This window comes from Lactuca sativa, chromosome 3 (assembly GCF_002870075.4).
Source record: "Lactuca sativa cultivar Salinas chromosome 3, Lsat_Salinas_v11, whole genome shotgun sequence".
NCBI classification, from domain to species: domain Eukaryota; kingdom Viridiplantae; phylum Streptophyta; class Magnoliopsida; order Asterales; family Asteraceae; genus Lactuca; species Lactuca sativa.
The window spans coordinates 222,711,135-222,783,223 of record NC_056625.2 but is presented as its reverse complement, the minus strand read 5'-3'; the positions used below and the strand labels follow the sequence as shown (position 1 = coordinate 222,783,223).

The following is a 72,089-nucleotide window of genomic DNA, read 5'->3' as shown; positions in this document are numbered from 1 at the left end:
AACTTGAGGCCAAGTTTTGTAAACTTTCAAAACTTTTCATTTCTTGTAACTTATGAGTTAATTAGAGTATTAAAAATGAAGACTCTTCATTTTTTATAACCCATGTGTTCTTTTAATGGTTTTAAAGCAAAGTGACTTTTGGTTTTCCATAACTTGAGGACAAGTTATGGACTCCATTCAAACACATAATGATCATGAATTAATCTACCACATAGGTTACAAACAATTCTTAGGATCATCTAAACATCATAAGATCAAGAACATGAATATGAACACTTTCATGAATCAAAAATTACACTTAAAAATTTGTAATTTTGATGATTTGTCATTGTAAATGGATTAACATGAACATTACACCAACTAAAACAAATTTTAAAACACCAAAATAGTTTAGGGTAATGTTCCTAGTCCATTTCCAGCAACAAAAATCGAAATTCTAAAAACTGCAGCCTCTACTCATCGAGTGCACGAACTGACTCGACGAGTAGCTTGCATTTGGTCATGGACTCGTCGAGTCCCCCCATGGACTCGGCGAGTTCATATGGGCAGAAAGCAGAAAACTCGATTTTTCAAGCAGTTTGCAAAAAAATCAAACAAGCAAGCCTAGGCTCTGATACGACTGATGGGTTTTGAGCATTCTAACACTTCCTAAGTGTACATGCAACCCTAATAACCTTGGATCTATGTTTGTCTAATAATCATGCAAAGTTGTTTTTCCAAGGTTATGAACCTATCTACCATACATGGGGTACAATTTTCTTTGTATAAAAGATAGAACTACATACCTTGTTGAAAGTGTTCCTTGAAACCTTGTGAGCCCAGCACCTCAAGTGTGATGCCTCAAATGCTTCACACAACACCAAATTCAAAGAATAAAATTGAGAGAATACTCTAACACATGCAAAATCGGCCAAGCCCTCTTGTTTCTTAGTGTAGCAGATTTTAGGGAGAGTTACATTGCTTATATAGTGTGTTGCATTAGGTAAACCCTAATGTTCCATGACTCTTCATTTCTTGATCCATGGGTTAACTCCATGGAGCATCCATGGAGCATCCTATGGGTGGAACCCAACTTGATAATCCATGGAGCCTCTTAGCCCACTATATAAGATATGGAAGATTTACATAATCTACCCATATGTTTAATTAGTTATCTTTTGATCACTTAATTAATTCTAAATTAATTCTTGATCAAAACTAATTAAACAATATTATTAATATATTAGAACTTATAATATATTAATAAATCATATGTGTTATTTCTCTCATTTAGTTTATCCAATTCCATGGTGCCATGCAACCACAATGGACCATGTCGGGTCGGGTCAAGTACTTACCAGAAATAGTTATGGACTTAGACACCTTATCCAACAATAACATATACCCGAACTGATGTTAGATCTGGAAGCTCTAAGGAGAATCGGTGTGGTAGGATCCCTTTTTTGGACATCTAGATCATTATGATTTATGACATTGCAGTTCAGTATGGTGGTGACACGATTTGGAGGAGGGGGATCAGGATCATGATCCGGATCCGGATCTGGGTCGGGCGACACTACCGAGCCTATTGATGAGAGGTTGTGCGAGCTTATTGCCGTCGAGGTTACGAGGGGCATCCTTGATGTTACCCCAGTGATTTTTGGGACAGTCAAGGAAGGTATGATGGAGATTATGGAGGAGAGGCTCAGGTCATTCTGAGCCGAGATTGCTACGGGCCAGGTCAGGGCTCAAACTCCCTCGTTCCAAGAGTTCAAGGTGTGTGGGGAGCCGAAGTTGGGTGACAGACATGGAGAATGCCCATCGCACGAGTTTTTGCCTCGATGTGGCAAAGGTCGAGTTTGCTTCGTGCATGCTGAGTGATCGGGACGGAGACTGGTGGGGAGAGGTGACTAACCAGGTGGGGCAGCCGGTGTAGTTGAGATGTGTAACAACCCGAAATTTCATATCACTTCTTGTAACTCAAATTGTAATCCAATTCGAACAACCAAACGCCGTTTCCAAATCCGTTTCCGATTTCGCCGTTTAATTAAGTCAATAACTTGTATCGACCTAAAATGACTTAATGGGTGTCTTAATTCCATTTGAAATCATTCTAACACCCCATAATAGTTATCGGATTAATTCTAGAATCGACCATATCGGGTTACGGCAATTTGGTCGGGTGCGACCAAAAGCCCTGCCTAACGCCGGTATCTGGTAGAATTCCGTCGTGTCCAATTCCCGAGCACTATATAAAGGACTCAAAGCTTCCATTTGAAGCTTTTGTCCATCTTTCCTTAATCACTCTCCAATCTCTCTCCTCATCCATAATCAAAGGTCCAAAAACAAAGATTTAAGGCTCCAAATCAAAGAGGTAACATCCCTAACTCGTTATCTAACCTCTTTAGCCTTCAAATCGATGTTTAAACAAGGATTTAGGACCTGGAACATGTGTTTACAGCCAAGGATCAAGCTTGGGCCGTAAACACTTAAAAATGGGGTAGAATCTATTATTCGAAAGTCTATTTGATCCTTTTTTGTGTCTGTAACTATATCTTTTGAAACAAATGTAAAACTTTTCTATATGTAATGTAATGGTTGTTCTACTTTACTTACTATGTGCATTGGATTTGATACTTAACGTGGAGTCAACCCCGGAAATGTTTCCGCCTTCGGTTTTCGGGGTGTGACAGATTGGTATCAGAGCCCTTGTTTATAGTGAATAAAGTATACCAAACCTTACATGGTATAAAACTATAAACACTAAAGGGCCTAAGTGCTCTGAAATAAAAGTATCTTCAAACTATAAGTATTTTCAAAAATATATATGTATACCGAGTCGTCGAGATCCGTAACTACAAGTAGAACAAAACATAAGTAAATGGGTGTTGTGTACTACGGTTAAACCTGGGCAGTTATGTAGTCGTGTCTAGGATCAATATAGCCTGGCCAACTATATTCATTCGAGACACGGCCAACATGTGCTTGGGAGTGACTGTGGTATGCGACATGCCTAAAACTTGCCCTAATACCACAAACATCGCGCCAATGTAGTAACGAATCATGAAATACTATGGGAGTATTTCTCGAGCCAATTCTTTGTAGAAATACTCGTTCATGTATAGATCCTTGATCATTCCATTAGCGATAGTTTACCTGCTTTGATAACTCTTTCCTGCTTTATCGCTTATTTGGAATAAATATCTGTCATATCTCTCGATCCAATTCAGAGGACTTATCATCCTCTCTTTCTTGATCTTATTAGATCAAGATGCCTCCTAGAAAGAGACCCAGCTCAAAGACCAACAACCCTCCGCCACCACCTCCTCCTGAAATTGATCCTGTGTTATTCCAAACAGCTGTTACCGCCGCGGTGGCAGCTGCCATGTCCTAATTGAACACCGGTGGTTCCGGTGGTTCGGGAGGTGGTACTCAAGATCAAGAAAGTAACCAGGAACACCGAAAGGAGGGTTCCTACAAGGACTTCATGAATGCGAAGCCTTCATCCTTCGATGGCACTGGTGGTGTCATTTCCTTGTCCTGATGGTTCGAGAAAATCGAATCCATTTTCGAAATCTGTGCCTGTGCTGAGTCCGATAAGGTCAAATTTGCAGCCTGTACCTTCAGTGATAAAGCTTTGACTTGGTGGAACGGCCGAGTCAAATCCTTGACCCTACCCGTAGCCAATGCCATGGGCTGGGACGCCATGAAAGAACTCCTCCTTGCTGAATACTGTCCCCGTGGTGAAATGCAGAAGCTAGAGCACGAGCTCTGGAACCTGAAGATGAAAGGTTCCGACATTGCTGTATACACTTCCCGATTCGATGATCTTGCCTTTCTCTGTCCTGGTCTGGTCACTCCTAAAAGCAAAAAGATCGAGAGGTTTATTTAGGGGTTAACCAATCCAACAAAGGGTCATGTTTTAGCTGCTCGCCTGGATACATATGATAGTGCTAAGACTTTAGCCCAAGCCATAATTGACCACAATGATGATGTCGAGGAAACCACTACTGCTCCTGAATCAACCAAAAGGAGTGGTGAGAAAAGAAAATTCTGGAAGAAAAAGAAGGGTCAATCTTCCCAAGGATCCTCCAAAAGACAGCAAACAGTAGCAGTTCATGCTGCTACTACCCCCGTTGCCGCTGCTTCTGTTGTGGGATCCACAGCTCCAACTCCTACCAGCCAGTATGCTGGAAATCTTCCCCTTTGTGACAAGTGAAAGTATCACCACAACCCCGACCCCTGTCGAGAACTGTCGTGTACCAATTGTGGTAAGAAGGGGCACACCGTCCGATTCTGCAAAGCTCCGGCCCAATCGGCCAATCAATCTTCGGGAGCAGGCGTTGGTCAAGCCTACTACAACTATGGTGAGGTCGGGCACTTTAAAAGAAACTGCCCTAAGAAGTCTACAGCTGACAACACTGGAAGGGTCCTCGCCATGGGACGGGAGGAAGCGGTCGCCGATCCCACTGTTGTCTCGGGTACGTTCCTTCTCAACAACTCATATGCTAATATTCTTTTCGATTCGGGTGCTGAGAGGAGCTTTATTAGTCATGCATTCAAACATAACCTAAAACATAATTCCAAACCTTTAACCGAAACGTTTACCGTCGAGATGGAGAACGGTGAGAAAGAAAACGCAAGCGAAGTGTTCGTAGGTTGTACCCTTACCCTGAACGACCATTCGTTTCCTATCGATCTCATGCCGGTATCCATAAAGAGCTTTGATATCATCATTGGCATGGATTGGTTGAGTCCCAATCATGCTGATATCCTTTGTTTTTGAAAAAGCCATCCGTCTCAACCTTCCCACGGGTCAAACTCTCGTAATCTATGGCGATAAACTCAGTTCCAACCTTCGTATCATTTCCTGCATCAAAGCTCAAAAGCTCCTGCGAAAGGAGTGCATTGCATTCTTAGCCCATGTAATCAACGAGACACAGGAAGTTAAAGACCTCGCGAGCATCCCCGAAGTCTGTAACTTTCCTGATGTGTTTCCCGAAGAGCTTCCAGGAATCCCTCCCGAGCGTCAGGTCGAGTTCCGTATTGACCTAATTCCTGGAGCTACTCCCGTAGCGAAGTCTCGTATCGCTTAGCTCCAGCAGAAATGCAGGAGTTATCCAGTCAACTCAATGAGTTTCTCAGTAAAGGATTCATTAGACCGAGTTCCTCACCCTGGGGAGCTCCGGTACTGTTTGTCAAGAAGAAAGATGGGTCCTTTCAGATGTGTATCGATTATCGCGAGCTGAACAAGTTGACCGTCAAAAACCGATATCCTCTTCCGCGAATAGATGACCTCTTCGATCAACTCCAGGGAGCCAGTTACTTCTCCAAGATAGACCTTCGATCAGGGTACCATCAACTACGAGTTCATGAGAGTGATGTTTCCAAAACAGCTTTCAGGACTCGATATGGACACCGCAAGTTCGTAGTGATGCCCTTTGGTCTAACCAACGCACCGGCGGTGTTCATGCACCTGATGAACCGGGTGTCTCATCCCTATCTGGACAAGTTCATTATTGTATTCATTGATGACATACTTGTCTACTCCAGAAGCGAAGAAGACCACAAACAACACTTGAGACTAGTGTTGGAAACCCTTCGATCCGAGAAGCTGTACGCGAAATTTTCCAAATGCGAGTTCTGGATTCGGAAGGTAACTTTCCTCGGTCATGTAGTAAGCGAGGAGGGTATTCATGTCGATCCTTCCAAGATAAAGGCGATAGAGAATTGGTCAGCACCGAAGACACCCACAGAAATCCAGCAATTCTTGGGTCTCGCTGGCTATTATCGAAGATTCATCCAGAACTTTTCCAGAATCGCCAAACCTCTAACCACTCTAACACAGAAAGGTGTACCCTTTTGTTGGAGTAATAAACAAGAAACCACATTCCAGATGCTGAAGAAAGCCTTATGCAGCGCGCCTGTTCTGTCCCTACCTGAAGGGACAAAGGACTTCGTTGTCTACTGCGATGCGTCTACTCAAGGCTTAGACCGTGTGCTTATGCAAAGAGGAAAGGTGATTGCATATGCTTCTAGACAGTTGAAAGCACACGAGGCCAACTATACCACACACTACTTGGAGCTAGGAGCCGTAGTCTTTGCGTTGAAGATTTGGAGACATTACCTCTACGGAACCAAGTGCACAATCTTCACTGATCACAAGAGCCTGCAACACATCTTTGACCAGAAAGACTTGAACATGAGACAACGACGATGGGTAGAACTACTCAGTGATTATGAGTGTGAAATCCGTTACCATCCCGGCAAGGCCAATGTGGTAGTAGATGCCCTTAGCCGAAAGGAGAGTGCAGGCCACAAAGTGAAGAACCAGACGATGACCATCCATTCCAACTTACCCATACAAATCCGAGAAGCCCAGTTAGAAGCCCTCAAACCCGAGAACATGTCGACCAAAACCTTGAGAGGAATGGAAAAGAAACTTGAGATCAGAGGTGACGGAGTCTATTGTTTCATGGATCGGATCTGGATTCCCAAGTTCGGAGGATTCAGAGAAATAGTTATGGAGGAAGCGCACAGAACCAGATACTCTGTTCACCCGGGGTCTGACAAGATGTACCTGGATCTCAAGAAACAATACTGGTGGCCAAACATGAAAGCTGAGATAGCTACATTTGTGGGCAAGTGTCTGACTTGCGCCAAGGTTAAAGTTGAGCACCAGAAACCCTCGGGTCTGCTCCAACAGCCCGACATACCTGAATGGAAATGGGAGATGATTACCATGGATTTCGTCACCAAACTACCCAAGTGTTCGAGTGGGTATGATGCCATTTGGGTAATTGTCGATCGTTTGACAAAGTCTGCTCACTTTGTTCCGATCAAAGAATCATTCAGGATGGAAAGACTCGCACGGATTTACATCCAAGAGGTAGTCCGACTGCACGGTGTACCTGTGTCCATTATCTATGATCGAGATAGTAGGTTTACCTCCCGATTTTGGCAGTCTCTCCAGAAAGCTCTTGGAACCAAACTAGACATGAGCACGGTGTATCATCCTCAGACCGATGGAAAAAGTGAGAGAATAATCCAAACCCTGGAGGACATGCTTAGGGCATGTGTCATTGACTTTGGAAAGTCGTGGGACACACATCTACCTTTGATTGAATTCTTGTACAACAACAGTTACCACACCAGCATTAGGGCTGCCCCGTTTGAAGCCCTATACGGTCGAAAGTGCAGATCCCCTCTGTGCTGGGCCGAGGTGGGGGATACACAGATAGCCAAGAGTTGAATCCCGGACAGTGCTCTCACTGGTCCTGAAATCATCCGTGAAACCACCGAGAAGATCATCCAAATTCGAGAACGACTGAAAGCTTCACGTGATCGCCAAAAGAGTTATGCTGATAACCGTCGGAAACCACTGGAATTCCAGGTTGGAGACCGTGTCCTGTTGAAAGTCTCGCCCTGGAAAGGCACTGTACGCTTTGGTAAGCGTGGGAAACTTAATCCGAGGTACATTGGACCTTTCGAGATCCTCGCCAGGATCGATCCGGTAGCCTATAAACTTAGTTTACCTCACGAGCTCAGTAACGTCCACCCTGTCTTCCATGTTTCAAATCTCAAGAAGTGCCTATCCGATGAAACTCTAGTGATTCCTTTAGACGAGATCGAGGTCGATGAAAACCTCAACTTTGTGGAGGAACCGATCGAAATCATGGATCGAGAAGTCAAACGTACGAAACAAAGTCACATCCCGTTAGTGAAGGTTCGCTGGAATGCCAAGCGGGGACCGGAGTTCACTTGGGAGCGGGAAGACTCGATGAAGCAGAAGTATCTGCAACTCTTTCTAGATCCATGATTTGTATTTTGTCTTGTATCTTGTCTTGAATTTCGGGACGAAATTCCCTCTAACGGGGGGGATAATGTAACAACCCGAAATTCCATATCACTTCTTGTAACTCAAATTGTAATCCAATTCGAACAACCAAACGCTGTTTCCAAATCCGTTTCCGATTTCGCCGTTTAATTAAGTCAATAACTTGTATCGACCTAAAATGACTTAATGGGTGTCTTAATTCCATTTGAAATCATTCTAACACCCCATAATAGTTATCGTATTAATTCTAGAATCGACCATATCGGGTTACGGCAATTTGGTCGGGTGCGACCAAAAGCCCCGCCTAACGCCGGTATCGGGTAAAATTTCATCGTGTCCAATTCCCGAGCACTAATATAAAGGACTCAAAGCTTCCATTTGAAGCTTTTGGCCATCTTTCCTTAATCACTCTCCAACCTCTCTCCTCATCCATAATCAAAGGTCCAAAAACAAAGATTTAAGGCTCTAAATCAAAGAGGTAACGTCCCTAACTCGTTATCTAACCTCTTTAGCCTTCAAATTGATGTTTAAACAAGGATTTAGGACCTGGAACATGTGTTTACAGCCAAGGATCAAGCTTGGTCCGTAAACACTTAAAAATGGGGTTTTTGAGCCAAATAACCCTTCCAAATCATTGTTGGGACTTAGATACGACTTTGAGGCTTTCAATCTTGGACTTGGAACACCTTAAACATGAATTTTGAGGGACAAAAGAGAGTTTACGGCCAAGGCATGTGCTTGGGCCATAAAATCCTCAAACATGGGGAGTAAACACATTTTTACATGTTAGTTTGCCTTGAAACTTAACCAATAGCCTTGGAATAAATCATAGAACCATCTAAAAATAGTTTGGAGACCTTAAACATAACAAAACACCATATATAAGAGTTTACGGCCATAGAACATACTCCAAGGCCGTAAACTCCTAATTATATGTCATTTCATGCCCAAAATTCATACCAAGGCTTGGAAAATTAACTAGAATCACATGTGATTGTCCTAAGCACCTCAAATTAATCTTGGTTTACGCTTAGGGGAGTTTACGGCCGTAAACTCCATGTTTACAGACATGAACTCCCATAAATGGTGTATAAGTCCAAACAAATTAATCCAAGGCATTTGATAAATCCATTCTAGCAATCCCCATGTCCATTCAAGCCATAAAACACCCAAAACTACCCAAACATGAGTTCACGGCCGTGAACTCATGTATGTGTGTGCTATATGGCCGTAAACTCCATAAAATGTTTACTCTTGGGGAGTAAACTCAAATCCCAAGTCCCTAGTACCATATCACGTCCGTAGATGTCACCCGGGTCACTCCAAACGCTCGTTTTGAGGTGTTTAACCTCGTTGGAGTGTAATGTTCCATATAATTAGTAATTGTAAATCTAATTGGATATATATGGATATTATTACATTTTACATAGGGACATCGCAAGTAATCAAGCACCAAACCAACATCTAGTGTCTGCAACTGTCACATTCCCGAGTCTGGTGAGTTCATACCCCTACCCTTTTTCACTGTTTTTAACTGTTTTCAGGGGGGAACACAAGCAAAGTACAAGGGTTTCTTGTACTCAAAACTTATTTTCGTGTGTGTGTTTCACATTTCATATGCTTTTAACACTGATATACACAACTGATAACCGTATGAACATGCAGATTACGTAACATATTATTTGTGAAATGGGTTTTATAAACTGTTATGTTTTATATATTTCACAAATGGTTTTCCACATTTTATCAGTTAAAAGCATGACATTAGAACATATGAACATGAAACTTGTACACTATTTTGTCCTCGGTAACACTCCACAGAGATACGCGAGTGGAGGACTATCATATTATTACTAGTAAATTTGTTATTCATGTATGATTGGAGACACGTCCTCGGCGAACACTCCACAGAGATATGCGAGTGGAGGACTACACCCGTAACCAGAATCTCTGGAATTTAGAGAGCGTGACTTGAGTGTATAGATCTATACGGGCCTGACTACCCCACACCTGGCTGCTAGCTACATCCGAACCAAAATGGTTCAAGGGTGACGAAAGTCATAAGGATGTGGACTACTTATTGCCACAGGTTCAGTCTATCGTATGGTTATGGAACTCGCAATTAGGATAACAGAGATTTACTTATAGTAATAATGAACAACTTCATACACTTCACAAGATATACAGGTTTTTGGTATACATCTTTTACATTGATAACTCACATTCAGGAAATTATGGGACTTTCCTAGGAAATCTTGTACATAACCAGGTCTAACCAGAATACATCTTTTACATCTTTTACAAACGGTAACCAACATTCAGGAAATCATGGGGCTTTCCTGGGGAAAACATTTACATAACTAGAAAAGTGTAACAAACTGGATAACCCTACATCTTTTACAATTGGTAATATACAATCAGGTTAGTATGGGACTTTCCTGGGGATCCATTGGTACATAATAAGAACAGAATAACAAAACAGATAACCTAAATGTACATTTTCACAAGAGTAAACATGTTTTCAGTGTACAAGTTTACATTACATATTGTGAAACAACAACCAACCTTTTCAAGAAAATGTGGGATTTTCTTGGCGTGTGTTACATTTTCAGAAACAGAAAGGAAACATGAACATTTTCACAAAATAAAAACTGCTTATGAACTCACCAGCGTTATGCTGATTTTCAAACCGCTTGTGTTCTCAGGTCATTGATAGAACAGGTACCCGAAGATCCACTTGATCCAGGATGGAGTGTGTACAAGACCCGTTCGTTTTGTCTATGTTTATACTATGTATCACAACTTAATAACTATATCTTTTGAAACAAACGTAAAACTTTTCTATATGTAATGTAATGGTTGTTCTACTTTACTTACTATGTGCATTGGATTTGATACTCAACGTGGAGTCAACCCCGGAAATGTTTCCGCCTTCGGTTTTCGGGGTGTGACAAGATGACATGGACACAGTATGTCAGACGGTTTGATCTAGAGTTTGCACCACCTATTGAGGTGTAGCGGTTAGAGAGGCAGTTCGAGGAGCTCCGGCAGACCATCGCGACCGTGGCAGAGATCACCGCCAATTTTCAGGAACAAGCACTGTTGATCCCGCAGTATGCTACAGAGATGGAGTTGGAGTTCTGCACCTAGCGGAAACCAGAGCAGGGTCAGACAGCTGTAGGTCAGGCTAAAAAGCCTAAGACCTCGGAGTCTTCTGGTAGGGGACACCAGGGTCGTGGCCGATGTGCCAAATGTGGGAGATCACACAGTAGAGTATGTCGGGTGACAGGCACAGTATGCTATACTTGCGGTCATCCAGGCCACGTGAGCAGGGACTGCCCCAAGAAGGTCTTGATTTGTTTTCACTGCAACCAGACCGGCCATAAGCGGGCCGATTGTCCGAGGTTGGAAGGAGGGGGAGGAGCAGTGGTGGCGCGTGTGCCTGCCACAATGAGGATCACCGATGGATGCCCTGCTAAGGTAGATGCTCCTGTAGTAAAGTGTCGCACATTTCAGTTGACTATAGAGGAGGCTCGGGCAGCGCCAGGCGTCGTGGCTGGTATGTGTTTTATCTTTCTTGCTTGATATTGATTTGTATTGTTTATGTATATATATGTTCCCATGTATAGGGACATTTTTGGTTAATGGTATGTCGGCTCACGTCCTATTTGACTCGGGTGCTACCCGATCATTTGTAACTCTTGCGCTTAGCAAGAAGTTATGGGATGCATCGGGGACTTTGGAGTCCCCGCTTGAGGTTGAGATTGTAGATGACCGCGCTGTGAGTGCTGTGAGAGTGTATTGGGAATGTGTCATGAATGTGCTTGGGGAGTGGTTTCGTGTCACACCCCAAAACCAGAACGGCAGAAACGTTCGGGGACGGAGGACGTCATGTACAGTATCACAACAAAGCATAATAGTAAATAAGCAACAACAACATCCATTGCATTAATAATATAATTTAATACAAGTGTGTTCTGTGAAGTTTATAAGACACCAAAAATGCAAATCAAAATAAGAGATGAGTCTTGAACAAGCTCCATCTTCTCAAAACCTGGCATCGGTACCTGTCTACTGATGACCTAAGAATACAAGTTATTTTGAAAGAGTTGATCAGCTTTAAAGTTGGAGAGTTCATAAGCATTTTAGTGTCGTTGTTTGTATGAAAATGTTTGTAAGTGTTTAATGTATAAGTTTGTAAATGTTTGTAGTAAATTTTTGTATCTCCTAGAAAATCCTAAATTTTCTACTAAACGTAGCCTTCTACCAAGGCATCAAATGTTATGTATGTTTGTTTCTTGTAAAAGTGTGCATTTTCCCAAGTGTGACTATCATTAACCAAAATATAGTTTTTAAATTACCGTTTATGTGAGAAGATCACAATGTGAATGCAATGGGAAAATTATAAAGTACTGTAGTGTTGTATTATGGTAACTACTGATGTACTAACTACCTTAAATCGGTTGTTAATTAAGGTATAATGTGATATAATTGTACCAAACTATCGACTAAAAACACGACGATGAAAGACGTCGGAAGAAATGACATTTGGCACCCGTAGACTTGCAAGTCCCACTGTAGCGAACAACAAGGTGTAGCATAGTCAATCCAGTATAGATCTATACACAAATTCACGCTCTCTCTCCAGGAGACTCTGGATACAAAACGAGCCATGACAGGTGATGCCATGCCCCGAAACCGTGGCTCACATTTATGTTATAGTATTCTTGTTTATATATTGTATGTACTATTGTAATGTATGGTCTCTCTGTCTAGTATGTAGTATGTTCTCTTTGTTTCACATCATAGTATGTTCTCTTGTATAGTGTATAGTATGTAATGTTTCTCGTTATAGTATTCTCTATCTGTTTCTCGTTATAGTATGTACTGACTCATGTATGAACTGACTCTTTGTATGTTTCATTGTACTAGAAATAGTGAGTAGTGACTTCCTAAATTATACCTATTTTAGTTTACTATTAAAGTTGTTTGTATAATTGTGTGTATTGAACTGAGACAAAAGCTTTTATGTCTTAAACATATATACATAATATATAAATAAGGATTAAACGACACTCGGACAAACAACAGGGTACTCTAAGTCCACAACCAACCAAGGAACAGGGAATAAAGTGAGTTATCAGTCCTAACTCCTTCCAACCTTACATATATAAGTATATACGCATTAGACATGGTTTTGACAATATATAAGTTTAAAAGAGTTAAAAGAAAAGGTTTGGTATGTAAGAACAAGTTTGATAAAAAATTTAACATGTAAAAGAGTTTGATAAACATTTTGAAGTAGTTTGTTTGATAAAACAGCTAAAAGTATAGGAAATCCATTTGTTTGATAGTTATTAATCACATGTGATTGATATAATAATTGTAATGTTTCAACTTGTATCCCCCCTAAAAGCATTTAAAATCATTTAAAAGGTATATTAAGGGGTATGAAGTCACCTGTAGTGAGTGGTTTGGATGAACGAGTGGTATAGGACGATAAGTGCCTAGTGAAGACTTGAGCACACACACGGATCCTATTTATCATATAATGATACATATAAGCATCTAGTTAGTGTTTTAAACAACTAATTATAAGGGATAACACCCTAATAGACTAGGAAATTCTTAGATTGAAGGGATACAATCACATATGATTGCACACTTAGGGTGTATGGCCACCCTAAAGAGTTTACGGTCCAAATGGCATGACCAAGTGAGTTTGCGGTCCAATGGTTTATGGTCCAATGGGTTCACGGTTCAATGGGTTTACAGTTCATTGAGTTCATGGTTCAATGGGCTTACGGTCCCATGTGTTTATGGTCCTATGACCTTACGGTCATAAGGTTTATGGTCTAGTGAGTTTACCACCGTAAACTCACTTCCTTTTGTGCATAGGATGATTTTCCAAGCATTTCGAAGGGTTCTAAGTTCCATTCTAGGTTTTAGGAGGGTTTAATGGTCACAATGCACCATTTATAAGGGTTTACGGTCTAAGGAGATGCACTAGACCGTAAACACCTTTTGTTCTTGGATAAATGATGATTTCAAGGCCTTAATCAAGAATCCTAATTAGATAACAAGTATAGAAGATAGATACTTACAATTTGGAAGCAAAGAAGGGTGTTTTCGGCCCAAAACACTTAAGTGTTCTTGATGTTCTTGAGGATCTTGAAGATCTAGACTCAAAAGATGAGATTTGAGGATGAATTCAAGAGTGAATCAAGAAGAAGAGAAGTATTAACTCCAAAAGGGAAGGAATCACTTACATTATTGAAGTTTGGAAGCAAAACCTTAAGATCCTTAGCAGAGAAATCGAGTTCTAGGCTTGGAATTGTAAAAGTGATTGAAAAATAACTAAGTGTCATATATATAGCATGGCGTTTACAGCCACCTTGACCGTAAACTCAAGGTCCCGACCGTAAACTCCTTTTTGAGGAGGTTTACGGTTCCTAGGTAGTTTAGAACTTAAACCGACACTTCCAAATACTGATTCCTTTGATGTACTAAGCTCAGAATGCTCAAACAGACTCTAAATAGTGCTAAAAGTTAGCAGAAACGATTTTTACTTCGATTGAAGTGAATGGTTTCTACAAGATAGAAATTTTGGGTTGTCACATTTTGTGTTGATCTAGTCCTGATACCGTTGCGAGGGTTGAAGGTGATCATCGGGATGGAATCGTTAGGAGCCAATGGGGCCATGTTTGATTGCAAGCGCCAGTTGGTGAGGGTTCGAACCCCAATTAAGGGGAACTTGTTATTCATGGAGAGAGGGCCTCACAGGGGACAACCCTCTGTTCAGCTGCGAGGGCTAGGAGATTGCTTCATCAGGGTTGTTCGGTGTTTTTGGGGCACATCATCAACCAGGAGGGTATTTCAGTGGTTTTAGCCAAGGTTGAGGCAATGATGCGGTGGGAAGTACCGAAGAACGCATCTGAGATTCGTAGCTTCTTGGGTCTAGCCCACTATCGGAGATTCATCTAGGATTTCTCCAAGATTGCGGTGCATTTGACCCAATTGACCATGAAGAATGTGACATTTCGATGGGGCCCGGATCAACATTTGGCTTTCAAGACCTTGAGACAGAGGTTATGTGAGGCTCCGATTCTCGTACTACCTGAGGAGCTGGATGATTTGGTAGTGTATAGTGATGCATCAATCTCAGGGTTAGGCACTGTATTGATGAAGAGAGGGCATGTGATCGCATATGCTTCGAGGCAGTTGAAGCCTCATGAGGAAAATACCCCACTCACGACCTGGAATTGGGGGCAGTGGTGTTTGCCCTCAAGATTTGGAGACACTACTTGTATGGGGTGCGATGCACCATTTATACTAATCATAAGAGTTTGAAGTATTTGATGGATCATAAGAGCCTCAACATGCGAGAGGAGGTGGTTGGATGTGTTGAAAGATTATGAATGTGAGATCTTATACCATCTAGGGAAGGCCAACGTGGTGGCCGATGCTTTGAGCCGTAAGACGGCAGGTACTCTGATCATGTACGCTTTGAGGCAATTGAAGCCTCATGAGGAAAATTAGCCCACTCACGACCTGGAATTGGCGGCAGTGGTGTTTGCCCTCAAGATTTGGAGACACTACTTGTATGGAGTATGGTGCACCATTTATACTAATCATAAGAGTTTGAAGTATTTAATGGATCAGAACAACCTCAACATACGACAGAGGAGGTGGTTGGATGTGCTGAAAGATTATGAATGCGAGATCTTATACCATCCAGGGAAGGCCAACGTGGTGGCCGATGATTTGAGCCGCAAGACGGCAGGTTCTCCGATCGGGAATGTTTGTCTGATGACGTCGGTGGTCTCTCCACTACTATATATGATCAAGAAGGCTCAAATGGAGGTTTTGAAGAAAATGAATTGGAAGATATAGCAGATCCGGGGGGTAGTTTCCCTTATCTGTTCGGGATGGTCTGCGGCTCTTGACACATTATGGCCAGGTGTGGGTACTGGTCATCGGGGGAGTAAGACAGAAGATATTGGAGGAGGCACACAAGTCCAAGTTCTCTATACATTTGGGAGCTACAAAATGTATAGAGATATGAGACTGAGCTATTGGTGGCCCTGCATGAAGCGGGAGATCGCTTGGTTCGTGGAGCGGTACTTGACCTGTAGGATGGTCAAAGCCGAACATCAGCAGCCGTATGGCAAGCTTCAGCCGGTACCCATTCCTATGTGGATGTGTGAAGAGATCACCATCGACTTCATCACGAAGTTACCAAGGACAGCGAGGGGTGTGGATGCCATATGGATGATTGTGGACAGGTTGACGAAGTGTGCCCACTTTATTCCGATCTCCGAGAGCATCTCCGCTGAAAAATTGGCAGATATTTATGTGTGAGAGGTGGTGGCTAGACACAGGGTGCCAGTGTCGGCAGTCTCTGACAGAGATGTTCGATTTACATCTATGTTCTGGAAGAAGTTCCATGAGGAACTGGGCACTCAGTTACATTTCAGCACGTTGTACCACCCCTAAACATACGTCTAGAGTGAGAAGACGATTCAAACACTCGAGGATATGCTTCAGGCATGCACGTTGGACTTTGGAGGGAGTTGGGATACATACCTCCCACTAGCAGAGTTTTCATACAATAATAGTTATCATGCTAGTATCGTCCGACCACTGTTAGAGATGTTGTATGGTTGGAGGTGTAGGTCCCCTGTTTGTTGGGGGTGAGGTAGGGCACCGATTCATGGGGAGCACCGAGGTGGTGCTCAAGACGACTGAGTTGATTCAGTAGGTGCATGATAGACTACGAGTCACATAGAGATGTCAGAAAAACTATGTTGACCGGTGCCTATCAGATCTTGAGTTTCAGGTGGGGGATTTCGTCATGCTAAAAGTGTCACCATGGAAGGGTGTCATTAGGTTTCGAAAGAGGGGCAAGTTAGGGTCCCGATATATTGGACCGTTCAGGATTATTGCTTGGGTGGGCAAGGTGGCCTATCGCTTAAATCAGAGCTTAGTCAGATACACAACATCTTCCACATATCCCAACTTCGGAACTGTGCCTCAGACGAGGCCGCAGTTGTTTCTCTAGACAACATTTAGGTCAACAAGAGGCTGAACTACATCAAGAGGCCCGTTGCAATTTTGGATAAGAAGACGAAGGTTCTTCGGAACAAGGATGTGAAGTTAGTAAACGTGCAATGGCAGCACCTAAGTGGCTCTGAATGGACTTAGGATCCGGAGGAGGAGATGCGGGAGCACTACCCGGATTTGTTCGGATCAGCAGACTTCGAGGACGAAGTCTAGTTAAAGTAGGAGAGATTTGTAACGCTCGTTTCAGGTATCAATTTCTTTTCAGAATTTTAGGGTTTTGACTGAAACTCGACGAGTTGGGGAGCTCCAACTCGTCGAGTAGAGATCATTGGGCATACAGCTGGCTAAGCATGCAACAGGGATCCTCCACCCTACGTTGCGCATAGTTGGGAGTACGCACGATATTCTCCTCGATCTCCCTCTTCTCACTTCTTTTGTTCTTAACTCTTTAAGACAAGCATTCCAACCATGGATCTGGGCTAAATAAGACCTATTCCTTCATAAAGTTACTGGCGTTAAGCCTTTGCATGGCTAGTCAAGACCCAATCTCAAAAACTCTATTTTTCTCAACACAAAAGGTCATACAACTCATGCATGAAGAGATTAAGACGTCCAAGCACTCATTTTTATGAGCTAGAACACTCTAATACACCTAAAAGGACAGAAGAATAGCTCTGGAGTTCACCAAACTCACAAAGTTCCAAACATAGGACCTAAAACCTTAAAAAAGACCCAAAAACAAGAACTAGAACATACAATGAACAGTTTTTGAGCTTGATACCTCTGGAAGATGCGCAAGCTAAATTAGAACTCGTATCCACAAGCTAAAAGGACAACCTATCCTTCATTCAAGCTTCCTTCTCCACCAAAAGCTTCACAAGAACACTTAAATGAGCCACAAGCACTCACACAAGATATGAAAACAAGATTAGGGTTTGAAAGAGGTTGGAGGCTGATAATGGTGGCTAGAAATGAGGCCATCATGTTCTTTAAATTGGGACACAAGAAGATATCCGGGTTCTATTCTGAGCCTAGTACGCCTAGTGTGCCCGCTAGTATGTCCAGCGTACTAGCTGGCCTCCGCATCCATGCCACATACATGAGTACGCTGTGCGTACACAAGCGTATGCCCAGCATACTTAGATGCCACCTTTTTCACAATAAGGATTAGTCTTGACATACACATAAAAGATTAAGGTTTAAGAAGTTATACCTGCTTTTGGGGATGTTACATCTTTAGGGAAAAGGACACCATTGCCACCATACGATGGATAGTAGATATTGAGTGTGCCCAGATGACTAACTTCTGCCCCAAGGGGTCGAAGGTGAGATTCACTGCAAGCGGTCTAAGGGAGGGAGGTCGGGATTGGTGGGAGGATGTTGGTTATGCCCTAGGAGCCCCAGCCATTGAGGCCATGACCTAGTCATAGCTTTTGACCCGGTTCCGAGTGAATTTTGCATCGGCTGTTGAGGTATAGTAGTTGGCGAGGGAGGTCTTGGATATGTGACAAACGACTGAGACCGTGGTAGAGATCACCGCTAAGTTTCGAGAGAGATCTCTATTGGTACCCTAGTATTGTGTAGAAGAGGAGATGAGGAATACTCGGTACCATGACATGTTGAGATCAGATATCAGGGAGTTTGTCAGTTTTTCAGTCTATCCGACATTGGTTGACAATATATCTATGTTCGGGGAATGGGAAATTGATTTGGAGCACATAAGGAAGAGGAAGGGAAAGAAGGTGCAAACGCTCGGTTTTCAGCGAAGAAACCCAATGGTTTTAACTCTAGATCGAGGGGCCAGCAGGATCGGGGCCGCTATGACAAGTATGGCAAGACGTATGATGGATTTTGCAGGGTGGGTGGTTCGGGCTGTTATAAGTGCAGCAAGATGGAGCACTTCGGCAAGGATTGTATTGCCACCACCACCTATGTTTCAGGCCTGATCTGCTTTCATTACAATCAGAAGGGCCACAAGAAGGTCGATTTCTCGAGTTTGACTATAGGAGCGGTTGCAGCACCCGCTCCGGCGACGTTAAGGATCACTAATGGCTGAGAAGGCAAGCAAGCGGCCCCTGTAGTGAAGAGAAGCGCTTTTCAGCTGACGGCCGAGGAGGTATATGCGACACCTAATGTTCTTACAGGTATGTATCTGCTCCTTATCTCTTTATTTATAGTGTTTATCATGCTTATATATTTGTGTTATTTTTTAGATTCGTTCCTTGTGAATGGTATTCATGCATTGGTTTTGTTTGATTCAGGGGCTACCCGATCCTTTTCATCTCTCGCGCTTAGAAGGAGGTTTGACAATGTTCTGGGGGGAGATGGATTACCTGTTAGAGGTGGAGATTGTCGAAGATCGCCCTGCCTGAGTGTTGAGGGTTCATCGGGGATGTACTTTGGAGTTACTTAACGAGAAGTAATAGATTGATGTGGTCCCTATTCCCCTGCGTGAGAGCAAGGTCGTTGTGGGGGTGGATTGTTTGAGCCCGAATGGGGCGATGATTGATTGTGGGCTTCAGTTGTTGCGTGTTCGAATCCCAAGTATGGGATAGTTGGTGATACACAATGAGCGTGCTCAGTATGGACCGACTCTCTGTTCGGCAACGAGGGTCAGAAGTTATCTCCAGCAGGGTTGTTCCGGGTTTGTGGCCTATGTGATGGATACCTGAGAAAAGGATAAGGTGATTGTGGATGATTTATCAATTGTTTAGGAACACTCAGAAATTTTTCCGAAGGATTTTCCTGCCGTGCCATCAGAGAGACAGGTGGAGTTCCGGATTGACTTGGTTCCAGGTGTGGCTCTGATAGCCAAGGCACCTTATCGGTTAACACCTCCAGAGATGGAGAAGTTGTCCATCCAGCTGCAGAAGCTGTTGGAAAAGGTGTTCAGTAGTTCACCATGGGGAACGCCGATGTTGTTTGTAACAAAGAAGGATGGGTCACATCATATGTGTATCGATTAACGGTGGAGAACCGTTATCCACTCCCGAGGGTCGACGATTTGTTTGACTAGCATCAGGGTGCATATTGGTTTTCCAAGATTGATCTGTGTTCGGGCTATCATCAGATGAGGGTTTGAGAGGAGGGTATGTTGAAGACGGCCTTCCAAACTCGTTATGGTCATTACAAGTTTTTGGTCATGTCCTTCGAGCTCACCAATGCTCCATCAGCGTTCGTGGATTTCATGAACCTCATGTGCAGACCTATGTTGGATTGGTCTGTAATTGTGTTTATTGATGATATCCTAATCTATCCCACGTCCAGGAGCAGAATGAGGAACATCTAAGAGAGGTGTTGGAGACTTTGAGGGGGAGAAGCTATATATGAAGTTCTCCAAGTGTAAGTTTTGGTTGCATGAGGTGCAGTTTCTAGGGCACCTTGTCAACTAGAACGATATCCTACTCGATCCAGCCAAGGTTGAGGCAGTGATGAGGTGGGAGCATTCGAGGTCTCCATCCGAGATTCATAGTTTCCTTGGATTGGATGATTACTACTAGAGATTCATTAAGGAATTTTCCAAGATAGCGATTCCTTTGACACGACTGGCAAAGAAGACTGTTAACTTTTGTTGGGCTCCTGAACAGTAGGCAACATTTGAGAACCTGAGGCAAAGATTGTGTGAGGCACCGATTCTGACCATGCCAGAGGGTGTCGTGGATTTTCTAGTATATTGTGATACGTCGATCATAAGTTTGGGTGTAGTGTTAATTCATCGGGGTAATGTGATCGTTTACGCCTCAAGGCAGTTGAAGGCACATGATACGATCTACCCTACACATGATTTGGAGTTGGAGGATGTGGTTTTCACCCTTAAGATTTAGGGACATGACCTATATGGGATCCGTTGTACCATTTACATGAATCATAAGAGTTTGAGGTACCTGATGAATCAACTGAATCTGAATATGAGGCAGCATAGGTGGTTGGATGTGGTGAAGGATTATAACTATGAAATCATTTATCACCCGATGAAGGCCAATATGGTGGCTGATGCTCTCAGACGCAAGATGGCTACCACCCTGATCAGGTATGTGTGTTTGAGGATTATTGTGATTACCCTACTCTGAGAGCAGATTCGAGAGGCTCAGGTTAAGGCTATGAAGGAGGAACACAGGAAGAGTGAGTGTATAGTGAGTCATGTTTCTTCTTTTGATTATGATAGTCGAGGATTGTTGACCCTTCATCAGAGAGTCTGGATTCCATACTCCAGGGGTGTGCATCAGATCTTGATGGAAGAGGCACATAAGTCGATATTTTCTGTTCATCTGGGTGCAACAAAGATATACATATATCTCTGATCTAACTATTCGTGACCCTACATGAAGCAGGATGTGTCTTGGTATGTGGAGAGGTGCTTGACTGAAGGAAAGTCAACGTCGAGCATCAGCGACCTCATGGAAAAATGGAGCCATTGGGTGTTCCCGTTTGGAAATAGGAAGAGATTACGATGGATTTTATCATGAAGTTACCACAGACGGCGCAAGGAGTGGATTTGATATGGGTCATCATGGATCGATTTACCAAGATCGCGCACTTTGTCAAAATTCAGGAGAGTATCTCTACGGAGAAGCTAGCATACATCTACATCAAGGAGGTTGTGGCACGACATGGGGTGCCAGTTTCGGTTGTTTCAGATAGGGATGTTTCATTTAATTCCAGGTTCTGGAAGAGATTTCATGAGGATTTGGGTACTTTTCTGCATTTCAGCACGAATTTCCATCTACAGACTAATGGATCAGAGTGAGCGGACAATTCAAACTTTGGAGGACATGCTTCAGGCATGTGTACTCGATTTTGGTGGGAGTTGGGATAGGTATCTCCCTTTGGTTGATTTTTCATATAACAATAGTTATCATGGGGAGTACATAAGTGGTACTCAAGACAACAAAATTGACTTAGCAGGTTCACAGTAGACTCCAAACAGCGCAGAGTCGATAAAACAGTTATGTTGATAGGCATTAGGAAGAAGTGTAGGACCCCGACATGGTACTCCTGAAGGTGTCACATTGGAAAGGTGTCATACGATTCAGGAAGCGGGGTAAGCTGGGCTCCATATATATTGGTCCTTTCAGGGTTTTAGCTCAGTTGGGCAGGGTTGTGTATCATTTGGATCTACCCAAGGATCTCAGTTAGACTCACAACAAATTTAATATCTCTCAGTTCCAGAAATGCTTGGTTGACCATTCGTTAGTAGTTCCATTGGAGGACATTCAGGTGGATGATCGCATAAATTACATGGAGAGACCGATTGTGATCCTAGGCCAGAGGATGAAGACTCTACGAAACAAGGATGTGGATCTAGTAAATGTGCAGTGACAACACAAAAAAGGGTCAGAATGGATGTGAGAGCCTGAGGAGGAGATAAGAGAGCACTACCCAGAGTTGTTTGCGGAGGAAAACTTCAAGGACGAAGTCTGGTTCAAGTGGAGGAGAATTATAACACTCGGTTTCCAGGTAAAATTTCTTAAAAATACAAGTGTTATTGAGTTTGTGGGTTGACCCAGTATGCCGGATACACCATGGCGAGCCTTCGACACAGGGTTTTCCCTTAGTACGTTGGACATACCTAAGCCAGATGCAAACCCTAAATTTTAGGGTTTGGACGCTATTTAAGCAACCTTATGTCCTCTCTCATTACCATCCTCCAATGTCCATAAAAGCATTATCTCGCAACCCTAACCTATTTTTAGCGAGAATTGATCCTTGTGTGTGTTTTGGTGCATATTGAAGAAGAAGAAGCTTGGTGAAGAAGCATTGATCAAATTGGAGCTTGTAGATCTAGGGTTTATTCATCTTTCTCAGCTTCATATGATCTTTGTTATTCTATGATTAGATCTAGGACTAGTTGAGATTTGAGCATATTTTGGTCCCATGAATGAGTTCTTGTGAGTAAATGTTACTCTAGGAGTTTTAAGCTGTCCCCAAAAGCATTATCTCGCAACCCTAACCCACTTTTAGAGAGCATTGATGCTTGTGTGTGTTTTGGTGTGTTTTGGTGCATATTGAAGAAGAAGAAGAAGAAGCTTGTTGAAGGAGCATTGATCAAGTTGGAGCTTGTAGATCTAGGGTTTATTCATCTTTCTCAGCTTTATAAAGGTATAAAGTCTTGATCTTGGTTATTCTATGCTTAGATCTAGGACTAGTTGAGATTTGAGCATATTTTGGTCCCATGAATGAGTTCTTGTGAGTAAATGTTACTCTAGAAGTTTTGAGTTGTCACTAAAAGCATTATCTTGCAACCCTAGCCCATTTTTAGAGAGCATTGATCCTTGTGTGTGTTTTGGTGTGTGTTTGGTGCATACTGAAGAATGAAAAGCTTGTTGGAGGAGCATTGATCAAGTTGGAGCTTGTATATCTAGGGTTTATTCATCTTTCTCAACTTCATAAAGGTATAAAGTCTCGAGTTTGGTTATTCGATGCTTAGATCTAGGACTGGTTGAGATTAGGACTGGTTGAGATTTGAGCATATTTTTGTCCCATGAATGAGTTCTTGTGAGTAAATGTTGCTCCAGAAGTTTTGAGTTGTTGCATCTTGATGGTTGTAGCTTAACCATGAATGAGTTAATGATCATTGATGGAATTAGAATGGTAAATCTAGTATTTGAGTCTCTTTAAGCCATGAAAAGGCATCAAGTTGGTGACTTTATCGTTTATGACATTCCCCAAGAGCTAGATCCGCAAAATGGACGTTTCAACTTAAAGCATTAAGTGCTTAATGATGTTTTCGCATGCTAGAGTGAATGTCGGGTGTACTTAAGTGTACGTTGAGCGTACACGGCTGAATCCCCGTATTTTGTAACACTTGAATTTGGTAAGTTTCGAATTTAACCTCTTTTATCTAAAAAGTTTGCAATTTGGTCCTTAAGCTAGTATGTTGGGCATACTAGGTGGTACACTTAGCGTACTAGCCTGATTCATGATTGTGGAGCTCATCCACATACGTTGGGCGTACTTGGAGTACGCATGGCGTACATGAGCATTAATGAAACACTAATTTTTAGTGTTTGGACCCTAGCCAGCCTCCACCCTCCCTTGTCCAGAAATCGAAACCCTAGTGTGTATTTGTGAGTTTCGAGCCTTAAAGAGTGTTTTTAGTGATTTGTGAAGGAGAATAAGAAGACGACCATTTGGAGAAGTGTCTTGAGCTTGAAGATCCGAGTTTAGCTCATTCTTTGCAAGCTTTTGAGGTAAAAAGCTCATATCTTGATGATCCATGATGGTAGATCTAGTTATGTTGTTATTTTAACCTTTTTTGAGTCCTTGGAGTGGTTGATGACCTTCTTGACTCACTCTTGGAGTGGATTATGAATGATATATATCTGTATCTAATTAGGACATGATTAATTTATTTGATAGGGACATACACTTCTAGTTGCGGAAACACCCCATTACAAGTGTTTGGAAGGACCCGGGTGGCATTTAAAGACTTGTATGACTAGGGAATGGAGTTTACTCTTCAAGAGTAAACTCCTTAAGGAGTTTACTGCCCTAAATACCCCATCTACATGAGTTCACGGCCGTGAACTCATGGAGGGTGCTTTTGGATGCAAAATGGCTTCAAAATACAAGGATAATTTAGCTAGGAATTTATCTAGGGCATTAGGATGAATTTAGACTTACTTAAATACCATTTATTGGAGTTTACGGCAGTAAACATGGAGTTTACGGCCGTAAAATCCCCCCTCACATCCAATCCTTAAAGTTTTGGTCCTTAAACAATCACATGTGATTCCAATGATTTTTCCCAAGCCTTATATCAATTTTTGGGGGACTTTTGGCATGACTTTAGGAGTTTACGGCCCATGAACCCCGTCATGGCCGTGAACTCCCTAAATGGGTGTTTTATTATGTTTTAAGGCTTCTAAATTGATGGTAGACATTTCTAGAATTTATCCCAAGGCTTAAGGTGTGTTTAAGTGGCATCTTAACCCATTTAGAGGAGTTTACTCCCCAAGAATATGAGTTTACGGACCAAGCATGTTCTTGGGCATTAAACTCAAGTCTACTCCTCTAAATTGATGTTCAAGGTGTTCCAAGGCCAATTCCATAATTCTACAAGTCGTATCTAAGCCTTATTGGTGTTTTGGAAGAGTTTAAGGGCATAAAAACCCCCATATATATGTGTTTACGGCCCAAGCATGCTCCAGGGCCATAAACACATGAACAAGGCTCTAAATCATGGTTTAAGGCATTCTAAGTCCATTCCGTAAAGTCATCTAGCCATATCTAAGGTCTAATTGTGGTTTGGAAGGGTTTTGTTGCTCCAAAAACCCCATTTATATGAGTTTACGGCCTAGGACAGTTCTAGGGCCGTAAACTCATGATAATGGTCCTAATCCATGGTTTAAACTCGAATTTGAAGGCTAGAGGGGTTGCATAACAAGTTAGGGAAGGTACCTTGGTGATTAGAAGCCTTAAATTTGAGATTTGGACCCTTAAACTTGAATTTAGGAGAGAGGTTAGAGAGAGAGTAGAGAGATGAAGCAAAAGCTTCAAATGAAAGCTTGAACACGTTTATATATGTCCCAAAACTTGGACATGGTGAAATTCTACCCGATACCGGCATTAAACGGGGCTTTTGGTCGCACCCGATTAAGTTTCCGTAATTCGACGGGATAGAATTTAGATATTTCAAATTAATGATTTTGGGCCATTTTCATGAGTTTTTAAATGGATTTGAACACTCACGAGATTAAAATAAACTTATAAGTTTATATATCTTAGCCCAAAAACGAAAACGAGATGAATCGATAAAGGCGGATTTTTACACGCTGAACGAATTTCGGCGATGGACAACTTCGGGTTGTTACATTATCCCCCCGTTAGAGGGAATTTCGTCCCGAAATTCAAAGGTTACGATACAGCTCATGAAATGAAAAGAGATGCGGGTGGATCAGCTGCTCCGAGTTTTCACGCTCCCAAGTGACATCGGGTCTCCGCTTGATGTTCCAGCGAACCCTCACTATCGGGACGCATTTTGGTTTCGTTGGGTAGATACTTCTTAAGGACCGAGACGTGAAGTATCATATGGGTGTTAATAACTTCCAAGGGTAACCGGAGTTTGAAAGTTACGGAATCGTTCCTACAAGTATCGCGAAGGGTCTAATGTTACTAAGTTACAGGTTTCTATAGGTATCTCTAGTGCCGACTAGTTCCCTATCGTCTTAGCTTTTGGAAAGGTCCAAGGGTATAATGGCCTTGCTTATCTACATAACCAGGGAAGATGGTTGACCAAAGGGCACCACTACAAACTCGTGGTGATCATGCCAGGTCCTGGTCGCTGTATTGGATACATCATCCTCCCAGAGGTTCGGCTACTAGGTAGTTCCAGGAATTAGGTTGATACTAGACTTGACTAGACGTTCGGAAGGAATTCTTGAGAATTTTTGAGAAAGGCATCGGGGAAAGAGTTGCAGACTTCCAGTTTCCCGAATATCACACTGACGGGGAATGCATGGGAAACTTCCTAAGCTTTGATGTACGAAGATGCAAAGTTTGGATTTAGGTTTGATGCCGAAAATCATGACAGTTGGGTCAGAGGAAACTTTCGGACGGACGACTCTTTTGAAGAAAAGAATAACAGCATGAATGAGATTCATTCATTACATGCCAATGATCGTATCAAAGCTTTTCACAAAAAGTTTACCATTAGATCGAATGGAAAGGAACAATCATCCGAATTGAGGATACGATCTAAGGGTATGACGTTAACGTTCTCTTTCTCATTGATTGGTCATCTCGACGGTACACGTTTCGATTACTAATGAAGGATTTAGTTTAGAAGGATATTTGAATGAATGGTTAGCAAATTCTTCCGGCATTAGAATCAAAAGGATCACAGACATAAGATTCATCGAGAAACAATACACCTGTGGCAACGGTGGGGTCAACGGCTGTCCTTTCTTGTCCCATAGTTAAGACTCTCCTGGTGTTGCCAGATATTACTGCCTTAGGACAGTTTCGCCTATAATGCCCGACCTCTCCACAACTGTAGCAGGTTTGACCGATACCAGCTCCAGAAGCTTGACTAGTTGGTTGGGTTGGGGTTTTGCAGCTTCGCGTGAGGTGACCTTCCTGGCCACAGCTTTTACAAAACTTTGCACGACAGGGGCCAGGGATGCAATGGTGGTAGCTACATCGGTTACACCACGGGAGGATACCGGCATATCCGGTGACAGGTGCTTGGGTTGAGGAACCTACAACAGATACAACAACAGGGGTAGTGGCAGCATGGACTGCCACTATCTGCTGTTTCTTCGAGGGTTCTGGGGAAGACTGACTCTTCTTCTTCTTTTTCCAAAACTTTCTTTTCTCGCCACTATTTTATGTTGGCTCGGGAGTGGTTTCTGCTTCTTCTTGGTCATCATTGTGATCGATCAGGGTTTGAGCTAGACATTTGGCGCTGTCATAGGTATCCGGCTTCGTAACTAAAACGTTCCCTTTTGTTGGTTGGGTTAATCCCCAGATGAACCTCTCGATCTTTTTGCTCTCCGGTGTAACTAACCCCGGACAAAGCAGTGCTAAGTCATCAAATCTGGATGTGTAGGTGGCGATATCGGAACCCTTCATCTTTAGGTTCCAGACTTCATGCTCCAGCTTATGGATTTCACCCCGAGGGCAATACTCCGCACGCAGAAGTTCCTTCATAACTTCCCATCCCATAGCATTGGCTACAGGTAGAGTCAGGGATTTGACTCGGCCGTTCCACCAAGTCAAAGCTTTATCGGTGAGCGTACAGGCGGAAAATTTTACCTTGTCGGATTCCGAACAGGCACAAATCTCGAAGATAGATTCGATCTTTTCTAACCATCGAGTTAGAACAATGACACCTCCTGTGCCATCGAAGAACGTGGGTTTTGCGTTCATAAATTCTTTATAGGAACACTCCTTCCGGTGTCCCTGATTACCTTCCAGGTTTTGGGTTTGGGTACTACCCCCTGAACCACTAGGGTTTAGTTGAGATAGGGTGGCTGATATTGTGGCAGTAATGGCTGCCTAAAGTGTTTCCAGATCGATTTGAATAAGAGGTGGTGGCGGTGGACTGTTGTTGGTCTTTGAGCTGGGTCGTTTCCTTGGAGGCATGTTGATCTAGAATAACCAGGAAAGAGAGGATCATAAGTCCTATGAATTGAATCAAGAGATACGGAACAGGGGATATCTCATTAAGACAGATATTCTATTAAGCGATAAAACAGGAAGGAGTTATCAAAGCAGATAATTTATCGCTAAAGGAATGATCAAGGAACAATGCTTGAACGAGGACTTCTACAATGGATCGGCTCGAGAAATACTCCCATATTATTTCATGATTCGTTGCAACGACGGCTCGTTGTTTGGGGTATTGGGTAAGTTTTAGGTATGCTGCGTACCACAGTCACTCCCAAGCACATGTTGGCCGTGTCTCGAATGAATATAGTTGGCCAGGCTATATTGATCCTAGACACGACTACATAACTGCCCAGGTTTAACCGCAGCGTACAACACCCATTTACTTATATTTTGTTCTACTTGTAGTTACAGATTTCGACGGTTCAGTCTACTTATATACTTTAGAAAATACTTGTATTTGTAGCATATACTTTTAGTTCAGAGCACTTAGGCCCCTTAATGTTTATAGTCTTATACCATGTAAGCTTTGGTATACTAGTTCACTATAAACAAGGGCTCTGATACCAATCTATCACACCCCGAAAACCAAAGGCGGAAACATTTTCGGGGTTGACTCCACGTTGAGTATCAAATCCAATGCACATAGTAAAACAATAAACACAAAACATTACATTACATAATATTGTTTACATCTGTTTGAAAGAAAGGTTATACAAGTGTTATATACATATATCATATGAACAAAAGAAAAGACGAGTCTTCGGAACGCTCCGTCTTCTCCAAAAGATGGTGGTGTACCTGTCTAACGCTGACCTGAGAATACAAGCAGTTTGAAAATCAGCATAAAGCTGGTGAGTTCATAAGCAGTTTAGTTTTGAAAAGAACGAGTTTCCTTTGCATTCTGAAAAAGTTGTTGTTCAAGAAAATCCCATATTTTCTTATGAAAACAGTTTAGTTATCTTTTGTTACAAATTCGAAAACGGTTTGTTATATCATTCCAGGAAAATCCCATATTTTCCTAATAGTTTAGTTATTCGTTTGTTACTTTATTCGTATATGAGTGGTTATGCTACCCAAGGAAAATCCCATATTTTCCTATGTGATGTGTTGTCTATTCGTTTCTAATTTCGTTACTAGTTGTTATGTTACTTCAGGAAAATCCCATATTTTCCTATGTGTTGAGGTTGGTTCTTCAGTTTGATTTCGAAGTACTAATGATTACCATACTTGCAGTATTAGTTAAGTATTCTAAACTCTTAGTTATCCTACATTCGAATGTCTATCATCTACTAACTTAGTTGTATTTTCGAATATCTGGATTCACCAGAAACGTACATTACAGTATTTTCGATTATTCTGATGATTTCCAAAAGAGTACATTAGTTGTATTTTCGTATCTCTGGCGACATTCTAAGGCGGATGTATTCGAAACTTAGTAGAGGTCCAGAGGCGTACTTTTGTACTAAATTCGAAACTCTGGTGACATTCAAGGCGTACACTAACTGTATATTCGAAGTCTTGGTGTCATCCAAAGGCGTTAATTCGCATTCGTAGTCCTATTTCTATTTGTATTCGTATTCGTTCTATCCTATTAGTTATATTCGTATTCGCATTCGTATTCGTACTAACCTAATAGTTATATTCGTATTCGTATTCGTATTCGTATTTGTACTATCTTATTGGTTATATTCGTATTCGCATTCGTATTCGTATTCGTACTATACTATTGGTTATATTCGTATTCGTATTCGTATTTGTAATATACTATTGGTTATATTCGTATTCGTATTCGTACTATCCTATTGGTTATATTAATATTCGCATTCGTATTCATTTAGTATTAATCTTAGTTATGATTAGTATGATTTCTTTTACAAAAAGTAATATAGTTTAGAATACTTTTTAAAGAAATCTGACTTTAGTCTAACTGTTTACCCTGCAATTCGAACCGTTAGTTAACACAAATTTTGAAATTTGAAACATACATAAAATGAAACATTGAAATGAAAATAAGTTTAAGTACAAGATTTCCTTGTACTTTTTCTTGTATCCCCCCCTGAAAACATTTGAAAAACATTTGAAAAAGGGTAGGGGTATGAACTCACCGGTTGAGAAATGTGTCAGTTTGGATCCTAAACGTCAGTTCTGGGTTCGCGAACGCACAAGATTCCTGTGGATTATGAATGATATATATTTTTATCTAATTAGGACATGATTAATTTATTTGATAGGGACATACACTTCTAGTTGCGGAAACACCCCATTACAAGTGTTTGGAAGGACCCGGGTGGCATTTAAGGACTTGTATGACTAGGGAATGGAGTTTACTCTTCAAGAGTAAACTCCTTAAGAAGTTTACTGCCCTAAATACCCCATCCACATGAGTTCACGGCCGTGAACTCATGGAGGGTGCTTTTGGATGCAAAATGGCTTCAAAATACAAGGATAATTTAGCTAGGAATTTATCTAGGGCATTAGGATGAATTTAGACTTACTTAAATACCATTTATTGGAGTTTACGGCAGTAAACATGGAGTTTACGGCCGTAAACTCCCCCCTCACATCCAATCCTTAAAGTTTTGGTCCTTAAACAATCACATGTGATTCCAATGATTTTTCCCAAGCCTTATATCAATTTTTGGGGGACTTTTGGCATGACTTTAGGAGTTTACGGCCCATGAACCCCCTTATGGCCGTGAACTCCCTAAATGCATGTTTTATTATGTTTTAAGGCTTCTAAATTGATGGTAGACATTTCTAGAATTTATCCCAAGGCTTAAGGTGTGTTTAAGTGGCATCTTAACACATTTAGAGGAGTTTACTCCCCAAGAATATGAGTTTACGGCCCAAGAATGTTCTTGGGCAGTAAACTCAAGTTTACTCCTCTAAATTGATGTTCAAGGTGTTCCAAGGCCAATTCCATAATTCTACAAGTCGTATCTAAGCCTTATTGGTGTTTTGGAAGAGTTTAATGGCATAAAAACCCCATTTATATGTGTTTAGATATGGTTTAAGCCATATCTAAGGTCTAATTGTGGTTTGGAAGGGTTTTGTTGCTCCAAAAACCCCATTTATATGAGTTTACAGCCTAGGACAGTTCTAGGGCCGTAAACTCATGATAATGGTCCTAATCCATGGTTTAAACTCGAATTTGAAGGATAGAGGGGTTGCATAACAAGTTAGCGAAGGTACCTTGGTGATTAGAAGCCTTAAATTTGAGATTTGGACCCTTAAACTTGAATTTAGGAGTGAGGTTAGAGAGAGAGTAGATAGATGAAGCAAAAGCTTCAAATGAAAGCTTGAACACGTTTATATATGTCCCAAAACTTGGACACGGTGAAATTCTACCCGATACTGGCATTAAACGGGGCTTTTGGTCGCACCCGATTAAGTTTTCGTAATTCGACGGGATAGAATTTAGAAATTTCAAATTAATGATTTTGGGCCATTTTCATGAGTTTTTAAATGGATTTGAACACTCACGAGATTAAAATAAACTTATAAGTTTATATATCTTAGCCCAAAAACGAAAACGGGATGAATCGATAAAGGCGGATTTTTACACGCGGAACAGATTTCGGCGATGGACAACTTCGGGTTGTTACACTTCATCAAGTTCCCTAGTCCACTAGTCATAGAGTTTCTAGGCTAGCTATGATGTTTTGGACTCAAGTGCTCAGTACACGTGTCAGTCCCTAGTTCAATTGTCGCTTCGATTTTTACGGCGACATGACTACCCATCATGGTAGTCAGTTACATCATTATCTCAGGGATTTTGAATATCCCGCCCTTTCCCATTATTTATAAGGTTATAAAGTGTCTCCTTTTCTACGCCATCTTTTCCAATCTTCTTTTCTTTTCTTCTAGGGGTTTTCCCCCGTTCGTCCTCATGGCTGCTCAATCTGGTTCTACTCCGTTTGAGGTCGAATTTAAGCTTCTCGGAGATGCTTATGGTCTTTCACCGGCAGATGGGGTTGAGTTTCCGTCACCTAAATTGATGATCTTGTCTCCTCCACCGGGAAAGGTGGGCATCTACTTGAAGACCCTTGACGCTGGCTTGCGTCTTCCTCTTTCAGACTTTTTAGGAGGAGGTTCTATAGAAAAGTGGGGCAGCATTCAAATGCTTACTCCCAACGTTGTGAACAAGGTAGTAGCCTTCAAGATGATCTGTCGAGCTAATGATTTACTCCCATACTACTTTGTCCTCAAGTACTTCTTCAGGTTTTGTGCTACCGGTGATAAGTACACCTTCTCTGTCCGGTGTGGGGGCATACCTTGGTTCTCGATGGGAAAACCCCTAACAACTAGCAGGATAAATCGTTGTGGGTTAACCGTGGTTTGATTGGCAATGGTCGGTATCGGGCGAACACTCTTGCTGACGTCCCCTAATCTGTATCCCCATAATCAAGCCGTTGCTAATCTCTTAAAAGGCGTCCAAGTTGCTCCTGAAGAATACTTTGAGGCGTTGCTTGTTGGTGTAAGAATGAGTCCCTCTTGGAGGCATCGAGGGAAAATGCCTATCTTCTATACTGTTGTTGATGGTAACTAGTCCTCTTGTTCTCTTTCTCCCCCCCCCCCCCCTTTTCTAACAGGGAAGGGATAATGAGCCTGCTTTATTATTTATGTTTCTGATTCATTGTTGTTTGAATGGGTATGGAATCCTTGTTATCCATGGATGAGGTCTTGCGCAAGTGTTATCAGGGGAAGTTGAAACATCGAGAAACTGATCTAGTCGAGACTCTTCCTTCTCCTTATCGGGCTGATCAGCTTGCCTTAACTTCTTCCACTTCCGTATCGCCGGTAGCGGAAGGTTTGTTGGCGTCTGCCGGAGAATCTCCTTTGGCTCCCCAGCCGATCTCAATCGTGGCTCCTTCCTCCGCTTCCTGTTCTGGTCACACAGAGATAGTTGAGGATAGCAAGGATAGTATTATCTCCAATGCTCCTCGGGTAATTGCCAAGAGAAAAGTTGACTTGGCTATGGGTGAGGCATCCACCGGTGCTTTCAATATTGGGAGGCGGATTCAATCGAGGCGTAACTTTGCTCGTGTTATGAACTCGATATCTTCGACGTCGGAGGCCATTGTTGTGATCCCTAATGGCGACATTCAACAATTCGAGGGGGATCCGGGGTGATCAAACAACCCATAGTTCTTACTCAACCTATTTCTTAGCCTTCTTTTGTTTTTTCTCCCCCTAGGGGTTTTGGGGATGCTGGGTTGTATCAGACCCCTCCTTGAGAGGAAACTTCTAGAGGTGATCCTGGTTCCCATGCTTTTGTCCCTGATTGGAGTCTACGGAATGAATCTCGCTTGTCCGTTCGTGCTAAGGTTGTGGAATTTTCCTATCGTGCATTCCCGCCCGCTGTTGTTTCTGATATGGAAGCTATTAGTATTCCCGCTTTATCTCATAATATGTCTTATGTTGTTTCTCAGGCTATGTTCTATCTGGTTGTCGATGCTCGCTGGATTTAATTACTCAACTAGATGGAGGTTGCCTACTTGGGCTGTAGCATTCGTGAGGCTAGCCTCAAGCGCCAGATTGCCGAGCTTGAGAATGATGTTCATGGTCTGGAGCAAAGGTATACACTGCTTGCATCAGAGAAAGTTGTTGTTGAGGAGTTTCTATCTGCCCTGGAGATGAAGTTGGATACCCTAACCCAAGCCAATGAGGGGCTCCTGATGATGGGTTTTGAGCATTCTAACACTCCTATGGTGTACATGCAACCCAATAAACCTTTGTCACACCCCCAAACCGGAACAGCGGAAACGTTCGGGGGTGGAGGACGACATGTTTAGTATCATAACAATGCACAATAGTAAAACAAGCAACAAAATCATCCATTGCATTAATAATATAGATAATACAAGTGTGTTCTGAATGTATTTGTAAAACACCAATATATATATATATATATATATATATATATATATATATATATATATATATATACATAAAAGACGGGTCTAGGTCCAATTGCAAGCCATACAAAGTGTTAAGGGCACTTTAACACCCTTTGGGGTGTTTATGGTCTAAGAATGGGTGTTTACGGTCCAAGACCCTTCTTGGGCCGTAAACTCAAGTGGGACACATATTTGTATGCTTTGGTGCATATAATGAAGGAAAATAAGGTTCTATGCACTCTAGGAAGTTCATGGAAGCTCTTGGAGGTGTTTGAGGGGTAGTTTAACACTTAAACAACTGTTTATGGTCCATGAAGATGGTTTTACGGTCTAAGAACATCCTTGGACCGTAAACTCATGTTTACTCCCCATTTGGTCCAATTTTGGTGTTCTAAGTCCTTTCGGGTAAGCCTCTAAGCCATTGCTAAGCATGAGAAGTGTTTTAGAAGGGTTTTTGAGCATTAAAACCCACATCCAAGGGGTTTATAGTTTTGGGATGCTCCCAAGACCGTAAACTCATGTTCTTGGGGTTTTTGGATGATTAAGTCACGAATTTGCAAGCTAAACAAGTTAGATAACAAGCTAGGAAGGTTTACTTACCGATTTGAGGCTCGGAGGGGCGATTTTTGACCAAAACCCGTTTGTAGAGAGAGAGAGAGAGAGTTCTAAGGTGGTAAAAAGGCTTCTAAGGAGTGTCCACCCACCCTTATATAGGGCTTGGGTGTTGTACCCGGTATACGACTACCCGATACTTATGTTTAACGAGGTTTAAAATTTTACCCGGTTAAATGGCCGCGAATAAAAATAAATTTTTTCCAAATAAATGGAAAGATAATTTACGTGTTTTTATTTTCGCTTGACGAATATTAATTAAAATATTCCAACGGGTTTATATCCGGTCAAAAATATTTTCGGGATAAATTTGGCTAATTTTTGACGTAATTAATTTCGACTTTAAAATTAACGGAAATTTTTGGGTTGTCACATTAATCATTGTTTCGGTTTTATCAACTTTATACCTGAATTAAAAACACTAGTTGTCCCATGCTCCAAGTATGTACACTATGTTTTTCTAAACAATAGCTTTGCCATACACCAAGTATGCACTCTATGTTTGTCTATGATCCTTTTCTTTGTGAACTAGATCAGTTGAACATAATTTCAATGATTCTCTTTTCACACCCCAAATCCTTGTCTTAAATGTAAGAATTCCAAATTCCTATCATTTATCAAAATCTGTTTAGATTTTAAACTTATATGCGTTGTTCCTCTTGTAATGATTATGCACAAAGCCACAAAGACTTGGCAACAATCATTACAGAGTGTTCCAATGGAGAGCAATTCCATGGAAACGATGTCTCAAATTCGAAGCGCATTGCTTTGAACATGCTTATTGCATTAAGTTTCTTTAACCTTACACAGATTGCTTCCAGCTATGAAGACAACTCTATATTCCCATTTTGACTACCACTTCTGAACAAGAGTTGCCTCTTTTTAGACTATGTCAATATGGTCCTTCCAATATTAACACTATACTTTCAACTGTCCTTGAGCAACCAATATTTGGTAAACCTTAGATTGTCCTCGACAATTTCTTAATCACTTTAGTCATATCCAATTCTAGACATTATCCTCCTTAATGCCCCAAGGCATTTGGAAAATTCAAAAAGAATAAATATTATAGTACATGTAATCAATCCTGTACCCAAAGTAAATGGGAAACGATTCATGATGTTTCACATAAAGACATGGTTCTAGACCACTATTTTGCCATAATAATTTTATAAGCTCTTTAGAATGATTATAAACTCAATCTAAGCTTTTTAGAATTGAAATGAAGTATAATTTCCTCTCCCTTAATTATAACAAAACTACTTTTTCAACCCCTGCAACCTCACGAATTGAAACTTTTGTTTTCTATAATTAACATTTCTAACTTGCAATACTTATCATAATTATCATTCTCCCACTAACATGATGATTATTAGCATAACACTTATGCTCCCACTAGCTTTGACATGTATCCAGAAAACAACTGGACCTCTAGAAGTCAATACTTTATTGACATTCTTACTAAAGTTCAGATTTCTGATACTAGATTGCTTTCATAAGGTTTTATCAAAATTACACACCTTATCTTAGATAGCTCACAAGTGTGTCTAAATAATTTTAGAACTATGAAAATGGATACCATAATCATAGTCTCAATTGTTTAGACCTTTTCCATTTCTCATAAGTCCATGTTAGTGTGTTGGTTAACCACGCACGCTCCACTAACGACTTTGAGAACTGCAAATATCACAATTGCTATCTACTTAAAATCTACTTAGTGAAAGAATTTCCTCACCATCAATTTCATGAATCGGAGAGAAACCTTATGACACTTAGATTTTATGGTGTATGTGTTCTTATCCATGTGAATTTGTCAAACCATAATCACAAGACTAGGTTAGTGACAAATCTTAACTCATATGGATTGAACTTGTGCAATCTTAACCTCTTGCCACCTGGCAGCACAAGGGTCTGCCATTGCTTCCAAGTAGTTATGGAAATAATTGAGAACATGTAGAACTCAAATATATATAGCCAACTTAACTGGAATGGGTACAGAAATGTCAACACGATAGTTTATAAACCTCTAGTTGTGTGCTAGTGATGAAATACAGGTTTTATTCTTGATTACTTCTTGAAACCCTTTCAGGATCTTTTAGACTCCCTCTGTCTCCTTGACCTATAAGACTTTATTTCCAAATATTCAAGAGATAGTGTGGATTCTAATCAAGACAAACACTTAACACAATTGGCCTAAGTTGGTCTCTGTCTTATCCAAAACATCACAACTTACCAAATTAAAATGTACAAGAGTAGAAAACCTTTTACTCTTACATTTCACTGGTGTTAATAAACCTCTTTAATATGTGTTACTCAAGTTACATTTGTGGTGGGCTTGATCAGTGCACAAGAACGTGTACTCGATACCTTAGTCCTTTACTTGACTCACATATCCATGTGAACAAGTAATTAGTCTTAATTTTTCAATGCTTGAAAGTTCTCATTCATCATACTTATACAGCTTTCATGATTCCAAGTTTCTATCCAACTGAAACTTGGGTGATGAGAATCTTTCCTTATTTTGAAAATTTAGACACTACCACAAATGAAAGAATCAAATTCATATTTCCACTCTTGCTATTAATGGAATCATATAAGCAACAATTTTTTTCCTTTTCACAAATGTCATTGTAAGGATATTTTAAAATAAATAAAATCAATTTTTTTTTCTTTTATTTTAAAAACTTTGCGGAAAAACTATCCTTACAGTGCAAAAGCACATGAAAAACTTTGTTGTTATCTATTCCTAAGCAATATATCATAACTCCTAAGCAACAGCTCAAAATTCTAATCACAGAACCATGCGATCGAGATCCATCTTCGTGATCAGAATCAGCATATACTTCCTTTAAGATTCTTCACTTTTCTTTGATTCTTAAAACATCAACATGTAACCCAGTCACATCATGTAACAAGAATCTCAGAATAAAAACTTAACAGAGTTAGATAGTGGACTTTACCTGAAGTAGAGTCAATCTTCTTGACTTGATCAACCTTATTATCTTTCAGGTAAATAGGCTGCTTCGCAATCAATGCCCCTTCCTTTGGCAAGAGAAACATAGGGACTCTTTGGGAATGGTACATGGGACTATCACAGACTTAGTCTTTCTCTTTACCATTTGGTGAACCTAGTTGACTATGGTCAATCCCTTTCCTTGGGAAGAGAAGGCTTTTCTAGATATCCAATGTTACCATTGTCAATGTCCATGGTAGTTTCGGAAGTTGATCTACTAATCAAATTTGCTCTCCCAGTGCTCCAAATTATTGTTGATTCAGCAGCACCAAGAAAATAGATAAGATCATTAAGGTTCATGTCATAGTCTGTTTCATAGTAGTCCCAAAGGAATTCACTATGTGACTTAGAAAGTGATTGAACCACCAACCTTCTCAAGAGTTTGACACCCAACTCTCCCGGCTTGTCAATATGTGACTTCATCTCCAAGATGCAATCACACATAGACCTTGCTTGCCAATAGGGCTTGAGTGACCTTGAACTTGTGGGTTAGGGAGAATAATTGGAGGAGGTGGAGGAAGTGAAGTTCCAAGAGATTTGGGAGGATCATAGATGTCTGAACCAGACATCTTTTTGGGAGATATTCAAGATAGTTGATCTAAAGTCCTTAATATAACACCCAATATGAAATATTAAGGCTAGGACCCAACAAACTATTTTATAACTTGGAAAAGGGATGTGTAATCCAAGCTATAAAGTATTTGAAGGTAGGTGAATGATGATTCACCAATTTCCACCAAGAGAAACGAAATGTATTATTAGGTTTTAATTGGTTTTGAAACTCCTAGATTCTTTTGAGATTCATTGAACTTTTCAAAGGCATGTTTTAATCTTGAGTGTGCCCTTCAGGTTTTGTGACTGGGATGCCGAGGATCACAAAACAAGGTGTGAATAACCATGCAAATATACTTGGTACCCTTAATATTTACCTCTCAATCGATGTGCCGGTTAACCACACACGCTCCACTGATACTATGATAAACATTAAGTTACCCTTTGCCTACCTTGTTAAATCAAGCTAGTGTGACGGTTAACCACACACACTCCACTAATTGACTTAAGCAAAGTGCAAAGGGTAATTTCATGGGTTAGCATCAAATTCACATTTTCCTAAGTAACTAAGATTAGGTATTATTAAGAGTTTAGTTACTTAGTATTTATCATTTATACTTATAATGAAGGGAGAATTATAGTCCTTGTCCTGCCCGTTCGGCTAACGACCCTCCACTGGTCAAGGAAGCGATGGGTGAGAGTGGACACCCATTAAACTGCCATTTTATAGGCAGTAAGCTTATACCCCCTTATAGATCGGCTTCGTGAATGAGGCCTACTAATGGTAAGACGACTTTACTCTTATACATACACACACACACACACACATATATATATATATATATATATATATATATATATATATATATATATATATATATATATATTATTAACTTATAATATAATAAAGTATAAGGGTTGAATTTTAACTTTTAAAAGTCTAAGGGCTTAACTTGGAATTAACGTATTCATAAGTGAAAACTTTACAAATTCCAAAACTTGAGGGCAAGTTTTTGAAACTATTCAAAACTTTTCATTTCATAACTTATGAGTTTAATGGTTCATTAAAATGAAGACTCTTCATTTTTTATGTAACCTCTTATTCTTTAATAACACTTTTAAAGAAGTGACTCTTAAACATCCATAACTTGAGGAAAAGTTATGAAGTCATAATACTATTTAATGAAAAAGACTCTTCATTTTTTTTATGTAACCTGTGGCACTTTTATGAGTTTTAAGATTCATAAATGTGACCTTTTATGTAACTTGAGGACAAATTACAAAAACACATTTTATGAACTACCTCTAGATTAATTACGATTGAAAACAACTAAAACACAATTTTTTTTCATTAATCTAAACTAACTCATAAATCAAGGACACATAAACACTTTTGGTAATCCATAACTTATGGAGTTAAATGCTTGTTTTATGATGAAACTTTTCATGTTCCATAACTTAAGAATAAGTTATGGAAGTCTTTAAAACATTAACACCAAATTTTGTAACTCCATAAAAACTTTGAATCAATTTTTTTTAAAACCTTTTCATATCCATAACTTATGGAGGTTTCAAAACACTTAAGATCACAACTTTAAAAAAAACTTTTGAGATCCAAAATTTTATGACAAAATTTGTAACTCCTTAAAACATTTAGATCAAACTTTTAAAACTAATAAAATAATCATATTATTTTATCTTTTACTAAATTTGACCTAATTCAACTCATATAGCAAATGATTTAAATTTTACAAATAATTAGTTTTTCACAAAACAAGTAATTATCTTAAAATTTGACAAACTACACGTTTTTTTTCTTTTTTTTTTTCAACTTTGAAAATCAAACATTTGCATGAATATAACAGAAAATAACCTGGCTCTGATACCACTGTTGGGTTTTTGAGCACTCTAACTGTCACAACTAGGAATTTTGATGCTTTGTAACAACAACAATGATAACATTTGTGAACCAAAAATGTGAAAGCATGTATGATGCTTATTCAATGACAACAAATTTTCCATCAAACACTCTGTGCAGGCACTTCAAATAGTCAACAAAGAATTGGAAACCCTAGAAACCCTGGTTTAAGTTCATTATGGACTAGGATTTTCTTATTGGGCCTAATGGACCAATAAGCTTCCAATTTAACTTTCTGGGCTTAAAACTCTTATATGGGCTCTAATTGGACCCACCCTCATTTATTTTAACATTTTGGGCCATAATGGGCCTAGAATAAAATAAAATACCCTTATTGAGCCATAACAAACTTAATTAGCTCTAAAGGGCCATAAAACCCATCCCTTAATCTATTTTGGGCCGTAAACCCTCTCCAAAGACCAAGTGGGCCAAAATCATCTAATTGGGCCATAATATGGGCTTAAGCACAAAAAGGCCCAAATTCTTTTTTTTCCTTCTCTCTCTCTCTCTCTCGGCCCAACCACAAAACAAAGGGAGGATGAGTTGACTTTTTACTTGCCACCTACATGGGATATCCATGCAACTATCCCATACTTCCAAGCATCTATCACTTCACACTCTCTCTTCTCCCCTCTCTTTTCTTCTTCGGCCGAGAACACATCACACACACCCACGCTCTTCCAAATTCTCTCAAACACTCACAAGAACACTCTCACATTTTCCCTCAAAATTTCGAGAATCACAAGGGCTACAAGAAGATCTTTTCTTAATATCACAAATCTTTGGTAAGATGTTGCTTGATCCATACTCTAACTTCTTGTTTTCCTTAAAAATATCTCCTTAACTCATATAAAATTCGTGAATCTTGCCTCTTAGAACACATCTAAGCCAAAGATCCTCCAAGAAGCTTACTAGGCCGAGAATAGCATCAAACTTCTTCCATTTTTCTTCAAAACCGTGATCAACTAGAAAAGGTGAGTTCATACCTATCTCTTTTCGGTTTTTACAAGTTTTATGGAGGAGAATACAAGTAAAATGTGTATATTTATGTGTATGTGTATGCTATGTATGATTTCATGTATGTATGTGTGAATTTATGTGCTTATGTGTTGATTATGTAAACAAAAAGGAAAGAAATCTTGAGATCTATGACATAAGAAGGAAAAAAACATGATCTAAGGTATACTACACTAAACAAGTTAAGAAAAATACCCTCTATGATTAAAATCAACATATTGTAACATAAAACCAATTTTTGGGCTTAAATTGTCAAATAAACAAAAGTTGGGTTAAAATTTGCCATTCATGGTTTTTCTTAAGGACCAAAAGAGTCAAAACAGTTACAATAAATGTTTTTATGAATATTATGCTCTTCAAAGGACTTGAAATGTAAATTGTAGCTTAAAGGGCTAATTTTTGGGCTTTTTGGCCCACTAAGCCCAAAATTGCGAAAAACATGATTTTCAAGGGGCTGAAATGATAAATTCTTCAAAACAGGGGATAAAAAGTTAAACAAGACTATTTCAAGGGTTAAAATACTTTTCTTTTCCAAAAGGATAAAAAATGTAAAGTTTTTGGATTTTTGGCCAAAATTGTAAAAGTTGCAAAAAGTTTGGGCTTTAACCAAAAAACACTTTTCTGGAAGGGCTAAAACTGCCAAAGAATAAGTTTTGAGCTAAAAATATCAATTGAACAAGTATATAGGTCAAATGTGTCAAGAAAATGATTTAAGGGCTTAAAATGTCTTTTTTTTGTATAAAAGACTAAAATTGTTATTTTATTAAAGAATGGCTGAAAATGAGTCAAACCAACATTTTGAACCAATTATTTTATTTTTAAGATATTTGAGTCAAAAAAAATACCAAAAGTTACAACTCATGAAAATAGAGAGATGAATATACGTATAATCCAAATATCGTTATAAATAAATCGACCGGTCTCGTATCGATACAAAAAAAAATAACAATCGTTCAATCGAACCTTCCAACAATTATACAATTACTAAAACAAGTAAACATTCAAAACTTTGGGCTTGAAAGTCCAATCATGCTTGTTGGGCCTTTGTGACCCATTAACATGATTTTTGGGCCCAAGGGATAATAATAAATGTTATTGGGCCTTCTACGACCCAATTTCATATTTAAGGGACCCTCAATGGCTTTTAAGTATTATTGGGCCTTAGTGGCCCATTAGTATTGCTAGTAAGGTCCAAGTAAACAAATACAGGTCGATAATCAATAGTAATCAAAGTCAATTGGGATTTAGTGAGTAATAACGGGTGGCACCAACGTGTGTCGGTCGTAGTCTGTAGTTATAATCAAAGTCTCATGGAGGGAGAGTGAGAGTTTGTGTATAGATCTATACAAGGTTGACTCCCCACACCTCAGCTGTTCGCTACAGTTAGACTCGGCCAGTCTAGGGTGACAAAATCTTAAGATCAATTACGGCGTTCACCAGAGTGCCAAGATAGACGAACTAGTCATTATCATGCATGGTTATAACGACTCACATAAATAAATCCAATATAAATCAAGTAATCAAACTAAGTCAAAATCATTCACGCGATGGGATAACAATTCGAACCGTTATATGATATTTTTATTTTTGGAAAACATCTGGTTTTCTGGGGAAGTTCAACATTTTTCACTGGTACTTTTAATACAAAGCTTTTCAATTATACACGTTTTGAAATCATCATGCATATATTTACGGATCTTCACACTTTTATATAAATAATGGTCTTTTCAGAAAATATCAGATTTTCTGGGTTATTTTCGTTCAAACTACACAAAACATTTTCATATCAAACCTGCTTATGAACTCACCAACATTCCATATGTTGACCGTTTTCAAAATAACTTGTATTCTCAGGTAACAGGTAGGTTGAGGAGTAGTACCAAGTATGTTAGTGTGTTGTGCTTTTGAAAACTATCAAACATTTTATGTTATGGATTTGTAATGTTAAAACAATGTACTTGATGTGAACAACGTCAGTTGTAATATATTGGTGCATGGTGATGTTTATGTTATGATTCATGTATATTCATTGTGATGATATTCAATTTAACTCACGCGAGCCCTCGGACGTTTCCGCCGTCTGGTTCGGGGGTGTGACACTAACACTCCTATGGTGTACATGCAACTCTATAAAACTTGGATCTATGTTTTCTCTATTATACATGCAAATATTATATTATCCTAGGTTTCATCCTAACTAGCATGCTATGAAGCACCTATACTACAAAGTTCTAGATAGATGACATATCTTTTGATGTAGCGTGATGTCTTCCAACTTTAAGAGCTTAGCCCCAATAGTGTGGAAGCCTCAAGTGGAATCACAAATCACCAAAACACCTTGGAAGACTTTAGAGAATATGGATACTTGGCTCACACTTATGAAATCGGTTATTGCCCTCTTTAGTGTATCCACACTAGCCACTAGCCTAATTTCATGAACCATAAGACCCTTTATATAGTGTGGAGGATTAGGGTTAAACCCTAATACCCATGACCTTTCAATTCCTAGGATCCATGGGTTAAAGCTCCATGGACTATCCATGAAGACTTAGCGCAACCTAAATGAACTTGGCCCACTACACATATATCTAAGAGTCCATATTTAATTAGTTCCTTTTGATCACTTAATTAATTCTAAATTAATTCTTGAACAATACTAATTAAATAATATGATTATATATTAATATATTAGAACTTATAATATATTAATATAAATCATAAATATATTATTCTCAAAAGACTATCCATATAAATTATGTCGGTGAAGTACAACCCAAATGGACCATGCCGGGTCGGGTCAAGTACATACCAAATATAGTTATGGACTTAGACATTAATCCAACAAAATGTTGTCAATGCTTAGCTTGAAAGACATAAAAAAAGCTGGCAAGGGACTCACTTATGAAACATAGTTGAAGGATGATTTTATTTTGGATAATTGTTAAGTGGTAAGGATAATGACAAGCTGACTCTCAGAAGTAACTACAGCGTACATGTATGATAAGAATGACAATAAAATATCAAAATACAGAAAATGGCTAACAATATGAAAATGTTTCAAGATCTAATGTATAGTACTACATCTTTTGAAAAGAAAGAAATATTCAGCCAGTAATAACCAATAAAGACTTGGGCCTGCATCCGCGGTAAGACGGGGGGGGGGGGGGGGGAGTGTTCTTCGAAATGACTGGCTGTAAAGGGCGCGTAGGCGATAAATCGAGTTGAAAGTGAAAGTCGCCAAAAAGTAGCGGAATGCTCTCGAAACCAATTCACTTGAGTGAGACAGAGGAGAGTGGAATTTCGTGTGTAAGGGTGAAATCTCTAAATATACGAAGGAACGCCAAAAGCGAAGGCAACTCTCTGGGTCCCTACCGATGTTGGGGTGCGAAAGCATGGGGAGCGCGCATGATTAGATACCCTGGTAGTCCATGCCTTAAAACGATGAGTGTTCGCCCTTGGTCTACGCGGATCAGGGGCCTAGCTAACACGTGCAACACTCTGCCTGGGGAGTACGGTCACAAGACCGAAACTCAAAGGAATTGACGGGGTCCTGCATAAGAGGTGGAGCATGTGGTTTAATTCGATACAATGCGCAAAACCTTACCAGCTAATGGTTATCCCCGAGATTCAACGAATGAATGAAGTTATGTTATGATCGTACCTGGATAGAGATGATAGTCTTCCTCTAATGTATCCAAGCCGGACATAATAGAATCGATAGGCGAAGCAGCCAATAGCAGTCTGTTCTCACCTATCGATAGATAGCAGGTTGCTTCCAAGCTCAAACCATTTAAAACAAAATTGCTACTTTTTTCTTGTTATTGATAGAATGATATTCTCCACCCCTGTTAAAGAAAGTAGAGGGAGAGTCTTTCTCCAATGAGAATAAAGAAAGTTTTTGGGCAAAACAAGAAAGGAACTCGCCCTTTGACACCAAGGGATAAGAGCGAATTGTTGGCGATGACTTGGTAAAGGGAATCTATGAGAGAAGGTTCTCGACGAACCGATTACCATTTTATTAATTTTAAATTGAAAATTTTTGAGTTATATCGTTAAGATGTTACATTTTCCCTTGATGCCAACAAGTTGTACGTTAGGCGTACTTAGGTGGTACGCTTAAGGTCATCACCATGAACTATTTTAGGTCTTAGGTTTTGGGCAACTATTAGACCCTAAGTTTTGGGATATTATTGGGCCAAAAGTCTTTTTGGGTTTAGGGCTTCAAGTATCAAAACAGAATCTGTTATTGGGTTTAGGGCTTCAAGTATCAAAACAGAATCTGAATCGCAAACAAATATTCGCGATCGAAATATCTAAATATCGAAATATTAAGGTGATATAGATGAAGATAATTGGCTGTTTAAATTAGATATTTTGTGGTAGACATACAAAAATATCTTCGGCTACGATACACGTCACATCTTGTCAATTGCGTTTGCACCGCCCCACACCCTAAATATCTTCATGTTCAATCGTTTTTTATTTTGTTATATGATAAAACTGTTACAAATTGTTTACTACTAAATTTTGATATAGATCAAGTACAATTAAGATAACAAAAAATCATTATTAATAAACAAGCCTGCTATAAAAATGATAAAAATATATAATGCTCTTCTTGATAAATAAATACATTGCAAGTATTGCATTTATTGTTTTATGTCATAAAACGAACGATCGACATGTATGTAAGATGACTTTGGTAATAAAATAGTATTATGATATGAGAGTGATGTATAAAGCAACACGTGTCCTGTTTTACGACGCGTCAATTTCGGTAACATGAAGGAAGAAAAAACAAAAAAGTTAATTTATTTATGTATGTCTTCCGGCGGATATTTTAAAAGTGGGATATTTTGATGGGTTTTTGAAAGTTCAATAAATATCTATCTCTCACCTTCCATTCACCATTCTATCTTTTCCTTGCTTGACTAGCCATGGGGATGCCTATAGACGATGAATCAGACGATCTTCAGAGGATCAAGAGGCTAAAAAGCGCCACCGATGACGACGACTACTGCTACGACGACATAGACGATGAGGAGGAGGAGAGCGGTGGTGGATTTTCGTTGAGGTTAGGCGAGTTTTTCAATCCGATGATTCCGACTTCAATTGTGGTTTCGGATGCTATGGAACCAGATTTTCCTATAATCTACGTTAATAAGGTATTCGAATCCACCACCGGTTATCGTGCCGATGAAGTCCTTGGTCGGAACTGGTATATTTCCACTTTCTCATTCCGATTTACTGCTTGTTATTTTTTTTAGTTCAAAGTTTCCCTTCCGGTTATCAAATTAGACGCTCATATGAGAGTGGACGGAAAACATGTGCTCTTCTTGTAGATCTCATAGAAAAGAGGTTTAACGAGCTCTGTGTTTTAGATTTACTTATTGAATCTATGCGTCGCTTGGTTTATTTTTGCATTTGTATCAAATTGTTGGATCTGGCTCCCAGTTTCAGTTATTTTCCAACTGGAACTTGAGAGTTGGCTACAATTAGGTTGATTGATATCGAATCCAACAGTAGGAGTTCTAGGGAGAAATTTTGCATGATAGTTGAAAAGCATAATTAATAGAGTTAAATGCAATGTATTTTTCACTTTTATTTCTTTTTATTTGTAGTTTGAGAAATGTACTTATTTGGAAATGTTTTGCCTCAGTCGTTTCTTGCAGTACAGAGACCCCCGAGCCCAAAGACGGCACCCGTTGGTGGACCCTGTGTGTGTATCAGAGATCAGAAGATGTCTGGAAGAAGGAATCGATTTCCAGGGAGAGCTTCTCAATTTCAGAAAAGACGGAACTCCATTGGTCAACCGACTAAGACTTGCTCCAATTCATGGTGATGATGGCATAGTCACACACGTAATAGGCATACAAGTATTCACAGAAGCCAAAATCGATCTAAATTCCATATCCTACCCTGTTTTCAAAGAGACTCACAACAACGACGTCCAATCTCAATCTCAATCTCTGTCTCACTCTCAATCTAATCAACAAGTAAGTGATAAATTCCACTCCCCAAACATCGAGCAACAACAACAAATCGAGTGTGGGATTCTTCAACTTTCAGATGAAGTAATGGCTCAAGACATTCTGTCTCGATTGACACCCAGAGATGTTGCTTCAATCGGATCTGTTTGTAGGCGGATCCGCCTACTTACAAAGAACGAGCATGTTAGAAAAATGGTTTGTCAGAATGCTTGGGGAAGAGAAGTGACAGGTGCATTAGAACATATGACTAATAATAAATTAGGATGGGGCCGTCTTGCTCGTGAGCTCACCACTCTTGAGGCTGTTTGTTGGAAGAAACTAAGAGTCGGAGGTACAGTCGAGCCTTCACGTTGTAATTTTAGCGCATGTGCAGCTGGAAACCGGCTTGTTTTATTTGGTGGTGAAGGAGTTAACATGGAGCCAATGGACGATACGTTTGTTCTTAATCTTGATGCTGTCAATCCCGAGTGGCGGCAGGTGAGCGTCAAGTCGTCCCCGCCAGGGCGATGGGGGCACACACTTTCCTCACTTAATGGCTCCTGGTTGGTGGTGTTTGGTGGGTGTGGGAAACAAGGATTGTTGAATGATGTGTTTGTTCTTGACTTGGATGCCAAACAACCAACCTGGATACAAGTGTTTGGCGCTGGTCCACCCCCGCCAAGATCTTGGCACAGCTCTTGCACCATAGAAGGATCAAAATTAGTTGTTTCAGGTCCGCAGTTAATTTTAATTTTATTTTAAACATGTTGTTAAAGTTGGTTTCTTATTATATCTTTATCTTCAGGCGGGTGCACAGACGCAGGAGTCCTTCTGAATGACACGTTTATCCTTGATCTGACAATGGAAAAACCGATGTGGCGAGAAATCCCGACTTCACCGGTCCCACCCTCTCGACTGGGACACTCGCTGTCTGTTTTCGGAAGAACAAAAATTCTCATGTATGGGGGTCTGGCAAACAGTGGTCACTTAAGGTTAAGATCAAGTGAGGCATATACGATGGATGTAATGGATGAGAAGCCAGAATGGAGGCTTTTGGAGTGCAATGGGTTCACAGGTGTTGGGACCCAGAGTGCTGTTGTCCCACCGCCACGGCTTGACCACGTAGCCATGAGTATGCCATGCGGGCGGGTTATAATATTTGGTGGTTCCATTGCGGGGCTGCACTCCCCTTCTCAGGTGTTTTTGTTGGACCCTGCCGAGGAGAAACCATCTTGGAGAATTTTGAATGTGCCTGGTCAACCTCCCAAGTTTGCTTGGGGTCATAGTACTTGTGTTGTTGGGGGTACCAGGGTTCTTGTGTTGGGTGGTCATACCGGTGAAGAGTGGGTGCTTAATGAGTTGCATGAGTTGTGTTTGGCAAGCAGGCAGGATGTGGACCAATGAATATTCATCTTTCTTAATTATTACTATAATATAGGATTTTGTTTCCAAGTTTTATAATTACCACAGGTTTTCCGTTGTATGTTTATAAAACTTTGATATGTATATGTATTTGAAGCTGAAAACAGTAACTATCGTAACACATCAAATTGTTTTTTAGCAAATCAAGTTCTTGTCTTTTCAACCTTAGTACACAACATAAGATGATGACGTACAAATGAACATTAACTTGTGTGAAAGTAGAGAGAGTTAGTTGTACAGATTTGTAAACGTGACGAGGCAAGGCGCTTACTTTCTCACTTCCATGAGACTGAATCGATTTCGTCTCTTGCTGACTTGTAGAGGTGAAGTCTCTTGGATAAAGTCTCTTTCTTTTCCATGAGCATTGGATCTTCGTCTAACATTCTACCAAGTTGCTCTTTCTGCATTAAAACATTCATCACCATTTAGTAAATTAAATGGTATGATGCTTATTATAACCAACTTAACTAACAATCATGGACTTTTTTTCTTTTGATTATAATATATAGGTTGCCATATGATCCACCTAATACAGTATATTACGGCATTGGAACAAATGTTTGCTAAAAAAAGATATCTACCTCTTTTCTACCGATTTGTGCATAGAAGAGATTGAGCAAAGATCTCCTTGCTTCTCGGACTTGACAATAAACAACAGCCTTGGGGATGGTATTCTTGAGAGTATCACAAACCATTCCAATATAAGCAGACACATTTGATCCTGATCACAATCATTCATTTGAAAAATAACAACGCTACAGGTCAAAGTCAAATATATATAGATCAAATGGGAACATGGATGGATAGGGTAGGGTGTTTACCAATCTTTCTGAAGTGATGATCATTGTAACGATCTGCATTTGGGTGGGATGTGGTTGAATGCTTGTTATTATGGATGTCTCTGGGGTTGTTATCTGATTCAGCATGAATCTTACGAAAAAATTCGGCGGTCAGATAAGTTGATTCCATTTCCACGAGGCGGCTAACTGTTTTCCGGCTTTCATCACGGAAATTTTCCAGTGCTTCATTTGAAGCAGCTGCTATCTCCGCTTGGAGTGATGGGAACCGCTTCAACTCCTGTGTTCAACACACATCATATTCATATCATCAAGTATTATTCACTTCTGAGAATATAATAATATTTGCTTGCTCTTTGGTTGCAAACAAGAGTGCTTGTGTTTGTGATTGTGATTATACTGGACACTCGACAATTTGTGTCCCACCCAAAAAGAATTAGGTATAGAAAAGTAAAGGCAGAAACTCCCTCTTGATCTTTTGCATATGCAAAAGACGACCCCTCAACCTCATCCCATGAGTTATCGTTCAAGCTATGAGCTTTTTCTAGATGCAAGCAAGCTAAATTTGGGTGCAGTGGCATAAATAACTTAAATTCAAATATTTCACTCAGGTTATACATGGTAGGTTTTAGGGTTTAGATCATGTCTGTATACGATTTACTTACCACCGTCTCTGCCATGGATTTCCTCACAAGTTCTTTCAAAATGAAGTGTACCTACATACAGTTAATAAGTTAATTCAATGAGAGGGAAGCAACCCCGAGCTTGTGTTGTGTTGTGTTGTGTAAGAAACAGCAATAGGTATATAAGATGGAAAATGTACATACGGCATCCACAGAAGCTTCAGCTGGTCCCTTGAAGTATCCAAGAGATCCATCTATTAGTCTTCTGTATCCTTGCTCAGGGGCGATCAAGTGGGGTTGATAACCATCAGCCTCTGAAACTACTTTTCTCACATTACTGGTAGACAGGTGGCGCTCTAGAGGAAGCTTTTTCAAAGCAGCTGGTAGTTGATGATCAAACACTCCATATATCCTATCTCCACCTGCTCGCCTGAGATTCTCCCAGAATAATAATAATAATCACTTTTGAAATTTGCAGTCGACTAAATTAACAACTACAGAAAATGTCAAGTAAATATCATTCATGCATTACCCTCCATCAAGGTGCTCTTTGAACACGCGGTCAAATGCACGACACATTTCCAAGATAGTATAAAGTTGTGCCTGTTGAGGAAAAACAAAACAAAAAACAAAAATGAATATTTAGCAAGTATTAAAAAAAAAAAAAGTAAATAATATACCCCTCCATCTACTCCGATTGGCCTGCCAATACGGTCCAGCTCTGCATTGATTTCATCAATATTTCTGTTTATCAAAGCAACTATGCTTGGTATCTTCTGCCTGATAACACTCTCTAAATGCTGATTCAGGAAAAACAGAAACACCACCGCAAACTTGTCAAACAGTAAAATCCATATGCAAATAAATATATCTATTATTCTAGTTAGGGCTGACAAAACTGTACCATGGAAAACCAACCCATATGTTACCATCCGAACCAAGAAACTTGGTAGCCAAGATATTTGGTAGCTAACATGTTTAGTTGGTAGTACCGTACCAATTGATCGATGTTGGTACGGTAATAGTATAAAAATTGGAATACCATGGTAATACTGTACCAACCAATTCATTTGATATATATATATATATATATATATATATATATATATATATATATCAACTGTTAATTGTATTTAGTGTTTATTGTTTTAATAACATTATATTAGTCATTTGGTCGTATTGGTCAATAATTATTACCACGTTAAAGCACAATATTAAAACGTTACTTTAGCGTTACTTCAGTAAAATTCTTTTGTAAATTAAAAGAAATACGCAACTAATTTCTATATTACACATCAAAATCCCGATGTCATTGCTTATTTTTAAATCTTATAATAGAAAATTAAAAGAAGTTGGTATATACCATTACCAATTTGTACCAACCAAACATGTCGGTAGCCAAATAAATTGGTACCAAGTATACTTGGTACGGTACCAAGTATACTTGGTACGGTACCAATAGCAATTTTTTTATATCAATTATAGTTGGTACAGTACACGGTTTACAGAAAAATGAATTGGTACCGTACCAATTTCACCCCTAATTCTAGTAAGACATTAGACATACAGTAAAACCTTACGGGTTACCACCTTTGGACTGCTAGGGTAAGCTAAGAAAATATGTATGAATGAAGATTAAAGAGTGAAGACTGACCCTGGACAAAAGCTTTGCAAGATATACTGAACCCATTTTATGTGCCAGGTGTCCATAGTCGGGGCTAGATTCAAAATATTCCTGTTCCTTTCGTCGAGCAGCCATCATGTCAACATTCTTGTTGATATCAGCTTGTGAACGGTTTACAATTCCAACCCATGGATGCTGAAGCTTGTAGGATCTTCCCTCAAGAACCTGTCATATTTTTAATCACACCAACACCAACCAAACATTTTTAACTATAACCAATCAAGTATGGTTGTATGTATTATATGCACATTGGACTAGGATTGAGGCAGATGTCAATGCAATCCTCTGTCTCACCCAAAAAGATGGGATTGGGGCTCTATCCCCTCGTCATTCACATCCTTTTAAATACTTGTCAAGTCCCGTATTATGTATATATATATATATATATATATATATATATATATATATATATATATATATATATCGAAATACTCGTGAAATGATAATCACATACATCCAAACAATTGGTTCCCGCATCCATGAGATCAAGTTTGGTGACCACTCCAAATGTTCGGTCACCTACGAAAATCATTAATTTAGTATTCTTAAATCAAGACCGATGTCAATGGGAGTTTTTTTTTTTTTTTTTTTTTTTTTTGAAATTCCTTGTCCCACCCAAAAAGGTTGTACAGGTTCTCGATATCTAGTATATACAAAAAAAAAGGTGTAAGTGCCCTCTCGATCCTCATCCTCAAAAGTATCCCTAGAAAGCTTGTTGAGTCTGGTCCAATCGCAACATGCAAGAGTTGATAACATACCTGAAGGATCAACTTCTCTAGCAAGCTTTATAGCATCAGATGTGGCAATGTCTTGATTAGCAGGAGAAATTGCTAAAATAATGCAATTCGGCTACACCAATAAGAAAACAAATTATTAGATATAAAACGACTAAACTGATGATGGATGAGCCATGTTAACCCACCCTTTTTAATGTTTTATGTTACTACTAAACTAAGATTCTGTTTTTTTTTTTTCCGAAAAGTAAGTGCTATCTGGATAAATGATGTTCTAAAAGTATTTTAGACGATGACAACATACTTGGGGAAGTGGAAGAAAAGAGTAAATGAGGGAAAATTTGTAATGAGCTACAACTTAATGGAGAAAGCCTCATTTCGTTGACTTTCTATGTTGTCATTCTTTCTGTTAAGTCCGTTAATTAAAAAAAAGGATATACATAAACATAATACATAAGATTTGGAGCTGATGTCATGTGTCATGATGCGGGACGTTTAACCTGACTCTCTGATACACGGTCTCAATTGTGAAGTAGGTTTTAGTCCAAGCTACACTACACTCATTTGTTAATTATTGATTTTAGTGCTAACTTTTGTGTGTAAAAAAAACATCATACTGCTTGTGTGAAAATCAAAGTTTTCATATCATACAACACAAATTTTAGCAACAACTAGCAGCCAAGGTAATCCTACCTTATCAACATAAGAACGGACCATCATTTCAATATCTTCAACAATGGAATCTGGCTGTCCCTCTGCAAATATAGCCCATTACTTTTTTAAGACATGTTATACTGTGTTTGGAATGAATGAGTAGGGACAATATTTGAACCAAAAAATGTGGGACAGGGACACCGTGCTCTTATCATCCCTACAAATTTTGTCTAGTCTCATCCCATGAGGCTGGAAAAAATGATGTTATACATAAATACTAGTAAATGCTCACCTACAGCAACTTTTGTTAACCCAGGAAGGTCTATAAGAGTCAGGTTCACAACTATAAAAGCAAAAAACTCAAAACTTAATGTTGATGTATCCAAACTAACTATCGAAAGGAAACATTGAAATGTGACCATGTACGTTTTTAAATATTATAAGTCATGGATCATGAATACCACAAAGGAAAAGGGAATTCAGAACACAGTAACATACATACACTCAAGAATTAGTACTCCCTCATGTGACTTCAAACTTTTTAGGTTAAACAAAACTTTATGCATCTTCTCAAGGTTATCTTCAGTCTAGGCCTTTGGTTATATAGGGTAAAAAATGGAAAAGATAGCAAAATACACGTACTTTCATTTACTGTTTTTAATTATATTTCACAACATATGTATATTGAAAAATCTACCCAGTTATAACAAAAACTGTCCAAATACTTTGCTATAATTAGGTAGATTTCTCAAAGTATAATGTAAACTAGGAAATTTTTGGAAGTACAACGCTGTAATTTGGTAGATTTTTCCCAACTAGAAAAAGTCAAAAGTACAGTGCTATCATTCGGTACATTGCTTTAATAAGAAAAAGATGACAAGTACAATGTTTCAATATAAAGAAATGAAAGTAGGATGCTAAGGTACACAAATAAATGGAAGTATGTCGCTCTTTCTTGTATTTAACCATGTTGTATATCATGAGTGGAACCTGAAATATAATTTTACATGGTCTCTACACCTAAAAAGAATATTGATGCATTCATTCTAAATGCGGGATCTTTTGTTTATAGTAATGAGATGTTATATATGGAAGAGAATGTAATACTACTAAATTTACTCCCAAGAACTATTTAGCCTTCCCATGTTGGCTACCTTTATTCAATAAGTAACCAACTACCACAAAAAATAAAAATTTAGGGTACCATTTGGAGAGTAAATACAAAGGTGAATTGGACGGTTAGATATCGCCTTTGATTTCCTAGTAAGACGCTCTGTTTCATCTTCAATCTCCTTACGCAAAGCAGCTGCTCAAGGAAAACCAAAGAATTAGTGTTATAATATATGACTTTATAGGCAACACATATGAATCTGAGTAACTTGTTTACATGACAGAAGGAATAAGAATGATTTTCATAGGGAAACCAACGCTAATTTGTACAACCAAAATAATATCATGACATAATTTAAAGAAATAATATGTCGTTAATGAAGATAACCAAACAGTTCAAATTAAAGAAACATGTGGCATCATACTAGTTATCAAATGGAGCTCAATCTTTCTTGGAATAATAATATTTGATCATGAATGCTAGTAGTGACATCATACCCGAGTTGATGTCACTGTAATAGCTAACTATAATTTCATAAAGACTACACACTCATATGTATTGTATGTGCAACATTTCTACAGTTTAAGGGACTAAGACTCTATGTTGGCCTTGCTAAATAAAGCCTATCACTTCATCTTTTCTGTGTATTTCTTTTTCCTCTGTAAACCTCATGCTAAGTCACCAATATTGATCAAAGAAACTCGAGAAAAAGATAAGAATCAAGCATTTCTAATTAACATACCAAAATCAGTGAACTTTTTCCTTGGAGCATGAAGAAATTCTGCATACTCAGTTCCCCTCTCTATTTTATGCAGCTGCAATACCAATGGCCTCCTTGTAACAATACCTTATAGTTCAAGAACAAGAAAACATCCACAAAAGAAGAATGAAATGAGTCAGGCCTCCTTGTAACAATACCTTATAGTTCAAGAAAACATCCACAAAACAAGACATGTATTTCCTTTTTAGCTTTAACATTTCTGATGAAAAAAGATGCATTTCAAAAGATTAATTCTTCCATAATCTTTCAATATACTTGAAAAACATTGCCAAACAGTCCTCCTTTATACCATTGAGGGAGAAACATGATAATCCTTGTTAGCTAAGTCTCTTGCTCCCCCGGTAAGTCTTTTCGTTTTGAAAGAACTACCGTGCTATCATTAACAATATAATATCACCTTTTGCTAATTAAAATTTAAATGTAAGCATCTTTGTTCCTAAATGAAGTAATGCATTACGTTTACTAGATATACATATATAGTCTCCAGAAAAAATACATAAATGTAAATATACTCGTACAGGAAATCCAATAAGTGCACTAAAAATCAGTAGACTGAATCGTTATATATATATACCAGATCCACGAGGTAGGAAATCTCTGCCAACAATGCTTTCCAACACCGATGATTTTCCACAACTCTGATTATTATTTTTTTACCAAAACAAAAATGGAAATGGCAATGTTAGGTTGATAAAGCAAAAACAAAAAGATGTGATTTCCATAAGGAAGTATATAGGCTGACCTGACCACCAACGACGGCGACAGTAGGAAGAGCTTCCCAAAGAGACATGCCTTCGCCTCCATGATCTCCTAATACGGTACAAGCCATCTGTATCCTGTTAACGAGCCCAATCAAGCTCTCCATCGTCGCCATTATTCCCGATTAGGATCTGATTTCCCATGATTACTTATCTGCTACAACAATGTGGGTTGATTTTCAGGAAATTAGATTAAATGAAGAATGAATTTGTGATTTAGGGTTTTGCTTCAGATGCAGATTTGGGCGAGAAAAAGAGATTTGAACCAAAAGAAAACGGTTGAGTGGGACGAAGATTGTTAAAAAGTAATGATCTAGTGTGCGCACCCACATTTTAATGTGTAGATTTAAGGGTGTATATAGCACCAGAGGCGGATCTAGGATTTTAATAGATTGGGGGTACAAAAAATATAAGGTATTTTTTTCAAGTCGGGTCAAAATGCATTCAAATAAAAGTAACAAAGTTACATTACAAAAACATGTTCAAATACATATTATAAGTTTATAATTGTCCTTTACGTGTTGCCATATCTTGGAAACGATCAATTACAACTTCATTTGTAACCTTCGCCAATTCTTCTTTCTCAATTGCACAAATCAAAGAAGCATTCAAAAAATCATCACCGATCCAGTTTCTCAAATCCGACTTCACAAGTTTCATAGCCGAAAAATATCTATCCACTGTTGCGGTTGCAACGGGCAAAACTAATGCCAACTTTACTAGTCGATACACCAAGTAATATGAAATGTGTTTTCTTGTTTCCACCATGACTCTAGAAAGATCGGCGATTCCATTCAAATTAGAAAAACGAACATCTTCTTTTACAACATCATAATAAAAATCAAGTTGTTATGCAAGATTCCTCCTTTCCACCTCCGTAAAATCCTTTGGATATAACATACTCAATTTCACTAACTTTGATGCTTCAAATTGCGAAAATGAGTAACAAGGACTCAAAGCCGCCATATTTGTAAGCAATTCGGTGCTTATCTCGCTAAAACGATCACAAAACTCTTGAAGTTGCATATCAAGCACCATGGTAAGGAAATCAACTTTTTAATGATGTTGATTGTTGATGTCGGTATTTTCTCTTCGGTTCCTTGCATAATTTTCCGACATGTCTACTTTTTCAATTTCATACTTTTCACAAAAGGAATATACTTCCTCAAGAAGATTTTCAAAACCCTCATCTCTAAACTTTTGCAATTTTTTCTTTGTTATCTGTACCAAGGAAACTGCTTCAACTATGTCTTGATCTTTTTTTTGAAGAGCTTGAGATAACAAATTTGTAAGTTCTAAAATGTGCAACATCAAGTGCAATAAAACACAAAATTAAATGTTTCGAAATACAATGTAACACCATGTGCTTGGCTCCGGCTAAATCCATTTTTACCTTTACTTTCAACATATTCAAGGACTTTTAGAACCTTCGGCAATAAAGAAACCAAACTTGACATTGTTCTATAATGAGAACCCCGACGTGTATCTCCAGCTCGTATTAGTGAAAGCTCTTGGTTTAGACCTGTCCCGGTTTCAATTTCACTGATACCAATTGCTTCCTGCACTCACTTTTTATAACCTTCACGAATCATATCTTTTTGTTGGCAAGAAGCACAACCCACATTCACAACAAGGGAAAGCATGTCAAAAAAGTTTCCAACACCAGTGTGATTTCTTGCAACCGCCACAACCACCAACTGAAGTTGGTGAGCAAAACAATGCACATAAAAAGCCGAAACATTATCTTTTAAAATTAAAGCTTTCAAACCATTAAATTCACCTTTCATATTGCTTGCCCCATGATAACTTTGTCCTCTTACTTTTTCCATACTCAATCCATGTTGATTAAATAACGAGTCTATGGAATATTTAATAGATTTTGAAATTGTATCTGTTACATAAATAACACCTACAAATTTCTCCTTAATAAGTCCAAGTTTATCAACATATCTCAAAACCACGGCCATTTGTTCTTTCTTTGATACATCACTCGACTCATCAACTAATAATACAAAAACATCATCACCAATTTCTTGGAAGATAGCTTTAAGTATTTCTTGTGAAAAGCATTGTGCAATATCTTTTTGAATCTTTGGTGAAACCACTTGATTATTCTTTGGGGCATTTTCTAATGTAACTTTACGAACATCCTCACAAAGTTTCCGAATGACTTTAATTGTTTCCAAGAATTGTCCTCTATGCAAAGACGTTTCCGACTCATCATGCTCACGAAATGGTAATGACCTATTAAGTAGATGTCTACACACCTCAACAAAAGCGTTTAATCAGATGCGATACTATTTCCTTGCACTTTCACTTTGCTTATGAAAGGCAAACGAAATGGATTGATTTTGTTTCACTAGATCTTCACATTTTTCTAAGGCTCTATTATAAAAACTATTAACCCCACCGACATGCATTAAAAGTCTATCCAATTTGTTCCAACCATCAAACCCTTTAGTAACAAATGCATCATTACCAGCTTGTTTTCCATATATGGTCTCTAAATAAGTAACAACATAAACAAAATGCTTTATTCTTCTTAATACTATACTCTAGCCAAGAAGCATATTGATTAAACCATATACGGACAAAACCTCTAAACTTATTCCCAATTTCTATTTTCGGGAATTTATGGCCGCGTGGTTGACAAGATCCCTTAAGCCAATAACAACATCGTATTTCATCTCTTTGATTAACATTATAACTCAGGATTCTTGGTCTTTTAGAGGGATCCGAAGGAAGATTATCCAAATCAACTACATTAATAAGCGTTGTAAAATTAGATGTACATTGAGGAAGTGGAACAGAAGTACCAATATTGGACTTCGATGTTGATGAAGATGGACATGGTGTTTTCCTTTTAATTGATGTTATCTTGTCAAAGTAGTTTTCCATATTTATGTCCAAAATCAAAATACACACAATATCAATTAATCTACTAATTTACTTTTCACAAGCTATATAAACTTAAACATATCATCTAATAAATAGCAAACAAGAACTATACATATAAAACTTCATAAATTCACAAGTCTACTTAGTTAATATTCCAACATTAAAAAATATCAAAAATTAAAGATTAAAACTCATAATTTATAAACTAAGTTAACATTTTAAGGTTCAAAAGTTGTAACTATAATCACGTAATTCACATCCATATATCATCTTATCATCTTCTTTTATCCTCTCTAACAAATGAATTTTTTTTACCATTTGTCACATTCTCATTTAATTTGTCAAATGTCATTTTGTGGTTATTTTAAATTAATTTTTTTTCCACATGTCATTTTATGAAATTTTCTATTTTATTGAAATCCACATAATATTTTAATATAATAATTACAATAAATATAATAATAAATGGATATCAATTTTATTGATAAACTTACATTTTAATTTCAAAATTCCTAAAATTAAAGTTTATTAGTTTCTTTTTTTATTTAAATTATTTGTTTAAATTAAAAGATAAAAAAGCATTTGCATTATAATAATTCATTATTTTTCTTATTTTCTTATAAATTCAAAGTTCTCAAGATTTTGACATTTATATTAATTTTTTTTAAATTAACTCATGTAATACATGAGTCTCACAGCTAGTTTTAATAAATAAAAATTATTTTGCTACATGTCCTCTTCTCCTTCATTATGACATTTGTCATTTTCTAGATTTTTTTGAATTATTTAATACCCAGTTGTTATTTTTATACTTTTTTCTTTTTTATTCAAATTCCACCTATTAAATGTCATCTTACATTAATTAATTTTATTACTATATATTAGTTAATATACATAATAACTTTCTATTTGTGAATTCCTCTTTATATTAATATATTAATTAATGTATATGCATATTAATGTAGATACTCCGTTCCATTTGTGAATTGATATTAATTAATTTATTAGTATAGATTAATTAAGACCAAATTACATAAATGGTCCATGTAGCTTACCAAAGGTTACAAACTCAGTCGTTACTTATTTTTTTTTAATGAACATGGTCCTTGTGGTTACCAAAACTTACATGAATGGTCTTTTTTTGCTTACGCCGTTACTTTTGGTTCTTTTAATAAATTTGTGTAATACATGGGTCTCACACTAGTACCTAATAAATGAAAATGATTTTTACCATATGTCATGTGTTCTATGCATTTGGCACATGTAATTTTATGAAAGTTTAGAATTAAAATAAATTCATATGTCAATTTATGGTTTTCTTAATTTTCATCAATTCAAATGCCACATATTACTAATTTATATTTGTAATGTATTTATTATATTAGATTAAATTAAGGGGCTGTTTTTTTGTGAAGATCTGCGCAACCACTTTTATCTGCGTAGCGCACACATATGCCATCGTAGAGTGTTTGTTTTTTGGAAATGCGCAGATCAAAAAATGTCTGCGTAGGTCGTCTTGGCGCAGACATGGGCCACTGTCTTCAAAAGTCTTCAGACCTCATTTTAATCTAAACAAAAAAAAACATAGGCCACCAGTTTTTTTTTTCTTTCTTTTTTTGCTGAAAATGCATTTTTAATTTTTATGACATGAAATTAAGTTTGAAAAATCAATTTATTTCATCAGCTGCAGACGTTAAAAACAAGCAGTCTTCTTATTACAGATTGCAGACATTTGGTTCACCACTTCTGCTGTAGAGGCTTGCAGATATGGTCTGCAGACTGCATACATTTTGGCTTAAAAAAAACAAACAATACCTAAATTAAATGTGACACCTAATGCAAAAGACTGTTTCTAACTCCTAAAATTAAGATAGGTTCGGGCTTATTTTACATATCTTAAATGGGTAGATATTAGTATCTATTTGTTAACATGTATATTAATATTATATTATTATAATTTGAATTTTGCCATTCTTTTTATATTGTTCATTTAATAAACTTTTGATGTAAGGAAAGTTACCTTTTGAAAGGAAAAAAAACAAATTCATTTTACTATAAACATGTTTTGGATTTCATTTTGCAAAAATTTGGGTATAGGGTTTAATTTAATTTCCTATAGCCTTGTATTAAACTTTCAAGCAAATTTCAAATGGAAAATATATTTTCTAATTTCAAAAATCGTTTAAGTTTAGCAAAAAATATTACACATTCTAAACTATATCATATTTCTTGACTTCCTATATTTTTATGTTTTGGAATTGAATCATATTTCTTGACTATTTATATTTTTATGTTTCGGAATTGAAGTAAGGTAAATGGTACAAAAAACACTCTTTTTACATAGAAATTCGATTTTGACACTGTGTTTTTTTTTGTGTCATTTTGGCACTGTGTTTTCAAATTTGTTACAATTCTGACCATTTGACCGGTTAACCAGGTTACATGCTGACATGGCATGATGACGTGTCAGTTTTGATGACGTGGCATGCTGACATGATATGCTGACGTGTCAAAATTGATTTTTTTTTCCACAAAAAACACTAAGTTTTCACTTTTTTTCGATTTTGACACTTAGTTTAATTTTTTATTTCAATTTTGACACAATGTTTTTTTTGTTCCAATCGAACATCATTTATCAAATTTTGTTCAATTTTGTCTATTTTCCATTTGAAACCGTATAAATATATTTTTTTTATTACATTTCAAACCGTATAAACATATTTTTTTCGTTTAAAAACCATATTTTTATTTAAATACAAGGTGTATTTTTTTTCTTACATTCAAATCATTAGTTATATCATGAGAATCAAACTAACCATAAGCTTCTAATAAGATGTAAAAATTTGATGGGTTGCAAACTTGATATCCGAGTTTTGATCGACTACACGCCTTCAAACCTCCAAACACATTTTAAAGTTGCATATTTAATATAAAATACAATTTTTATATAACTAATACATATTTATACATAAAAATATGGTTTGAGTGTAAAAAAAATGTATTTATACTAAACTATGGTTTTTAAATGAAAAAAACATATTTATACGGTTTTAAATAAAAAATTGTCAACATTGAACAAAATTGGAAAAAATGATGTTCGATTTGGAACAAAAAAACATAGTGTCAAAGTTGAAAGAAAAAATTAAACTTAGTGTCAAAATCGAAAAAAATGAAAACTTAGTATTTTTTGTGAGAAAAAAATTCAATTTTGACACGTCAGCATATCATGTTAGCATGCCACGTCATCAAAACTGACACGTCATCATGCCATGTTAGCATGCAACCTGGTTAACCGGTCAAGTGGTCAGAATTGTAACAAATTAGAAAACACAGTGTCAAAATTGACACAAAAAAACACGGTGTCAAAATCGAATTTCTGTGTAAAAAGAGTGTTTTTTGTGTCATTTACCCTTGAAATAACGATTTATTGTTAATACTAAGTGTGAAACTCGTGTATTACACGAGTTTATTAAAAAAAAATTAATATCAATTTGTAAACATTAAACAATTATTAAAGTAATACTTTTACATATTAAACAATTATTAAAGTAATATTTTTACATATATACAAAGACTTTATTGAATAAGTATGTAATTGAACTCAAAGTACTAAAAATTAATAATGAATAGGGATGTCAAAAAAACCCCAGTGGGACCCTGCTCCCGCGGGACCCCGATACCGTACGGACCAAATTTTTAAAAATCCCGGGAGCGGGAGCGGGAGCGGGGGCGGGGGCAAAATTAAACCTCGTTTATTTTTGGGACCAGGGTTAGGAGTTTGTATTTCTGTCTCGTACTCCCGCGGGGCCCCCGGTTGTACATTTATGTAAAAAATATATATTTAATATAAAATACTCATACAAAATAATTTTTTCCAATTTTAGGTTTAGTGTAGGTTTCATTTTCCCGTTTCCAATTAATGGATGTTGGAGATGTAGTGAATTGATCATATATTTTTGGACATTTAAGTATTTTATATTTGTAATGTTGGATTTGTGGTATTTTATATTTGTAAGATTGTTGGAATTGTCGTTTTATAATGTTGGATTCATAATGTTGGATTTTTAATTTTTTAGTTTCTAAAAGGTTAGGCTTTAAACTTTTAAAGTTATTAAAAATAGTTTTTTTTAGCCTAAAACAAAGCAGTTTTTATCAAAAAAAAATCAAAATTCAAGCCTATAAACCAGGGGAACCGGGGCGGGACCGGGGGCGATAGAGGTAATCGGGGGCGGGACCGGAGGCCTATGTAAACTGGGGATCCGGGGGCGGAGGCAACAACTTATTTCGAGAGCGGGGGGTGGGGGCAGCTATTTCTGTTCCCGTTTGGTCCCGTTGACATCCCTATTAATGACATATTCTAATTAGGTGTTATAAATCACAAATTTCCAAATACTTCTTTGAATACAACTGTAGATGTCTTATTGCTAAGGTTATCGTCATTGTCTAAAATTAATATTTTTAATTCATCTTTGTTTTTAATTATTGACAATGCAATGTACAGCTGCCATGAGTAAATATTCGTTGTCTCAAAATGAATAAATAAGCACAGTGATATCATTGACAACAGGAAGCAGGAGATAGTAACATTTAACAACTATATGTATTGGTTATTTTGCAAAAAATACACATAATAAATCTAGCAATAAACTGAACATAAATGTATAACATAAAATTAGGGATCTAAGTTCAAAAAAACGGCATGAGAGAAACAGAAATATTGTTTGACGTGGTGGATATAGCACTAGATCTTCTATTATCTAAATAACTTTTTGTAGTTTTTCTTTTTTCTTTATCATCATTAGATAATGGACTTATAACATTAACATTATAAATAGATTGAAAACTTAAATGCTCATATCCATATGATATATTTAGGTTGACATTTTCTCTGTCACCGAGAATATTTCTAAAATTGTCTGAATATCTTAAATTTTGTTGCCGATAACCTACGTATGTTGTATAAAAGTAAAAGTAATGAATAATAACATATATCGGTAACGTGACATGAAAAAATGATATGATATAAAACAATATTTTTAATCGAAAATTTACAACAATAAAATTAATTTAACATGTAGCTAAATAATTACCAAATACCATGTTAGACATTACATTCGATTTTCTATTATCCATAAGTCGTTTGTCTTTAGGATCAATAGAATCCATATCATGTTGGAATCTATAAAATAATAATAATTACTGTAATCTAATTATAATGAAAAATTAATAATTATAGTATAAAGAAGAATAAAACATTTTGTTTATGTTGTTACTTATTTAGAGACCATCTGTGGAAAACAAGCCGGTAATGATGCATTTGTTACTAAAGGGTTTGATGGTTGGAACAAATCGGATAGACTTTTAACGCATGTCGGTGAGGTTAATAGTTTTCATAATAGAGCCTTAAAAAATAATTATTACAGTAATTATTAATTTTTCATTATAATTAGATTAAAAAATAATAATTACTGTAATCTAATTATAATGAAAAATTAATAATTATTTTTAAGAATTAATTTAGTAAAATTTAGATATTACAAAGTAAAATTTAAGGTTTTCTGTTTATTATTATATAATATATTAAATTTCTCTTTGCTTAGCTACAGTAAAATTGATGCTTTTTGGTCAGGTTTGGTCCTTTGTTTTTTTTTGGTTTGTTATCTTCTGGATTTATTGCTGGCTATTTTGTTTTGGGCAGTTTATGACAATTTGAGGCACGTGTAGGTCGTATCTTTTTTTCACCGTTTTTCCACCCTATCAGCTTGGATTGCTGTCAAGCAACAAGAAAACGGAGACACGAAACCTAGAGGCGCCAATGGATTCACCCCACCTCTTTTTCCACAGTTCATCAATCTCTTCCATATACTGTAAGGTCTTCTAAATTCATTGAATCTTAAGATCTAATGGCGATTTTCGATGAAAGACCGGTTTTCGATGAGTCGTATAGTCGAAGTGGACGACGTTATCCTCGGAACGGCGATTTATCATCGAATCTTCAGGTCTACTTCTTTCCGGGTTTAAACCTTAGACAGTCCAGGTAAAGCCATGAACCCTATTTTTCGTTTCTTTCGCACTTCATCACCGTGTCTGATCTCCAAGGTACTCTTCTTTAGCTTTTAGGGTTCCTAAAATTTCTTATTTTTGAAATCAGGGGAGGAAATTTATGAATCATCTTTTCACTTCAGGTACGAGACCCATGTCGATTACACTCTGATTTTGATCCGATAGTTCAATAATATCAGGGCATGGTTGAATACGATTAGGGATGGCAAAAAAGCCCGAACCCTATGGGGAAACCCGAAACCCGATCATTTCGGGTCGGGTAACGGGTCGTTATCGGGTTTTTTATCGGGTTCGGGGCAGGGAGTGGGTTATCCTCGCCCCGACCCGCCCCGCCCCGATTATATATATATATATATATATATATATATATATATATATATATATATATATATATAATGTTCAAAAAATTTTGGTTCAAATATAAAATACTTATTGTGGACAATTTATTTAGTTATTAACAATCTGGTGTTAATAATCATTTTTATGTGTTTTGACGTATTAAACAAAACTTAAATCAAATAATTTTTAATATAACGTCCAATTTATTTTATTAAAGTGATGCATCATGTTTTTAATTTAAAAGAGTTGCTAGAACATGTATATTTTATAAGACATTGGGGTACCCTAAAAGAGAATAAAAATTTCGTTATCAATTGTTGTAAACCCGATAAGATACCCGAAACCCGACGGGGAAACCCGAAACCCAATGGGGCGCCCCGATAAGATACCCGAAAGTTATCGGGGCGGGTTTGGGAATCCATGCCCCGCCCCGAACCTGCCCCATTGCCATTCCTAAATACGATCTCACAGACCTTAATAGCGAAATGGACGGCTATTTTCAATTATTCAATAGCGGAAAATGGTGGAATCGTTCCAAGTTTTTGTATTTACACCAGAAATGGTGGAATCGGCCCAGGTTTGTGTATCTACACCTTAGCTTTTACCTGAACTTTTTGGAGCTCTTTCTATCCTCGATTTCCTTTATCGCTTACTCCATACTGCCATTCATTTACACTTCCTCGATTTTTTGTCTTTTGAGGTTTCCTTTCGAAGGGTTGGATTGGTTGGAGGCAGCATCAAGCTTTTTCGAAGACATACATACCCTTTCATGTTATATGGCGGTAATACCAAACACCTATATACGATTAGCTAATCCAATCTGTCACCCAATGTGTTGTTGCATGAATTTAGGAATCTAGGGTTTAATAATAGAGCATCCGTGATGTGATTTAGTTGCAGAAGTTATAAGGTTTCAGTCGTACTTTGTATTTATTTCTTCTGTTCTATGATCCTGTTCTTCAAGGAAGATGTAGAGGCTTAAAATCGTGTATGTTTTGCATTGAAGAATTAGACATTTTTGAAAAATAATTTATATTTTTTTTTCTGGATTTCAACTGATTTGAGATGAATTGCAGTATGATTTTGTGATTTTCTTTAAAAGTGTATGTGTCATTGCTGTTGTAAACTATTCAAAGGCGACTCATCTAATTTTTTTCATGTATAGGTTGAAAAAAGTAGGTTTTGTCTTTTCTTGAACAGTTTCTATGCAGTTTACCTTATGCAGAAAGGGCTGCTTGATTCTTCATCCGGTACTATACCTTGTAGTGAGTTGACACTTGGTTTCTTCAGGTATTGCTCTTGCCACTTATGTTATATTTATTAAGAATTAATGGAATATAGAGTGGAATTAGAATCAACGGAAGTCTTTGGTACGATGGAATAGGTGAAAGAATTGAATGGTTTATTTCATTGGCATCAAAAAACACATTCGTTTTGTCCCATTCCTTCCATTTTTCTGATATAATTGGAATGGAATTCTGTAATATAGTTCATTTTCATGTATGTAAACTATAATGACATTAATCTTTCTACAATGCTTCAAATAGGGGTTTTTCTGTCCGTTTCTTGGAGCAAAAATTGGGGTAACAAGAAACAGGAGAGGACTTCAAAAGGGTGTTTCTTTTATATGTTTTGGGCACTCTGTTGTGCCCTACTGCAAGACTGAATGTTATCCCTTCTTTTCTTCATTTTTTTGACAGATATGGATTCTATTCATGAATATAATTGGGCAAAATTCTTGCTTGATAAGTTAGTTAGGGAATTCGCACGTTTTCGCCAAGGCAAACAACGTGCAGTTGGTGGGTGTCTTTTGTTTCTTCAGGTAAACAAGATTTTGTTTGTTTTTTTTAATGATTTAAGATTTGTTCTCTCTTTTTGGGTTGTTAATATTTACATTTGACAGCTTTTTTACTATGAGAGTCTTGCAATTGGAGTCCCTGGAGAGCTGGGCCCGGTTGTTATTCCATGTTTATCTGAGCTGGGCCTGATTGTTATTCCATGTTTATCTTCATGGACAGAAGAAAATATTTCCGAGAGAGAAAAACAAGAGAAAGAGCTTGGTGGTTATAGATCTGGAGAGGTAACATTTATGTTTACAAATGTAGTTAGTTCCACATTAGGAATTATATAATGAGCTAACTACAAAATAACCGAAAGTAGGAAGGTAATTATTACAAAAATGACCACCTTTTCAACATTTATCACAAATTTATTAACTATTTTGTGAATGATTTTCACAGAATAACTTTTTTCTTCGTATAATTGCTCTTTCAGTGGTCTCCACTACAAAAACCATAGAAAGAACTTCTAAATTTATTTTTGAGCAAATGATATAAAATTCTCTAAATTTTGGTTTCTTGATAAGTTAGCTGGAAAGCGTGCCTAAAATATAGTGGCTTTTAGTAAACTTGCTTATTTCACAAAAAAAGATGTAATTTCGCATTGGCGATAAAAATTTACCAATTTTTTTTAAAGATTACTATTAAAGCAATTTCATTTAAAAAGGGCAAATTTTAAGAAAAGCCATAATATTTTCAGCCTTTTACCTGAAAAACCCTTACAAATTTCTTCTTTCAGAAAACCACTGATAGTTTGAATTTTTTTTATTTGCCTACTAAAACCTGTTAGCATGCGATAAATGCTTACAAGGACACAACCCAAAACAACTTAATGTGATATACCTTATGTTGGTTAGAAATTATATTTTAGTTGGTGAATGATGGCTTAAATTACAAAAGACCAAATTATTATTTTGTTTCTTTTTAATTTTTGTTATGGTTTAGGTGATTTTTAAGGAGAGGGGTCTTGGGGTGCATGTTGATACGCTCCCAGATAGTCATAGAGCTTATCTTAGCCTGGCCCCACAGGAAGAACACCAACACCTGGTACTACTGGATAATAATAATAATAATAATAATAATAATAATAATAATAATAATAATAATAATAATAATATTAAAATACGTGGGCATGAAATTAATGTAGGAAGGTGGAGGTGTAAGTGTGGTTATGAATTACAAGGACCAAGTTACACTACCAACAAAAATCAAAGCTTTCGGGTACAACAACAATGTGAATGTGAGTATGAGTGTCAATAATAATAATAACAATAATACAATGGATTACGACCAAAACAACGGAATCGGAATCCGAGTCGGAATCGCATACTATCAAAACCAATGCCCTGTTCCAAACTGCACTTTCAATGGGCAATACGAAAACCTATCTGACCATTTCAGCAAGGTTCGTTCACATATCTGCTTCTTTATTTACTTCTATTTAGGTTTGCATTTGGGAAAGCTATCAACAATCTAGAATAAGTGAAAATCATCAAAACAGAGAAAACAAACGCATCACTCCATTTGGTGCAGTAGCCTTTTCAGGTCATTTATCAAATGTTGAGAATGCTTCTCAATCTCACCTCCTCTAATCGATTGGGGATTGTTTATGTCAAGGTTGGATTTAGGTTAGTGCTTCTTCGTAAGTTTTCGTTGTTTCTTTCTCAAATTGGGCTAACCGGTTTCTCTTTGTCTGACAGCAATGGGTGTGTGACGGACTTCGTGAGGCCGACGCTAACCATCACCAAGGTGGTTGAAGGTTTGATTTTTTGTTTTCTCTTTATTTGACCCCTAATTTTTTTGTTTTCTTTTAATTTCTTTGAAGATTCTATTGACCGAATGACTGATGAAGAATCAACAACTGTGTGTTGTTTCATTTTTTGTTTTCAGCTAACTCTTACCCAAATTGCCTTCTCAAGAACCTACATAGGATGCCATCTGTACCGATGCAGAAAACAACACATATTTTCAAGGGAAAGATGATATAGGTGTGATACCTGGTGATTGTCTAGGCTGTGGAAAGTATCGTGTATGGGGAAAACCTTAAGTTCTTGGTCTTAGAACCAGATTGAAAATGTTATTTTCTATCCACAACCAAAAACACCCAAACCAGCATGTGAGTTTACCATCTTTTTTCCAGTTTGACAAACCTACTTCCAACTTTCTAACAAAAACAATAGTAATAATAATAATAATCAAAACTTTGATGGTTTTGGCTGGGCTAATAGTTGAATTTCTTACCTAATGAAGTTTAGAATTAAAATGCAACAAATGTCATTCTACTTCCCGTTGGTTCCTATTATAACATTTCACTTTAAAAAATCTATCCCATTATATATTAACAATGTTTCTATATTGAATGCAATAACTCACATCGTTAGAACTTAACATGTAAGTTAATTTGCTAATGTATACTTTTAAACATGAAAGAAAAGAAAGTTGTTATTTAAAATTTCAAAATAACTATTTATGTTTATTTATCTAACAGTTCAAAAGAATCTTGCAGGATGTTATACCACTTGATCTCGACAAGAATTAAGAAGAAGTTGATATTTCATGCTAATATATGAAAGTAACTTCCTACATCAGTACATCTTGCATTAATAGCAGATGAGTTGTACTTTTCATTTCCGTGCAACAACAGTTACAGTGACTTTGCAAACATCCTTCCAATAGTCATGTCTTAATTGGTTGTAATAAAATTTTCTTATTTGTATTTTTTGAGCAGATATTGGTGATCGGCTTTTAGCTTTTTCAATAGGCACGTCTTAATTGGTTGTAATAAAATTAAATGTGCGTGCCCACGAAAGGATCTAGGCACCAAAAACGTAATTTTTAGAAGGTGATCTTGGAAATGTTCGATGTGGGGAACATAAGTAGTTTTGTTGTGTTAAAGTTTTTGTCCAAATTGACACCATGTACTTTTTTTTTTGTGAAAAATAGTGATTTTAACAGTTTTTGTCCAAAATGCTCATACATATTGTTTTTTTGATAAAAGAAAATAATAATTTTAACAGTTTTGACCAAAATACCACTACATACTGTTCTTTTAGTAAAAAAATCACTACACCATATAAATAACTGATAAACAAAAGTGTAAAACTCTGGTCTTAACCGAACCCCGCGGAGCGGGGTTTCACATCTAGTTAGGTATTAACATTTTGAATTTGAAGCTTGAAAATCTAAAATGACGATTCCTCGTAAATTTCATTATTTATAAATTTAAATTTAAATGTTTAATATTTACACATTCATATTTAACTTTTGTTTTAATCAATCAATGTACCTTTCATATTTAATTGTTTTAATCAACTCGTGTAATACACGGATCTCACACATAGTGACTATTATCATCGGCTGTGGCAGGTTACATCCGGTCATAAGGGTCATATGTGAAAACTTCCATAAAGTTTGTTACCTAGATGTGTACAAAAAAAAGATAGTTACCCAGATGTGAACAAACTGAAAATGTGAGAGTAAATTACAAGAATGGTCCATGTGGTTCGTATTGGGTTTGTCGCCGTAGATAATAAGGGTTTCGCCACTTAACAAATTTAGGTGAATGACTTTTTCATAAAAAAGGATATCAGCATGCTGGGGACTTAACCATGCTGGGGACTTAACCAATCCATGCTGATGATGACATCAAAGCTTTTTATGAAAACCGACATAAGGTTGATTTGGAAAGAATAGTCTTTTAGTGTGAGGATACAACCTATGAATATGTCGTTAGTGCTTTCTTTCTTCCCGTTATCCATCTCGACAGTGAATGTTTCGTTTAGTGGTTGTGGTTTGTGTTTGAGTAAGTGCTTAAATTTATGGCTAACAAAGCTCCTCTCCACACCACTATCAAATAGTATGCATGCATAAGAGTTATTGAGATGGAACGTACCTGTGACTAATGTGGGGTCCTCCACTGCCTCCTCCTGACCCATTTCCAACACTCTTCCTGCATTGCCAACATTTCTTGCCTTTGGGCAGTCCCTCTTGTAGTGCCCGTTTTCACCACACCCATAACAAGCTTTGCTTACTCCTCCGCTAGGGGCTTGATTGGTTGGTTGGACTAGCGTCTTACAGAATTGGGTTGTGTGCCCCTTTTTGCTTCAATTAGTGCATTGCAACTCTCGACAAGGTCCATGATGATGGAAGTTACATTTGTTGCATTTCGGGAGGTTCCCAACATATCGACTGGGAGGTGTTTGAGTAGCAGGAACAGTAGAAGCGTGAACTGCCACAATTTGTTGTTTCTTTGAGGGCTCTTGATATGACTACCCTTTTCTTTTGTTCCAAAATTTCTTCTTGCCACTACTTTCCTTGGGCTGCTCAGGGATAATTTTCACAGAGTCTTGGCGATTTCCGTGACCTACTAGAGTCTTCGCCAAATGCTTTGCACTGTCGAAAGTAAGTGGATTGGCAGCTAACACATTCCCTTGGGTCGGGGGTGTCAATCCCCATATGTATCTTTCCACCTTTTTACTCACCGGGGGTGACCATCCCGGGACACAGAAGAGCCAGGTTACTAAACCTAGCAGTGTATATGCACCGATATCAAATCCCTTCATCTTTAGGCTCCAGAGCTCCTACTCTAGCTTTTGCATCTCACCCCTTGGGCGGTACTCTGCTAGCATTAGTTCTTTCAAATCATCGCAACTCATAGCATTGGCTATCAGGAGATTCAAGGACTTGACTTGGCTGTTCCACCAAGTGAGGGCTTGGTCTGTAAACTTGCATGCTGCAAATTTTACTTTGCTAGTCTCGGGGCACGTACATATCTCGAATATTGATTCGGTCTTCTCGAACCAATGTGTTAAAGCAATTAAACCTCTAGTGCCATCGAAGGACTTGGGTTTAGTGTTTTTGAAATCCTTGTATGAACACTCCTTTGGGTGTCCATGACTATCCCCATGATGAGAAGGTTTGACACCACTACCCGCCCCCGCTAGTGCCACTCGCATTGATATGCGACATAGCGGCAGCCACGACGGTTGTTACTGCTGCTTGGAAGACAGCAGGATCATACTGAGGAGGTGGCAGCGGCGGTGGATTTGTTGGAGGGTTGTTTTCTTCCTTTTGGACTTCTTCAGATGCATCTTTTTCTAAAAAGATTAAAGAGGAAATGAAGATAAGTCCTCTATAGTGGTCATGAGTCAGGTGACATTGAACAAGATATATCTTAGTCCTAAACGTATCATAACCTAATTTTTATAGTGCTTTATCAGCGATTTACAATAGAGGTTTACTAACATAAACAAATAATCGCATATTTTCAATTGTGAGAATTAGTAATACTTGTAATGAATATGTGTAGTGTTATAGTGCTATAAAATACTCCTATAGTATTTTAACTTTATGTTTGGTTCTATAGTGTTGGTAAGTTTTAAACTTGTTGCAACACCACGGTCACTCCCAAACACA

General features: G+C 37.9%; 4 protein-coding genes across 25 annotated transcripts; 2 read left to right on the top strand and 2 right to left on the bottom strand.

Annotated features, from left to right (window-relative positions):
* The first annotated feature begins 45,852 nt into the window (after nt 1–45,852).
* LOC111919272 (adagio protein 3) lies at nt 45,853–48,537 on the top strand. Its single transcript, XM_023914869.3, has 3 exons — nt 45,853–46,221; nt 46,663–47,705; nt 47,778–48,537. The coding sequence occupies exons 1-3, from the start codon at nt 45,941–45,943 to the stop codon at nt 48,374–48,376; spliced, it is 1,923 nt and encodes a 640-aa protein (XP_023770637.1). The 5' UTR covers nt 45,853–45,940; the 3' UTR covers nt 48,377–48,537.
* Nucleotides 48,413–55,652, bottom strand: LOC111919273 (phragmoplastin DRP1C). 2 transcript variants are annotated; one of them, XM_023914870.3, is made up of 16 exons: nt 55,521–55,652; nt 55,353–55,416; nt 54,740–54,844; nt 54,091–54,192; nt 53,179–53,229; nt 52,926–52,987; nt 52,257–52,347; nt 51,953–52,017; nt 51,469–51,663; nt 50,495–50,614; nt 50,347–50,417; nt 50,019–50,244; nt 49,857–49,907; nt 49,216–49,471; nt 48,976–49,115; nt 48,413–48,795 (listed from the first exon to the last, which is right to left on the bottom strand). In XM_023914870.3, exons 1-16 carry the CDS (start codon nt 55,650–55,652, stop codon nt 48,670–48,672), a joined length of 1,857 nt encoding a protein of 618 aa, XP_023770638.1. In that variant the 3' UTR covers nt 48,413–48,669. The 2 variants fall into 2 exon arrangements, with proteins under 2 accessions (XP_023770638.1, XP_042754738.1); XM_042898804.2 differs by lacking the exon at nt 53,179–53,229 and having other exon boundaries at nt 55,521–55,643.
* Nucleotides 55,653–56,592: 940 nt separating this feature from the next.
* LOC111919270 (uncharacterized) lies at nt 56,593–58,434 on the bottom strand. The gene is made up of 5 exons (XM_023914868.1): nt 58,134–58,434; nt 57,874–58,039; nt 57,159–57,780; nt 56,930–57,095; nt 56,593–56,831 (listed from the first exon to the last, which is right to left on the bottom strand). Exons 1-5 carry the CDS (start codon nt 58,432–58,434, stop codon nt 56,593–56,595), a joined length of 1,494 nt encoding a protein of 497 aa, XP_023770636.1.
* A 5,714-nt stretch (nt 58,435–64,148) lies between these two features.
* LOC111919274 (uncharacterized) lies at nt 64,149–69,390 on the top strand. 21 transcript variants are annotated; one of them, XM_042898795.2, is made up of 12 exons: nt 64,152–64,471; nt 64,586–65,618; nt 66,048–66,126; nt 66,384–66,419; nt 66,537–66,658; nt 66,740–66,916; nt 67,620–67,721; nt 67,822–68,079; nt 68,211–68,302; nt 68,375–68,433; nt 68,565–68,790; nt 69,181–69,390. In XM_042898795.2, the coding sequence occupies exons 5-11, from the start codon at nt 66,539–66,541 to the stop codon at nt 68,660–68,662; spliced, it is 906 nt and encodes a 301-aa protein (XP_042754729.1). In that variant the 5' UTR covers nt 64,152–64,471; nt 64,586–65,618; nt 66,048–66,126; nt 66,384–66,419; nt 66,537–66,538; the 3' UTR covers nt 68,663–68,790; nt 69,181–69,390. The 21 variants fall into 21 exon arrangements, with proteins under 21 accessions (XP_042754725.1, XP_052625448.1, XP_052625449.1 ...); XM_042898796.2 differs by having other exon boundaries at nt 66,037–66,126; XM_023914873.3 differs by having other exon boundaries at nt 64,154–64,471; nt 64,586–64,619; nt 65,308–65,618; nt 66,002–66,126; nt 66,384–66,658.
* Nucleotides 69,391–72,089: the final 2,699 nt, after the last annotated feature.

Coding starts and splice junctions, on each gene's coding strand:
- LOC111919272 (XM_023914869.3), top strand. CDS start 45,941: ATGGGGATGCCTATAGACGATGAATCAGACGATCTTCAGAGGATCAAG. Junction 46,222..46,662: donor GAAGTCCTTGGTCGGAACTG/GTATATTTCCAC, acceptor GTTTTGCCTCAG/TCGTTTCTTGCAGTACAGAG. Junction 47,706..47,777: donor ATCAAAATTAGTTGTTTCAG/GTCCGCAGTTAA, acceptor CTTTATCTTCAG/GCGGGTGCACAGACGCAGGA.
- LOC111919273 (XM_023914870.3), bottom strand. CDS start 55,652: ATGGCGACGATGGAGAGCTTGATTGGGCTCGTTAACAGGATACAGATG. Junction 52,988..53,178: donor GTTAACAAAAGTTGCTGTAG/GTGAGCATTTAC, acceptor CTATATTTGCAG/AGGGACAGCCAGATTCCATT. Junction 48,796..48,975: donor CACAAATCGGTAGAAAAGAG/GTAGATATCTTT, acceptor GTTTTAATGCAG/AAAGAGCAACTTGGTAGAAT.
- LOC111919270 (XM_023914868.1), bottom strand. CDS start 58,434: ATGGAAAACTACTTTGACAAGATAACATCAATTAAAAGGAAAACACCA. Junction 58,040..58,133: donor AATTGGGAATAAGTTTAGAG/GTTTTGTCCGTA, acceptor TTACTTATTTAG/AGACCATATATGGAAAACAA. Junction 57,781..57,873: donor AAACAAAATCAATCCATTTC/GTTTGCCTTTCA, acceptor TCTACTTAATAG/GTCATTACCATTTCGTGAGC.
- LOC111919274 (XM_052769486.1), top strand. CDS start 66,503: ATGTTATCCCTTCTTTTCTTCATTTTTTTGACAGATATGGATTCTATT. Junction 66,659..66,739: donor GGTGTCTTTTGTTTCTTCAG/GTAAACAAGATT, acceptor TACATTTGACAG/CTTTTTTACTATGAGAGTCT. Junction 68,080..68,210: donor TATCTGACCATTTCAGCAAG/GTTCGTTCACAT, acceptor TTGGTGCAGTAG/CCTTTTCAGGTCATTTATCA.